Source organism: Artibeus jamaicensis, unplaced genomic scaffold, assembly GCF_021234435.1.
Source record: "Artibeus jamaicensis isolate MK-2021 breed Jamaican fruit bat unplaced genomic scaffold, CSHL_Jam_final contig_755, whole genome shotgun sequence".
In the NCBI taxonomy this organism is placed as follows: domain Eukaryota; kingdom Metazoa; phylum Chordata; class Mammalia; order Chiroptera; family Phyllostomidae; genus Artibeus; species Artibeus jamaicensis.
Genome location: NW_026521950.1, coordinates 1,929,104 through 1,992,749, shown reverse-complemented (window position 1 = coordinate 1,992,749; position 63,646 = coordinate 1,929,104). Strand labels below are relative to the sequence as shown.

The window sequence follows — 63,646 nt, the reverse complement described above, 5'->3', positions numbered from 1 at the left end:
TCCTGGTATTCACATTTGTGTGGCAGATTTGGCACTGAATAAATATTTGACAACCAGTTTTATATCTCGAGGCACCGACTCCAGGGCTTAATACATAGTAGACTCATCAGATGTCTACTACTTGTGCTCAATGTTTAGACCTGCTAACAGTTACTGAAGTTGAGTAAACGCCTGCACCGGTGCTGGGCGCTTTACCTCCCACTCCCTCTCACACTGCCGGTCTCCTTCTTCCCGGGGGAGGCGTGCCCCGCGGCTTTCAGCATTCTGTGTTCTCATTGGTCGACTCCAACGCCCGTCGCTGCCTTCCGACACGCCCTCACGCCGACGTCGGAACAGAGAGGAGGCGTGGCCATTGTTGCGCCCGGGGGTCGGCCCCGCCGCTCTCGTGAGAATACCGACGCGCTCTGCGGCCGGCGAGGGGGGCTGGGTGGGAGCGCGGTTTGACGCCTCACGGAGCCGGCGCACGCCACGCCGCGCCCCGTCTCCCCCCCCCCCCCACCGCACGCAGGCTCCGCGCGGCCTCGCGCAGGCGGCGCGCGCGCGCGCACCCGGCAGCGCCTCAGTCTGGGCAGCGGGGCCGGGTGGCGAGGCCGACCCGCTGTGGAGCTGGCGGGGAGGAGTCGGAGCCGCCGCAGCCGCGGCCGTGGCGGTAGGGGAGCATGTCCGCAAGTCGAGCCAAGAAAGTGAAGATGGCCACCAAATCGTGCCCCGAATGCGACCAACAGGTGGGCTGCGGGCCGGTGGGCGGCCGGCCGTTGCCGCGGCGGTTGGCTGTGGAGAGGCCGCGTCGCCGGGTCCGGGGGCCGAGGGTCCGGGCGGCCGAGCGGGGGTGGCGGCGGGACTGCGGGGGCGGGCCGGGGCCGCGCGCACCTGGCAGCGGGGTGACGTCGGGGAGACGGCGGGTGTGGGTCTTGCTGTCGGCGGCGCGGAAGGGGGCGTGGGCTGGTCCTCGAGTGGCCGGGCGGCTCGTGGGTCAGTGGCGGGGTCTGCGCCCTTCAGCCCCGCGGGGACGCCGAGTTCTCGGCGGGAGCGGCGTCCAGGTTCCGAGAGCCCCGTGGGGCCCCTCAGGGCGGCTTTGTTCCGGTCGGACGTGTGCGGAGACCGCGGACTGTCCCAGCCCGCGGGTGACAAAAGGGGCCGCAGTGTAATGGTTTTAAATTTCGGCGAGTTCGGAGATTTCCTCCCGAATGTACTTCCTCTATTTCTGACCTGAATCATCGTGAAGTCCCTCCCTACACTGTGGTTCATGGAACGGGATTTCATAGCGCCCCCGTGAAGCCTTGCCTTTCGGGGCGCCCCCCACGCGCACCCCCCACAGCGGGATCTCTGGGAAACTCTTGGCGTTCCTGCTGCCAGATCTTTGAAAACATACGTATGTGGTTTCATGCGTTTTAAATACCTGCTTTCTGCACAGAATTAATGGTGTTGGAGCTGTAAGTTAAAAATTCTCGTTTTCCTGTGTTTCAGTTTAAGCACGCCCCATTCTTTACTGGAGTAATATACGGACCTCAAAGCCTTGCAATCTAATGAGTTAAAACTCTCAATTAAAACCATTCGTAGGGCTCTTATTTCATGCCAGCATGTGGATCTGGGTGTGTTTTTTATTTTCCACCGAGAGAATTATTTCAAAATGACTACCTCTCTCCTCCCCCTTTCCGTTTTTTTCTTTTCTTTTTTTTTTTTTGATCGGGAGTAATTTAAAATGGCTGGAGACTTTCAATACGCTGATTTCAGTGCATTCTCGAAGGAGTAGTCTTACAGGTTGATCAAATCTTTTAAGCAAATGTACCGATTTATTCGGTATCTTTTATGGGCAGCGGTAGAGATGATCGGAGGAAGATTGTGGAGGGAGAATTACAGTTCATTGATCTTAGCAGTTTGAGTGTGCATTATAAAAATAACTTAGTCATGTTTTCCCAAATGAAGAGTTAAACTGTTGTTACCAATAAACCAAATTTGTTAAATTCTAACAAAATTGGACTTTGTGATTTAGATTTCTTTAAAGGTGTTTAATTTCAGTGTTTAAATGACTTCCATTTGTTCCAATTACTAGTGCAGAAGTATAAGGTTTGCATGGTATTCATTGTGCATTCCAGTTTCTGTAGGACACAAGTTATTGCAAATCCTGACTTTTTATTTTTACTTGGCATAAAGTAACATTTTGGGGGAAAATAACCTGCTTTTGATCTGGTCAAAGAGAGGAAAGTGTAATAAACTTGTAGGAGTCTCTGTAACTGGTTCAGCAAAACTCGGTCAGCGTTTTATTTGGAAAAAATCACATTAATTTTGTTTTACACACACAATCCCCCCTGTAGCTGCAGTAACAAAATTCAGTCCATTGGATGACTCAAACGACAGTAATTTATTTCTCACAGCCTGGAGACTGCACGTCCACTGTATTTGCAGAGAGAGCTCTCTGGTGTTTCTTCATTTCCTGGCACTGATCTCATCCTGAGGGCCCCACAGCCTAACCTTACGTAACCCTCAGTATCTCATCTCCAAGTGCCATCTTATTGGGGCTTTGTGGTGGGAGGAGGGTCAGTCCACAGCAAGCCGCTACATAATTTAAAATGGTGGTTTGCTTTGCTCCTAGATATTTAGGAGGATATAACCTACATGGCCCTAATTAAAACTTTTGGTGATTCTTAAAAGTGGTTTATCTTTTACTGATGTAACTGAGTTGAAAAAATAATAATTTTAACATTCTCATAACTTGAAAGTGCAAGCTTCTTATAAACGAGAAAAGAATTATAATTCAGAAAATTATTTTAAACAGCATTAGAATACTGCTCAAACATGCTAAGTTGCTTGACAAAAATGAAACTAGAATTTAGTTAATAAAATATAAATGTAAAATCTTTGAAGTTTGGCAAGATTGCTCCAGTGGAAGATACGCACACAGACTATGTGTGGAAGTTTGAAAACAGATACAGAGAGCGGCAAACAAGACAGGCCTCAATTTTTAGTTGCTTTAGAGCATCCCCTTCACATTCCTCTATTGAAAATACAGTTTTGAAATATCTAAACCACATTACATACTTTTCATTTTCAGGGGTGTTTCACATCCACTAAACCGAAATTACTGAGCCATTTTGTGTGTAGTGGTGCCCCTGATTCATGTTCCTGGTATCTGTTGTGTACCGGGACATTTTTTAATGTTTCTGTTTTGCATTAATTTTTAAAACTAGAGCAGCTGGGATTTTTTTCATTTGTAGAAAATTTTATGTGACATAGAACAAACATATCCACTATAGTCAACTGATTCTTCTAGCCACAACTAGTACAAGTTTTCTATGATGTGGTTATTTAGAGAATTTTAAAGCCAGTAAAACAATATAGGGCTGAGATTTTGTTTCTTGCAGTTTTTTTAACCTGTTTTACTTGTAAAACATACAAGCTAAATACATTTTTCACAAAATAAATTGATACACGATAAGCCATCAGTAACCAAATTTTGGATTTTTTTTTTCTATTTTAAATTCCTGAAAGTGTAGCATTAGAACTTTCATTACCATTACCTTTGGCATTGCAACTAAAATTTGAAGGAATTTTAGGCTGGTTGTTTAAAATCCAACTTATACTATTATTTAAATGCTTTTTAAAAATCTTCCTCAGAGCATATGTTTATTGGTTTTAGAGAGAGGAGGGGGAGAGAGAGAAACATCAGTGTAAGAAAGAAATGTGAATTGGTTGCCTCCCATACATACACTCCGCGACCAGGGATCAAACCTGCAGCCTTTTGGTGTGTGGGACACTGCTCCTACCAACGCTGCTCCAGCCAGGCCGTGTTGTACTGTGATTTAAGAGATTAATATTATTGTAATTGTCCATCCTATTCAATAATTTTTTATTAAAGTATATTTTGATTTTACTGTAACAGTTGTCCCAAATTTCCCCCCTTTGCCCCCCTCAGCCTGGTACCTACCTTCCCTCCAGGAAGCCCCCACCCCCAAGTTCCTGTCCCCCGTCATGCATGTGAGTGCTTTGGTTTCTTTATATCCTATACTGTCTGTAACATCCCCTGTCTGTTTTGTACCTACCAACTGTGCTTCCCAATCCCTGAACCTTTCCCCCAATAATCCTCCACGTGATCTCTACGTTTGTGGTTCTGTTCCTGTTCTAGTTGTCTGTATAGTCTGCTTTTGTCTTTTAGATTCATTTACTATGTTGATGATATTGTAAAGCCTTAGAATATGATGTATGGGACACAATACCCATCTGAAGTAATTTGTTGTAAGAAGGTGGTGTTTAAATAAATTTATGATTTTTACTGAAGGCACTTTATCATTCAAATTAGGAGACTGTGTAAACACTGAGAAGTTTAACAGAAAACGAGTAATAATATATTTTTCTTTTTTCCCTACAGGTTCCTGTTGCATGTAAATCATGTCCCTGTGGTTACATATTTATTAGCAGAAAACTTTTAAATGCAAAGCACCCAGAGAAATCACCACCTTCTACAGGTAATTGAGTGTGTATCACATTTTTAGCTTTTTGATGTAGACATTTACATTTTTTGTGAATTTACTATTCACATTTTTGTTGAAGTTAAAAATTAAAATCCGTTGAGGCATGTCTGGTTTTTACTAGCTGTTGGAAGTCAGCTTATGACATTATTTTGCTGTTAATTCCAGTTAAATGGTCATCCCTTATAATGTTGATAGAACTTGTAACAGATATTCTGGTTTTTGTGTGTGGAGAGCCATTGAAGGATTTTTTGCAAGGATGTGTACCTGATTTGATTTTAAAAAGTTTAATTATAATTGATATTCAGTAAGTCACACATATTTAACCCTGCATATAGATCACAGCTGATCATGGCTGATCTGAGAGATACAAACTTTTTTTTCTTTTTTTAAAAATATTTTATTTATTTATTTTTAGAGAGAGGGGAAGGAAGGGAGAGAAACATTGGTGTGTGACAGACACATGGATCTCTTGCCTCTTACACACCCCCAGTCTGGGACCCAGCCTGCAACCCAGGCATGTGCCCCCACTGGGAATCGAACTGGTGACCTTTAGGTTTGCAGGCCAGCACTCAGTCCACTGAGCCACACCAGCCAGGGCAAGAAACTTTTTTCTTAAATATTGTTGCAGATATTGGGTGCCCAGGTTCAGTCATGACTAGCTTCATGTTTGATGTCAACCCATAACGTTTAAGCCATCAGTTTGGTTATAGCACCTTTCAGTTTTTTGACTGTGACCTGTGCTGGGTTAGAGTGTACAGTTTGATAAGTTTTGTCATATGTTTATATCTACCAAACAATCACCACAATCAAGGTAATGAACATGCTCCTCATTCCAAAAAGTTTTCTAGTTCCTCTTTGTGTTCTTGCTACCCCCACTACCAGGTAACCACTGATGTGTTTTCTGTCACTATTCTAGAACTTTTTAGGAATGGAATCATGTAATATTCATATATTCATTTTTGTCTGGCTTATTTTACTGAGCGTAGTTTAAGACTGAGCCATATTGTTGTATGTATCAGTAAGGATGAATTACTTTTTATTGCTTAGTGATATTCTTTGTATGGATAGGCCATGATTTGTTTATCTGTTTACTGGTTGGGGACAGTAGGGTTTTTCCTCTCATGCTGGTAAAATTTGTAACAACTTTAGAGTTTTTTTTAAAATAGTGGCTGAAAAAATATAATTTGATTTTAGTGTGAATATAATTTTTAGACGTACTGATTATTGTTTATAATTCCCTGATTTAGAAAATCTAAAAAATAATTTTGTTTGAATTTTACTTTCTCATTAACTAGACAGATTGGATTTACTCAATGGATATACTTATTAAAAGTATAAAATTTTATTTATTCTTTGATACAGTCAGAACTTAATATAGTGATGATCTTCAAATAAGAGTAGATTGAGGACAGATATTTAGCATCTACTGTATGCTAGGTACTGTTCTAAGCCTTAGGCATAAAATAATGAATGAATGTACTATCGAGGCAGATTCACTGCTGTAATGGAGCTTACATTCTTTTTTTTTTAAGATTTATTTAATTTTAGAGGGTAAGGGAGGGAGAAAGAGGAGAGAAACATTGATGTGAGAGAGGTTGCTTCTTGTATACACCCTTACCGGGGATCAAACCTGCAAACCTAGGCATGTGCCTTGACCAGGAATCGAAATGGCGACCTTATGCTTTGTAGGACAACGCCCAACCAACTGAGCCTTGTTGGTTAGAGCAGAGCTTACATTCTTGTGGGCAGGGATAGACGGTGAACAAGTAAACGGAGAATATCAGCTGGTGAGAAAGGCCTTGTAGGAAATTCAGATAGAGTGCTGTCACAGCATGTGATGGGAAGGGGGCTTGGGACTGAGCAGTTGGAGAAGGCCTCTCCGAGAAGAGCGTTTACAGTGAGGCTGAATAGGAACAAGGGGCTGGTCATGATCGGGTCAGGGAGAGCATGCCTGACGGGCGAAATAGCAAGTGCAAAAATTCTAAGGCTAGAAAAAGATTGGTATATTTTAGGAACAAAAAGGTTAGTGTGGTTGTGATGTAGACAGCAGGAGAATGTGGGAGATGAGGCCAGAGGGTTAGGCAAGAGCCAGATTATGTAGGGTTTGTAAACCCTGGTAAGAGGTTTGGCTTTTGTTCTTAAAATGTGGGCAGAAATTATTGCTAGCATGGGGATAGGGTCAGGGGAAGATGGCGTGGTCTGATTTGCTGTTTTAAAAGAACATTCTGGGCCCTGGCTGGTGTAGCTCAGTGGATTGAGCGCAAGCCTGCGAACCAGACAATCGCGGTTGATTCCCAGTCAGGGCACATGCCTGGGTTGCAGGCCGGTTCCGTGCAGGCCAGTTCCCAGCAGGGGATGCGCAAAAGGCAACCATACATTAATGTTTCTCTCCCTCTCTCCTTCCCTTCCCCTCTAAGGATAAATAAGTAAAATCTTTAAAAAAAAGATCATTCTGGTTCCTGTCAATAGTTTGTGGGGGTATAAGGTAGAAATGGGCTATTGCAATATGTTAATTGAGTGAGGATGCTGACTGAGGCAAAGTGGTTATAGGAGCAGATGATTCAAGAATTGTTTATGTTTGTGAGGGGTCCATTTATCCTAGGTCTACATAGCAGGGGAAAGGAAGTTGTTTAATTCCATTTCTGCTTCTATTTGAGGTTGATTCCTTTCGTCGTGAGAATGGACTTAGTTTATTGGTTCTTCAAGGCTGTTACTGGATTGGTTATAGGAGTTGGAGAGAAGTCGTTAAAAATGGGCTTCCAGGTCTTATTCTCTAAGAGTTTGAAGCAGGAATGGGAACTCGGATGACTCACGTAGCAGACATGCTGGGGCGGGATGTCAACTCAGTTCTGGGCCTGCAAGAGGAGTACAACATGCTTGGTTTACGCCCTGAGTGGGACAAGTGTGTTGGTTCCTTCTGTTCAGCAAGTCTTTTGATCTCTATGTACAAATGATTCAGTTGAGAAACAAGGTAAGGAAGAAACACTGCAAGGACAGACAGAGGGGACAGATGCTGTGAACTATAGGGGAGAATTTAGGCTCCCAGATTTCAGATTCGGAGTGCTGGTTAGAAAGGGGACATACGAGAAGACAAGATGAGGACTTTAGTTTTGGATGAACAGTAATCGTGAAATGTCATCCATGGATTGTCTTCCCCACTCGGACATACAAAGCCATCAGCAAATAGATGGTAGTCGTCTTCATGGGAATGGATGAACTTGTGCTGGAGAGTCTGCAGGGCAGGAGGCGGGAGGAGTTCAAGAGCTGAGCCCCGGTCAGCTGCAGTCTTACCGGGTTGAAGTGGGCAGGGAGGGCAGGCCCACTGAGAAATGTCACCCGTAGGAGAACCACCAGCAGAGACGATGGTGGGTAAGTCATGGTGATGAGCGAGAAGCAGTTCATTATTATTTCACACTTGGAGTTACCTAAGGTTCTGTTGTTTTATATTAACAGTGGCCTTGTGATCTTTAAGTGAAGATGAAGCCTAGAAATCCTAGGGAGGAAGAAGAGGAAGTAGCAAAAGAAACAGGAAGAATATTTACAAAGAACAGAGAAACATCAGGGACAGACTGTACCATAGAAACCAAAGGAAGAAAGGGTTTTGAAGCCCTGGCTGGTGTAGCTTAGTGGGTTGAGCACATGCCTGGGAACCAAACAATCGCGGTTCGATTCCCAGTCAGGACACATGCCTGGGTTGCAGGCCAGTTCCCAGCTGGGGACTCACAAGAAGCAACCACACACTGATATTTCTCTCCCTCTCTCCTTCCCTTCCCCTCTAAAGATAAATAAATAAAAAAAGAAAGGGTTTTGAAGAGAAGGGTTAAGAGTATTCAAAGCCTGGAGAACAGTTCGATAGAGCGCAGACGCGGAGATGGGAAGACCTGGCTTCGGGTTCAGACTCCAGCGTTGTCGCGCTCTGACGAGTCAGCTGCCCTCTGAGCAGCTGCCATCTGCCTGTGTGCGGGAGAGTCTGTGGTGCCAGCCTTAGAGGACTGGGGTGTGGACGCCTCACAGAGACGAAGCTCGGCGAGGTGCCCATTTTTACAATAAAAGTTCTTCAGATTTGCCTGGGTCATCCATAGTATATAGGGATTTGAAAAAAATGTAATTTTAAAAACCTATGTAATTTACCTAGTACTTGTCAGTGGGATCTAGAACATTTCAATTTAAATGAGCAGAGAATTTATAGAAGAAATGAAAATGGATAATATATGGTATCTGGAAAGGTAATCAACTTCACTAACAATCAGGGAAATGCAGTTAAAATACCATTTTTGTCATCATTTGATAAAAATGTAAAGGATTTCTAATTGCTTTTAAGGAGGTGATGAAATGAGTACTCACAACAGTGGTGTGAGTTTGAGTTGGCACAGCCTTTTTGAAGAGCAGTTCTGACGGTAGTTGCTAACTGTTTAAAATGCATGTAACCCAGAATCTAGACTTTCTAAGATTTTATTTATTTATTTTTAGAGGGAGGAGGGAGGGAGAAAGAGAGGAAGAGAAACATCAATGTGCAAGATATACCAGTTGCCTCTCACATGCCCCAATCTGGGAACCTGGCCTGCAACCCAGGCCTGCGCCCTGACTGGGAATCAAACTGAAAGTTTGTGGGCTGGTGCTCAGTGGACTGAGCCACACCAGCCAAGGCTAGACTTCTTTATTAATAGATATGTAGCCTAGAGACATAATCGTTTATAGTATACAACTAAATACTTAATAGAATTTTCAGGCATTGCGATTTATAATAGCAAAAAGTTGGGAAGCCAGACATTATCAGGGGAATGGTGAACTGAGTAGGGTGTATCTTGGGGAACAACAGTATGTGCTAATGAGAAAGGTGCAGATTTTTAGGTGCTGACGTGGAAAAAAAACTCTAAAACACTATTAAGGAAAAAGTACAAAACAACAATCTGTATGAACTCCTTTGGGCTTTTTTACATTTTTTTTTGTCGTGATGACAACTTTTAAGATCTAATATACTCTTACTTTCACATGCTCAATACAAGTGGTATTAACTGTAGTCTCCATGTTGCACATGAAATCTTGTGGCTTACTAACTTTATAACCGAAGTGTGTATGTTTGGCATCCCTTCACCGATTTTATCCACGCCCAAACCCCTGCTTCTGGCAACCAGCAGTCTGTTCTCAATATCAATGAGTTTGGGTTTGTTTGTTTGTTTGAAGAATCCACACATAAGTGAGATTGTATGGTATTTGTTTTTCTCTGACTTATTTCACTTTGAATAATGCCCTCAAGGTCCATTCATGTTGTTGTAAATGGCAAAATTTTGTTTTATTTTTTTATTGCTGAATAATGGTCCACATTTCTTTTATCCCTTCATCCATCAGTGGATACTTAGGTGTTTCCATGTCTTGGCTGTTGTACAGTAAATGATGCCACAGTGAACATGGGAGTGCGTACATCTTTTCGAGTTAGGGTTTGGCTTTTTTTTTTTTTTTTAATTATTTTGAGAGAGAGAGAGAAACATTGACTGGTTGCCTCTAGTATGTGCCCCAACCAGGGACCGAACTTGCAACCCAGGCATGTGCTCATACCTCCCGGTTTGTGGAATGAGGCCTAGTCAACTGAGCCACACTGGTCAGGGTTCAAGTTAGTGTTTTTCTGTTCACTGAATAAATACCCAGAGGTAGAATTAAATCATGTGGGAATTCTGTTTTTCGTTTGTTTTCTGGTTCATTTGTTTTTAAAACCCCACAAAATGATTTCTTCATGTAGTATATTAGTAAATGCATAAATGGATAGATCACTAGATAACAAGGAGAAATCAAGGAAGACTTATTTGCATAATTTAACATTTTATTTACTTATATTTAGAGAGAGGGGAAGGGAGGAAGTGAAGGAGCGAAACATCCATGTGCAGTTGCCTCTCACATGTCCCCAGTTGGGGAATCTGGCCCCATAACCCAGGCATGTGTCCTGACTAGGAATCAAACCGATGACCCTTTGGTTTACAGGCTGGCACTCAGTCCACTGAGCACACCACCAGGGCAGCATAATTTAACATTTAAAGTGAAAAATAGAAACATCTTTAAAGCTAAAATTGTACTATTTTAAAAAGTGAAATAAAAGTTATAAAAGATTATTTTAAATTTCAGTGGGATGAAATCTCTTTTGTAGTTATTTAACATTGTGACATGCAGGAGGAAAATCTATTAAATCAGGTAGATTTATCTAGGTTTGAATTGTTCAAATTCTAATTTTTTATATATACTTAATATCTTTATTTTTTAAAGAAGATTTATTTATTTACTTTTAGAAGGGAAGGGAGGGAAGAAGAGAGGGAGAGAAACATCTGCGTGTGGTTGCCTCCTAGACACCCCCTCCACTGTGGCCCAGGACCTGGCTGGGAATTGAACCCAAGACCCCTTGCTTCTCAGGCCAGCACTCAATCTACTGAGCCACATGAGCCAGGGCTATACTTAATATTTTTATATCTTTATAACATACATAGAAATTGGAAGGTAGGACACTAGAAATATATGGAACTTTGTCTACCTGAAAATATATGTAAATAAACAATCCAATATGGAAATTAACAGGCAAAGGCTAATAAGTAAGCAAAGAAGTCTATAAATGACATTCATTTTCAGTTAAGGAAAAAAAATGGAGAAATGTTATTGCCAGTATCTTTTTATAAACCCAAAATGATTTATCGTTCATTCAGTAATCAGGGATCCTCAATTCTGAATACTTGACAATGAAGGTTTGGTTTTATTGTTTCAGAAAACATTGTTTCCTACATGCTCATCACTTGAAATTGCTACAGGGTGGAACATGGCTGTCATACCATTTTTATTTCGCTCTTTGATGAAAAACTATTTTTTATCTCTGTGCCTGTACTTTTACGTTCTTAATCATAGAGTTTTTATAATGATCTCTATTCATCTTTAAGGCCTTTTTGAATAGAGTCCTCTGACTTCTCATGAAGACTGGTTTTAGGAGCTTGGCACAGCTGTCAGTGATACTCAGATTTCTTTCCATTGTCTTCCAGGATAATCCTACTTGTTCTTAGATTCCATTTTTTTTAACCCGTATGTTTTTATTTCTGGAACACATTTTGCAAAAATTGTTTCAGACCTGGAAAACTTTTCAGGACAGGCATGTGGTGTACATTTCCCATCTCTCATGTGGAGAATGCCTCTACTTTGCACTCACACTTAAATGTTCTTCTTCCTCGGCATTATGTCCTTCCAATCAGAGGCTCGAGGATTCAGCTTAGGGCAGTTTTTACAGTTTTTACCTATTATTTATTTTTCCCCGTTCTCTTTTTTTCCTTCTGACACACTTCCTGAACGGTATAGTATAGGAGGATGGCCTCCACAATGAACCTGACTGACACTGGTCTGGACAGTGTCAGCCCGCTGACTGGGGCCCATCAGTGGAGAGAGCAGAAGCTGGCGCTCCACTGCCGGTGGCCTGCTGACGGCACCAAGCCCCAGCTCTTCTCTCTCTTCCATGGCCAGAGGTGTTCATCCCGCCATGGGGTAGCTGTGGCACCTCCAAGACCCCCTAAGCTTTCCAAGCAGGAAGAAGGGGGAAGGACAGAGGGGCGAGGGGCATGACAGCCATTCTATTCCCCTTAAAAAGCCTTTCTGGAAACCTTACTCAATTCCACTTACATATCGTTGGCCAGAACTAAATTCCATGGCCACTTCAGCTGCAGGAGTCTTGGAACATGCATGTGTTTTATTTATTTTTGTTTTCATTTCCTCTTTTTGGGAATGTGTGTATTTTAGCAGGGCACATTGCAGTGTTGAACAGAACAGGATCTATTCTTTTTTTTTTTTTATTTTAAGATTTTATTTATTTATCTTTAGAGGGGAAGGGAAGGAGAGAAGGAGAGAAACATCAGTGTATGGTTGCTTCTTGTGAGTCCCCAGCTGGGAACTGGCCTGCAACCCAGGCATGTGCCCTGACTGGGAGTTGAACTGTGATCATGTGGTTTGCAGGCCTGCGCTCAATCCACTGAACTACACCAGCCAGGCCCCAGGATCTATTCTTAATGAAGAGGGGAGAATGGATATTGGGTAGGTAATTAGCAGTGCTGTCATAGATGAGTACTAGTAGATTTCTTAAAGTGTTCTCTCATTTCCCTTCACATATTTTGTCACATATTACTGTCACATATTTTCTTTTTCTGCTTTGTTCTAGGAAATTTCATTGATTTCCCTTCCTAGGTTTATAATTCGGTCTGCAGTCATCGTCAGTTATTTAGTATGTCTTTTGCACTTCAGTTTTTAGCAGTTCATCTTGTTTTCTGGTTTCTTTTTCATCAAATCTGATTTTTTTTCTGTCTTTTATCGTGGTGAAATTGACAGGACAAAATTCAGTATTTTAATCACTGGAAGTTCAGTGACATTAAGCCCACTCATATCATGTACTTAGTTCTCGCCACCATCCATCTCCAGAGCCCTTCTGTTCCCCCCGAACAGATGCCCTGCACCCATCACACAGCAGCTCCACGTCCCTCCTCCCCACCCCAGGGACCCCCGTTCTCTGTGCCCGTGAATGTTACTGCCGTGGTTCCTTCTGGAACCGGAATCAGACGGTGTTTGTCCTGTCACGTCTGACTCGTTTCAGTTGGCCTGCTGTTTTTAAAGTTCCCCTGTGTTGTAGCATGTGCTAGAAGTTCCTTTGTGAATATTACTTTGTTTATTCATACCTTGATGGACATTGGAGCTGCTTCTGCCTTTCGGCTTTGTGAATAATGCTGCTGTGAAATTGGGTGCACAAGTATCTGTTGGATTCCCTGTCGTCGTTTCTTTTGGCTGTATACCCAGAAGTGGAATTTCCGCATCGTGTGGTCACTCTCGGTCACGTTCTGAGGAGCTGCCACATTTCCCACAGTGGCTGCCCTGTTTCACATCACTGCCGGCAGTGCACGAAAGTTCCGGTTTCTCCGCATCCTAACACATGTTATCTTGTGGGCTTTTGATACTAGCCATTCTCAGGGGTATCAGGTGATATCTTGTGATTTAGGTTTGAATTTCCCTAATGATTACTGATGTTGAACATCTTTTTATATGTCTGTTCAAGTTCTTTGTGCATTTTTGAATTGGGTTGGTTTTTGTTGTTGAGTTGTAGCAGTTCTTCTTATTCTGGATATTAACCCCTCATTTGTATTTACAGATTTTTTTGTCCCATTTCTGATTTGCATTTTTACTCTACTGATCATGTCATTTAATGCACAAAAGTTTTTAATTTTGATAAAGTCCAAATTGTCTGTTTTTTCTTTTGTTGCCTATCATTTTGGTGCCATATCTAAGGAATTATTGCCAAATCCAATGTCATCAAGTTTTTCCCTTTTTTTCCTAAGTATTAAATACAGTTCTAGCTGTTACATTTAGGTCTGCGATTCTTTGAGTTAATTTTTATGTATAGTATTTTGTACGTGATATTTAGCACTTAGATTCTTTTGTTCATTTCAGGTTTAAAATGGTGATACTCTTATCATTCCTTCGTCATTTTTAGCTGTAGTACCTTCTAAAATGAGAAACTTCTATCTGTCCTTTGGTTGTTCGTTGAGTGGTTATTCAATAGAAAAGGCAGGACGAATGCTTTATTCTTTCCCTTTTAAGTTTTCAAAATAGTGAGTTCTTTAGCATCTTCCTATAGTGGCCAAGTAGTTTTTGCTTTTGTTTGTGTATTTAATGTTGTCATGTGGTTTAAGTATATTTATTTGATATACTTTAATTTATAATGGTTACTATTTTTTATTGATGTTCGTACCGTCCCAGAATGGTCAGTGGGAGCCTCTTTAAGTTAGCCCTGGTGTCTTTTTTTTTTTATATTCTTTTTTTAATTTAATTATTTTTCAAGTACAGTTTTCTGTCTATTTCTCCCATCCCAGCCCACCTCGCCCCGTGCTCCCCACCTCCCTCCCATTTCCACCCCCCATAGTTATTGTCCCTGTGTCCTTTATACTTGTTCCTCTAAATCCCTCCCTTATTTCCCCTTGAATTCCCTCCCCTCTGGTCGCTGTCCCCCCCCCCCCCATTTTAGTGTCTTTGTTTTTATTTTGCTTGCTTGTTTGTTTTGTTGTTTAGCTTCCTGTTAAAGGTGAGATTATATGGTATTTGTCTTTCACCACCTGGCTTATTTCACTCAGCATAATGCTTTCCAGTTCCATCCATGCTGTTGCAAAGGGTAGGAGCTCCTTCTTTCTTTCTGCTGCATAGAATTCCATTGTGTATATGTACCATAATTTTTTTATCCACTCATTTACTGACGGGCACCTAGGTTGCTTCTAAGTCTTGGCTATTGTAAATCGTGCTGCTATGAACATTGGGGTGCATAGGGTCTTTGGCCCTTGTGTCTTTCAACAAGAGCCTGGTTGTCTTTGATAACTTATAGTCTGGAATAAATAAATGTTCTTGTATCATATGGTATAATCTGAGATTTAGAATTAAGTAATTCTTCAAGGATATGGTATTTGAAAATAACTATTTCTGTTTTATTTAAAATTTTAAAAGATTTTACAGTGGCCTAATAAGCATGCTCACGTTCATTCTTTTAACTTGTTCCCTTCAGTTTTGGGGATGTGACGTTTCTTTCTTTTTGTTTTTCTTCTTTTCCATGTGATTTTTAGGAATCTTCTTTTTTTACTTTTGAGTTCAGATATGTGTTAAAGCAAGTTTTTGTTTTTTAAAAAATTTTGCCTGTCTTGCCCACCATTTTGATTTTTTTGGAGAGGGTGGTTTTTTGTGGTAATTACATCACCATGTTGAGTAAAGTTCCTCTGTCGCTGTTTTACTTAGGGATCAGCATGTTCTTAGAATTGCCCCTGTCTGTGGCTAAAGGGAAAACTACTTACTTTTCTAGTGTTTTCATATTTTCTGTGGATGCTTTCTGTTTGCTTTTTACTGATAACCTTAATACATTGTGGTTAAGGTCCATTTTGCTTCTGAATATTTGATGTATTTCAATCTGTAATTTGGGTAGTGGCAAAGAAGAAAGGATTTTTTTTCCCTTTTCTAATACTGCACCATTTTTTAACTTGGAAGCAGAGAGGAAAAGGCAGAAAAATTACTGTGGTATTGTGCAGAGTTGTAGGGGCTGAAATTAGAGGTGCCAAGTAGAGCAATGTCTCCCATTACAAGGCTCCTCCTACCTAGAGTGTGAATGTGGGTTATCTACATTCTGTTGAATTTTTTCCCATGTGATGTGAGATGCATAGATGTCATGGTCGTACCATAGTTTAATAAAATTTGCCAGGCAGCAAACTCCAGTGCTTTAGAAAGAAAAAAGAAGAGAGTAAGACTCGGGCAAACAGTTCTTGCTAAGCCCTAAAATGTATCACTTTTATTCATCCATACAGAAAACAAGCATGAGGCCAAGAGGAGGCGCACAGAGAGAGTTAGGAGAGAGAAGATGAATTCTACAGGAAATAAGGACTTAGAAAACAGAAAGAGGTCTCGAAGTAACAGCCATTCAGATCATATCAGACGAGGAAGAGGAAGACCTAAAAGTGCATCTGCCAAAAAACATGAGGAAGAAAGAGGTATGCATAAATCCAAGCAGTTTTTTTCCAATTATATTTTTCTAAGATCTTAATTAGATAGTGAAGAAAGTGGCAGGCATTGAACTTCTGGACTTACATTGACCACTCATATTTTGTTTTGAAAACATTTCCTCTAAGGTAGATGATTGTTTAAAAAAAGACAAATTTAATTATCATTGGAAAACTAAAGGCTTAAATTAGGTAATATTCACCTTGCTGTCAAAGTGTTCTTCAATATGAAGTTTTAAGAAAGATTTTATTTATATTTAGAGAAGAGGGAAGGGAGGGAGGAAGAGGGAGGGAAACATTCATGTGAGAGAGAAACATCGACTGGTTGCCTCCTGTATGTGCTCCAACTAGGGACTGAACCCGCAACCCAGCTGCATGCCCTGACCTGGGATCGAACCTGTGACCTTTTGCTTTGTGGAACAACACCCAACCAACTGAGCCACACTGGTCAGGGCCAGTATGGATTTTTAATCGCTCACTCTGTGCTCCCCTCTTTGAGGCAGCTCTCTGGGTAGTCAAGTGAATTCTTCTTGGTCCAAAGTGAATTCATATTTCCCTTTACAGTTCTCCCTTTTTAATATGTATCAGTATCTTGTTTTTTTAAAAGTTAAAAAAAATGTATTGATCTGAGAGAGAAACACTGATTGTTGCTCCACTTATTTATGCATTTATTGGTTGTTGTGTGTGCCAGACGGGGGTGGGACCACAGCCCTGGCTCATCAGGACAGTGCTCCAACTAGGTGCCTTGTTTTTAATTATTAACTACAACTGGAGCTTCTCTTTTTCTTTGACTTAAACATCTTTATTATTTTATTTCCCCCACTGTGTAATCTGCTTCGGTGCCTGCAGTGTGTGGGCAGGAGCCAGGCCGTGGTTGAAGACCACAGTCTGCTCTGCCGCGGGTGCCGGGACCATCGCGGAGAATGTCAGCGATTACACAGGAGTAGAGAGACTTGTGTAGTGAGTCCTCATGTGCCCAGAAATATCTTTTTTAAATGGAGGCTTTCAAGCTAGTGGTTAATGGAAAAAAGGGATAGTTGCTCTTCGTAATTCTTTAAAAACCTGTATCAAAATAACTTCATCTTCAGTGAAATGCTTTTATAGTTTCTTACGTTATTTCTGAGTTATGTGCTGCTTTTTCAGGTAGTTATTCTTCGGTATTCAAGTGCTCAAGCATAAGTGTAAATTTCTCTTTTTACAGACATTGAGGATTTTTTAACCTGTTTACCACTCTCCTCTGCTTTTGTCTGAATAACGTTACTGCTGTTAGGGGAAGTGACTTCACTGGTAGAGCTATTCTGAACTTTTGTCAAAGTAAAGGTGCACTGCTGCGTGGCTAAAGGCAGACAGTGTACACAGTGTGTGACTGTGTTCTGTGAAGACTGTACCTAGGTATTCATTAACTCCTTGGGTAATTTTACCGCTTTTTTCCTCTGTCATGCTGCTCTGCCAGAGTTTCAATCAACTTCTCAATTTGGGTATGTTGCTTTAACAGTGGGATGTTCAGAAAATCTGTGCTAAAGACTTTCAGAAGGGAAATGAGGTAATGAAAAGTCAACAGAAGAAAGGAGAGAGGAAAAGAGTGCTTGGTCCAGAAAACAGGATGTTCTCTTCAGTTGCAGTAGAGGGAACGTAGCCCACAGAGTGGGGAAGGAGCTCTCCTGGTGGGGGCGAGAAGACCGTCGGGGGCGGGTCGTTTGGCACCAGGTCTCTGTGCATGCAGAGTCGAGCGTCTGTGTCACGTCCGCTGGGAGAAAGAAGCATTTATTTGGCTATAATTTTTTCAAGTATTTTCAGTTTATTATAAAAAAGTTTTAAGAAAGTTGTTTCTAGAATAAAACGTTTTAATTTATTTGCTTTTAATACAGACAGGAAGTGGTCAGAGCAGCTTTTGTAGAATAAATAAACCCTTTAATATAGACTGGGCGGAGGGGGGAATGGTCAGGAAGCTTCTTCTGTAAAGAGCCAGATGAATGATTTAGGCTTCGTGGGACATCCAGTGTGTCACAGCCACTCTGCTCTGTCACTGCAGCTGGCAAGCAGCCATAGCCAGTATGTAAACAAATGGACACAGCTCTGTGCCAGGTAGATTTACAGAAGCAGGTACGGCCAGGTTTGGCCCCGCACTGTATTTTCCTAACCCCTGAGGCACACCAAGTTCTCAAAATAGAATACAGAGGGGAATAGAACTTTCGAAGTGTCTGTATATTTTAGAATAGACCTCTTTGATACATTTCTTAGTGTTATGTAGCTATTTAGTTTAGTTTTTGTTGACTCCCTGTGCATCAGGCACTTGAAATGTTTGAAGCAAGGTTTATCATTATTTTAATAAGGACTACCTGGCGGTGTGTCTAAAATCCCATTTTAAATTGACTTATTATTTTCTATATTTTGAAAAAGAAGAGGAAGAAGAAAGAATAGAAAATAAAGTTTATTAGGCCTCTCGATAATGTCTTTATAAAATCATAAAAGCGATCTCATTAAACTTAATTTTTGGTTGGTTTAAAATGAGTCCTCATATGTGGAGAATATGCTTGAATTACTCTGGTTATTAGTAACTTAGTGACATTTTTGACTAAAATATATTGGGCAGTTTGGAATATCTTACTAATGAACATATAGAATTCATGTAGCGTTTTAAGTTCAAGATAAGTGGATTGAATAAACACAGTTAACTGTGCACACTCCTAAAATCCTAGTAAAAGGGTATTGTCAAAAACAGCCAAATCCCACAAGTACAAGGAATGGGAGAACCAGCAAAATGCTGGAAAATGATAACTGCTTTAGCACACCCGTGAAACCTAAATTGTAAGCTCCTTTGGGGAAAGAAAGCTAAGAAAGAAACTGAGCTTTACTGCGCAGCTGCGTTAAGATGGGGCGTGCACGCATCAGTTATATCTGGGAGTGTAGCGGCGAAAGTGGGACTGAACACAGTGTGTCTGAAGGACTCTTGTTAAAAAGACCCCATGAAGGTTGTTTGTCTTGTCCTCCCCTCTCTCCACATTTACCCTTTGAAAAAGGTAAGACAAAACTGGTCTAGGGAACCCCAGGCTTCACTGAGGGCAGGGGTCCTGTGCGAAGGTCAGGGAGACGAGGGGAAAATGGGAGGTAGTAAACACTGCATTTTCCAGGTCAGAGATTAGAAGTGTCTTCTCTAGGGACTCTGAAGAACCCAGAGGAAAGGCCTAAAATAAAGATACATTCATTAAGGATTGTACAAAGAAATGGCGCAGTCAGATCACCTGAAGTGCTGACCATGGTGAGGCTCCACATGTGTGCAGGGGCTAATCAGCCTTTTGGGTTCCACTTAGGTGTGAGCATATTACTAAGAACCACTCGGATATGTGGAAGGAAGCATCTAGTGTGGAAGGCAAAGACCAAATCAACGGGGAAGAAAAAAACTTGGATACAGGTTTTTTTGCATGGAAAAGAAAAATTAAGATTCTTGTAAATATTCTTAGTGAGAGAAGATATTATAGTCATAAAAGAAAAACAAAATGATATTTAAAAGGAAATTGCAGATGTCAAAAGTACCTGGAAAATTAACTTTAAAATACAACTCTCAAAAAAAGGTAGTTATATGATTTACAGAAATAAAAAGCCATAACGGCGTGGAGACAGAATTGAGTAAGTGCACCAAGACGTGGAGCAGTAGGAAAAAGATAATGGAATGGGAAAGGCAAGAAATTCAGAGGACCAGGTCAAGGTCAACATCCATAAATAGTTGGCATTGCAAATAGAGAGCATAGAAGATGGGCAAGGATGCCATCAGCGAGATCATTCGAGAGCTTTCCCCAAACCTGGAGAACTGTGAGTTTCCATACTGAGCCGGCCGCCACACTCCCAGTGGATGGTTAAAAGTACAGGTTCCACCAGAGCTTATTATTATCATAAATCGTATCTCGGTTAAAGGGAGATAAATCCTTCAAGTGTTCAGAGAAAAAAGACAAAATAATATGGCATTCGAATTAGTACAGTGGAACAGACTACTCGAATGAATAGCATCAAGGAATTTCAAGAACATGTAAAATGGAATAAGTTAGACACAAAACAGTACATCCTATGGGACACCATTTATATGAAGTCCAAGAACAGGCAACACGGACCTATGGTGACAGAATCAGCACAGTCTTGCTGGAGAGGTGGGGGCAGGAGGGACTGCCAGGAGAGGAGTCTGAGGAACTCTCTGTATCTCGATTGTGGTCATGTGGACATATGTTTGTCAGGACTCCAGTTACCTGCTTAAGGTCTACGTATTTCACTGTAGATGTAACAGTAATTTTTAAAGAACTATTAAAAGGGTATTGAGTTTTCTTAACAGTAGCACCAGTTAATGGCAGACAGGTTTTGCCTTCACACTCCTGAGAAGACATCTGCGAGTCTTCGGCCGCCCGCATGTGACGGAGCGTGGGGGTGGACTGAAGATGCGCTCCAGCGTGCGGGGTCTCAGAAACCTGATACCCTTGCCTCCTCTTGGAGAGCTGCTGCGAGACACATGAGACACATGCCGATGAAGTGGAGAAGGGGCCAAGGAAGTGTCCTGGGGTCTGGGGCAGCTCGAGAGAGAGATGAGGAGTCTCCGGCCGGGGGCTGAGGAGAGCTCAGGATGGTGATTGTGCAGGAAGCCTAGGAAGCTGGCATTTCGGGTTGGAGCGGATCAGAAGATTGGAGATACTTCTTCTGGAAGATAAATCTGATACAATACCTAATGCCTATAAACATTCTGAAGGTTTTATACAACTAGGAGAGAGTTGGGGTTCAATTAATAGTGAAAACTAAGCAGATGTAAAAAAAGAATCTTTTCAGGGAAGACAATGTGCATGAAAAATGAAGTCATTTTCATAGTTAGGATAATGTAAACACTGGAGAGTAATGTCACCATAATTGTGATATAACTACAACGGGAAGCTGCAAGAGAAATGTGTGGTGGAGGCAAGATGGAAAACAATACAATTCTAATTTTCCACTGTGGAAAGTCGATTAATAGTGCCTAAAACCAGGAAACCAAGAAGTAGAATCATGTAAAAATGTTGCCTAGAGATAGGTAAAAACAAAAGGAAACAACAAAAAAATGTGGTTGCATCTGTGAGTGGGAAACGTGCGTGGGGGAGGACTCTGGTTTTGGTAACCAGTTTTGAAAAAGCGATGTGACTGTAAGCTACATCGGTGCTTAACTTGGATGAAAAGCAAAACACCTCCACCACCAACAGCAAGCAGACAGAAGCAGGACCGTGGTAGAGCAAAAGTTTGGAAGAACGTACACAGAGATGTTCATTGTGATTTTAGCTGGTTTATGAAATGGTGATTTCTGTTTTGCTTCTCTGTATTTAAAATTTTTTCTACCATGAACTTGGAGTACATTTGGAACCAGGAGGGGAAAAATAGAAGTAAATATCAGTTACTCTTAAATTCCATAGCAAGGCTGAGGTGAAGAAGTTAATAGAGTCATAAAGGCGCCATTGACGTTTGGAGGGAATGTGTTTGGGGTGAGAAAAATCCATTTTGATTGAGACATTTTGATGGGCTCGTACTAGTGAAGAGAAAGATTCTGTTTGAGATTCTTACAGCAGTGATGTAGAAAGTAGATGGTATGTAGAAAAATATATATAGTCTTCACTTTAGTCTTTAGAATGTAGAATGCAGTTCATGACATTTCAATAACCCCTTTGTTATATTTTAAAAAATTTTGGTTCAGTAGTGTAATACTTTGTAACATTTAGTATATGCTGTAGTATTTTGTATGAGATTGTCATTTAAAGAAATACTTGAAAGCTTTAAATTTTTAGACAAAAATACTGCATCTGCTGCCTTTTTATTAAATTTTCCCTTTTTCTTTTAACAGAAAAACAGGAAAAGGAAATTGACATCTATGCTAACCTCTCTGATGAAAAGGCTTTCGTGTTTTCAGTCGCCTTGGCAGAAATAAATAGAAAAATTATCAATCAAAGACTTATTCTCTAATATTTGTCTGCAGAATGTGTTGGGACTTTCTTCAGGATTGCATCAGCAGTCAGACAGCTGTGGACTCTCGGGAGCCTCTGCCAGCACCAGTGAGGGCCGGTGACGGCCCCGTCACTGAGCCTGGGCCACCCTCTGGGCGCGAAGCTGTAGGCTCGGACTGTCCGGGAGCTCCTTGAGTGCCAAGGAGCCTTGTCAGTGTTTTGTGTTTGGGATATAAGTAAGTGTATTTACCAAAAAGAAAAAAAGCTGGATGACTGTTAAAGGTTTAAAGGGGTAGGGACGGGAGCAGAAGTATGAAAACGGGAAATAAAATGCTTGGTGATTTTCAGGTTTGCCACCAGAGATGCAATATTTTAAGTACTTTGAGAAAGAATGATTTTTTAAAGTATATATTTCAGATTTTCAGTACTAATGGATTACATATGTACAGTTCAGTTACTTTTAACAAATTGGCACTTGATATTTTATTGAATGGGGAATTAATATAAATTGTAAATTTTGTCTTAAATTGATTTTTTCTTGGCCTTTATTTTTATGACTTAAGGTATGACTTATATTTTGGGAGATACTTTCTAGACAGTTTGGAAGTTTGGGTGCTATATTAAGAAAAACATTTAAGGATATATGATACTTCAGATATAAACACCTGTTTTCTTGAATGTAATTTATTTATTGGTTATGAAAAAACACTTTTCTGCTCTCAAGACGGTGCCTGTTAACCTAGACATTATATTTATTACGTGCAGAATACGTCTCAGCCACTTTTAAGCAGCAGTGTTTTATCTGAGTGGCTGTTCATTTATACATCCTGATATTTAAATTGTTAACCTCACTCTGGAAGAAAAAATAAACCTTAATATTGAAACTAATAGATTAAATAAGTGTGTTACAGACTTATTCTTGTAGTGAGGTTTGTGAAACATTTAAATTCTCAATTTTTGTAGTGTTAAGTGATAACCCTTTATATAGTTGTTTTATTTTATATTAAAAGCTTTTGTAGTTTGTATATCAATTTAATATTCAGACTTGACAAAGAACTTCCCTTACTTTAAACCTGCCACCCATGGCCAAATCTATTTGGATGTCCTTAAGCCTAACTAGGGAAGGTATTCAGTCATCAGACTCACCTTAAGAGAATTTCCTTTCTGGTTGTAACAATAGCATTGTCCCCTTGGTCCTGCATCTCCCAAGCATCTCCCTAAAGAAAAGGTTTACTTTTTTCCTCCTACTTTATTTAAGTGGTAGCCAGCAGAGGGCGCTGAAGAGATATTCTAGGTCGGAGGTACAGTTTTCCTAAGAATTCTTTTTCCGTCATCCCATATTTACCTTTAGGTACTAGAACAGTTTTCTTGTATGCATTTTATTTATTTGTTTATTTTTAATATTTAAATCCTCACTTGAGGATGTGTGTATTGATTTTAGAGAGAGAGGAAGGGAGAGAGAGAAACATCGATTTAAGAGAGAAACATGAATCTGATGCCTCTCGCACAAAACCCAGCCAGGGGTTTTGAACCTGCAGCCTAGATACCTGCCCTGACTGGGTATGGAACCCACAACCTTCTGGTGTACAGGGCGGTGCTCCAGCCAGCCGAGCCACCCAACCAGGGTTTGTGTGTATTTTAAAGCCCTGTTGATAATGCTAATATGGTTTTATCTTTGAAGCCAAGAAAACCATTTCATTTTGAAAAAAATCACAAAAATAGTTAATAATCTAGAAATGCTGTGAACAGATATATGCCCTCAGAGAAAGCAAGAACAGCTTATTGAATAGGCGTCTCTTTAAGGAATGTTGGTATCAGAGTCTGTCCCTTTGAAGCTGAAGGACCCATAGAGGAGAGTTAAGTTAAAATAGTCGTTGGGTAAGGGAGTAGACGGCAACCAGGCTGGAGCTTGCCGTGTAGAAAAGTAATTTATTTCAGATGCTCATGTTAAATCATTGGCTTATTTTAAAAGTTCTTTGGCAGAGGGAAAAATTAGCTTCCCCTGCTTGTGATGTAACTTATTTAACCAATTTCTTTCCCTCTAGGTGAATAAGACTGGGAAAAGCTTTTCCTATGGGGAGTAGGACTTTGTTCTGGAGAAAGGTCTGGGTATATTGCAAGATGGTTATTTCTGTCTTCTCTCTGCCAGAGCTAGGAGGGGGTTTTTTCTTGGTTTTTAACCTTGAGAAGCTGGTAGGATTCTAGGAGTGCCCAGGAAGGGTGCACCTCTGCCCGCCAAGGCTGCAGGCCCCGGAGTCCCCGTGCTCACGGCAGCCGGGTAGCGTCCGGCGTCTGGGGGGAGTGACATGGAAGCGTTCCCGCCTGTGTGCGGTCCCGAGGTCCCTGCCCCAGGTAAGCACTGTTTCCAGGACGCTCTGCATTCGCACCTCTCCAGATTTTAGGGTGGCACTTTGCCGCACAGCCTCAGGGCTTTGAGAGGGCCCAGCAGAGTCTTTGATTTTTCAGTTTCTTTAACCCTTTTCCTGTAAGGGTGGGAGTGAGGGCTTCCGAACTGTTCCCAGGTCAGAGCTGAGACCGGAAGCCCGGTTATACACTGTCCTGTCTACAAAATGTCATCCTAATAGTTCCTGGGTCAGTAGTTCACACTGGGACTGGAGCCTAGTAAGTCACACACAGAGCACAGTCTACTCCTTGTCTTGCTGCCCTCCTTCTCCCACTCTCCTGACGCTCGGAAGCAGTGACAAAAGCAAACCTCCACTGCGTGCTGTGGCTGTCCTTCATGCCATCAGGAGCACACTGGCCAGACCCACAGGAGTGAGGGTCACCTCCTTGTCTCTGACCCTGTAAGTTAGATTCTTTGATAGAAAGTTCACTGTGATGAATGCATCTTACAATAGAGGTGATGGGGTAAGAGCAGGAATGTAACAGTATCCCTAAGCTTCTGGGTGCCTGTCTTTTAGCACATGGAGGTAGTAGCTCTTTGTAACAGACCATGGCAGGTTTCAGCTCCATAGTGTGGTCGAAAACTGAGTCCGTGGGTCAGCTGACCGGCCAGGCTATTAGATCCCTTCCTACCCCATACAGTTAAACATCAAATTCAGAATTTTGGCTTAGAGACCCCCCCCCCCCCATGTCAGTATTTCAGCCTGATCCACCTTTCTGTTCCTTCTACGGTGATCCCACACTTTTAAGATTTATTCGCACACATACACTCCGTATTTTACATCTGTTCTATGTGGGAAACTCACACAGGTCTTTGGCGGGGAGAGCACTTCTGCTGCGAGCATCACACTTGGTGACTTGTCCCATCCTGAGCCTTCTTACCACGGCCTCCCCTTTGAGCGCTCAGCCATGACTGCTCCCCTTCCTGTGAAGTCTGAGTGGTGCCAGCAAATTTACCTTTGCCTGTGTCACAGTTCTCAGTGGTGGAAAACCACTCTTTGGAACCTTTTGTCTTACACTTCCTCTTTTGTGACATTTTAAACCCTGTCCTTTTCAATTTATGGAGGTTCATGGCCCTTTTCTCCAGCTGGAAGCATGAGGGCTGTCTCGCTGCTCTCTCTCACCAGACCAGGTTCCAGTTGTCTGGGGTGGTGAACCCCGTCATTTCCCACTGGTCAGAAATCTCTCACGGCAGTCTGTCCTGACCAGACCCCGTGGCGTCTATGCGGTGCTGAGAGTCCACAGATGCCGACTGGAGGGGTGTTTTGGAGAAGGCGCTGTCGGCCAGCCAAGCACTCGCCCAAGGCACTGGGAAAAGTCCCAATGTCCTTGTAAATAGGACAGGGGCCTGGGGAGCTGGTGCAGCCTGAAGCAGTTGAACAGCTGGACCCCATGAGGAGGACTGATGGTGGCCCAGAGGCAGGTCATTAGTGCCGGGCTCTGTCCCTCCACCCTGATGTCAGCATTCCTCATGGTGACTTGGGTGGGTTGTCCCTAGATTGCCAGTGGAACAGACATTCTGTGGTCCCGGCTCTGTGGTCCTGGCTTCCTCAGTGTCATCAGGTCACAGGAACAAAGTGGTAGTGACTTGTCATTTTCTGGTCCCCAACCCCCTTTCCTGAGTATACCACCTCCAGCGTTGGGAGGGGAAGACCAGGGGCCCCCATCAGTGCTGCCCTGAGCTGGGGCGGGGCGGGGTTCATCTGTCCTTCCCCTACTCCCAGCCCTTCCTCTTTCCTGGGCCGCCATTGGGGGAACTCCGGACTTTGGGGTTTATCTGTTCTTTCACACTTTCTCTCCATGTATCCTGTACTCTGGTGGATTTTCACTATCTTATGATTCACCTTTTGAAAATTTTGTTTCTGTTACCCTATTTGAAATCTATAATCGCTTCTCTGATTGTTTTCTGATTCTTTTTTTCAAATCAGCCTCTTCTGGTTTTGAAAATTCTTTAATATCTTGGAGTCAATTTTTCTTCCATTCCCTGATTATCTTCGTCTCCAGCAGATTGTTTTTACGTGTGTGTATCTTGGTCCTTTTCTTTCAGACTGCTGGATCTGCTAATCCCTTGATCTTGGGTGTTATTTAAGAAAGGAGGTCCGTGGGACCTGGGTGTCATCTCCCTAGTGCCAGTCCTGACTGGGTGCCCCGGACGCGAGGTGGGGGAGGTGAGGGAGAGCTCATTTTTAGGCCGAGGTCTGATTGCCAGAATGACAGCCTGACTGTGAGTCATCCAGTCGATGGCGAAAAAACGTTGGATTCACCAATGTGGCTTGTTTACTGTCTTTAGGGAAGAGCTGCCAGGGGTCTGTTTACTTGTGCCGGACGGTAATGCCAGCTGCCCGCACTTGCTGGGTCTGTGTGGGTGCGGGTGGGGGGCAGAGCGGGAGGAACAGTTGAGCCGCCATCTGCCCGGGCGCCCTCCCTCGGGCTGAGTGACAGCCCGCCGCTGCACGCGGCCCCCATACGTTGCCCCGCTCTCTCTAAGGTGCCCTTTATCCGTGAGCTGTCCCGTCAGCGTCCTGGCTTCCCAAGAGGTGTCAGCTCTCTCAGCCTGCGTGACATGGCTCCGTTCCTCTGCGTGCCCTCCTCCTCTAACGCAGAGTTAGAGAGAGCGCGTCCAGTGTTAGCGAAGGTCAAAGAGCAACACGTACTTCCTGGTCGTTATCCCACAAGTAGCATTTCTAGCAAAAGAACTGTAAATTAATATAATGTTCCCATCAAAGTACATTTTTTAATTTCTTAAAACGTACGTAAGTAACCCTCTCCTTAAAAAAAAACAAAAAAAGAGTCTACAGCCGTGGACGGGCGGTTCAGTTGGTTGGAGCGTCACCCCGTACCCGAAAGGCTGCAGGTTCAGTTCCCCCATTGGGGTGCATACCAGAGGCATCCACTTGATGTTTCTCACATTGATCTTTCTCTCTCTTCTCCCCCTTCCTCTTTCTCTAAAAAAAATCAAAGTAAATAAGAAGTACACCAGCAATGTACTTTGCTCTTCATAAAAATGCAAGTATAATAGCATGTGGACTCTGCTGGGGGCTGACTTTTCTAATACTTGACTTGCTGTGTTTCATCCAGTTAGGGTTCTGAGTTGAACCCACTGAGATTCTTTACAGATGTGACGGCGAGTTCTCAGTTTGGGTAGCATGCGTGCTAAGGGTCAAGGAAACAGAATAGTAGATTTTGCCTTTTTAGAAAAAGAGAAACTGCAAACTGAAATGTCAACCAGTAGGGGATAGAACGATAGCTGTACATCTGCTGCTGTGGAAAGTTAATCAAGGGCCTGTGGCCAAGTTAAAGTTCACAGAGCAACCTGTGAAAAAGTTGATCCTATCTGGACTCAGAAGGTGGACAGCCTGTTAACCAGATAGACGCCACAGATAAGCGAGTCTGTTAGCAGTCATCTACCAGCAGTAGTCTCGGATGTGCACCTCATTATTAACGGCATTCACTTCCTGGGAGAGGCCGGCATATAAGGGTTGTTCTCCCTGAGGCTGAACTGGCGTGGGCCGGGGAGTTTGCCTTTGAGCTGCTCCCATTTGTTCACCCGGCTCCCAGAGACGTCACTGCCTTCTTTGTGGGTCGCTGTGGGCTAGTGATGGAGGCGTTAGCAGCTTGGCCTGGAGTGGCTCTTGGCTACCCGGGCCAGCTGACACACGCTACTTAGGGTTTCCAAGCAGCCAAGTTGTCCCCACTCACGCAGGGCTGATGCACTTGTGGCTAAATGTGGTGTAGCCAGGGCCCCGGGCCAGCTTCAGGGCAGGAAATAGAATGCCACCTCCATCACCAGGGAGACAATGGTCTGCATGCAGGGTTTAAAACCAGGGCCAACAGAAAGCCCAGAGGGACGGTCCGGGGAGGAAGGGAGGAAGGGAGAGCAGAGGGCGGCTTGCGTGGATTTTTGTCTTGCCTTGTAACCATTGGCAAGCCACTGAGCCGCCCGCCCCCACGTTTAAGTTGCTCTGTGTATAAGATGGAGGTAACAGTATTTACACATCTTGCTGGGGATTTGTGAAGCGACTTCTGACAGACCCCTGGGACCCATGGATGGAAGGTGGTATGTAAGTGCGCAGGATACATGTCTGTGTGTGTTCACGTCTGTGTGTGTGTTCAGCAGGTGCACGAGGGGCATGTGGACCCTCTGCATGGTTTTTAGGGTCTGGTCAAAACCCAGCAACAGTGACAACACACGTTTCTGGTACACCGTTTTGCTTTTGGTTTTGTGTGGGTTTGGGGACCGCATGTGCGATTCAGTCTTCAGTACTGTGCTCAGGCTCCCTGCTGTGATGCAGGTGCTCGAGGCAGGGGAGAAGGCCGAAGCTGGGGGTCGTTCCCAAACGCTTGCCGACTCTGCTCTAAAAACTCCCCACTTCATTCCACCACGCAGTTTATGAGTTGCACATGGAATACGGCAGATTTGTTTTCAAGGTGGAGGGGGGCAAAATCTATTTAAAAAATAAAGTCCAAAGGGGGGAATCGTTCTTCCCCCTGGGGTTTGCTATTTTTCTGGAGCCCTGAGTCTGCTGCGCCTGTGTTCTGTTCATTTAGCATGGGCGTCAAACTCATTTTTACTGGGGGCCACATCAGCCTCGAGGTTGCCTTCCAAGGGCGGACTGTGATTTTAGGACTGTATAAATGTAACAACTTAACAGTTAAGCGAGAGCTCGGTGCTGCCGCCGGGTAGAAACAAGGTGCCAGGCCGGATTTGGCCCAAGGGCCTTGTGTTTGCCGCCTGTGCTTTAAAGCCAAGCAAGCAGTTGCCGTCAGTCCTCCCCAGGAGGTTGTGAAGTGTTGTTTTCCGTCTGCTGAGGTCCTGAAGGGACCCGGCCTCTCTCAGGGACATGTTGTCTGTGCTGAATAACTCCTGTGGGTATGTGGGATAGGTGACCATAGCAGGAAAACAAGTGTGTAATAACACAAATAATACACACTTTAAAAATTAGAATGATTGTATAAACGAACTGTAGGAAGTAAAGATCACCTGCAGTTCTCTGGTGCAGAATTGGCCGTCCTGCCACCTACGTGTATTTTATACATACAAAATGGAGTTCTGTGGTGTGTGCTCAGTGTTTTGCCACCTGCTTTTGGGGTGAGGTCTCCACCTATGGGTCTGGAAAGAACGTCACACGTCCTTAGGGTCTCCAGCCTGCTGATGTTGGGGTGGGGGTCCTGCTTCTGCTGTAGGCATGTGCAGGGGGCGGAATGTGGGCCTCCGACTGCAGTCGGCACCTGTCCGGGAACTTGACCAGGAGTCGCCCTCTCAGATGTCCCCACCTCCTTAGCACCCGTGTTTCGGCAACGGCACGAACCCCAGAGGCGGTAAACACGGGCTGGTTTTAGGTCCTGTGTGGAGGATGACCCGAGCCACCCAGTCCTTTTGCACCCTGCTGTCAAGTCCGCCACCTCCTTTTTCATGCCCACAGGACCCAGCTGTGCACAGCCTAGATGCGGGGCCATGCACCAACTTCAGAGCCGCTGAATTGGACCCAGCAGGCCTGTGGGCGCCTCCTGGAGTACGGGACACCTCCAGCACCCTGGCGGGGGCTCCAGGTTCCCTTCCAGTCAGTGCCCGTACTCCAGGCGGTCATTTCATCTGTTCTGACACGCTGATTTCATCACGCTGCTTCCCACCTAAAGATGTCCGGGGTGGGTGGCTGCCTGGTGTCCCTTCGCTTTGGGTCTGCAGGTCTCTGCCTGAGCTGCGTCCACTCTGAAGGGTCCTGCCTGCTGGACCAGCTGGGTCTCTGGGGGCCTGAGGACCGTCTCCTTACAGAGCTTCGTTCACTGGGTCCTGCTGGAACTGCCCTTGCCTTGGCCTCCCCAGTTCCACCCGTCCTTCCAGGCTCAGCACACATCCTGTTTCCTCTGGGAAGTTCTCCATCTTGGCCAAAAGATTTTCTAATTGTTTTTGCCTCCCTCCACACCCTGAGTTGGTTGACACCATGTAACTGAGTTTCTGCAAAACCCCAGGGGGATGGACAGCCGACCGTGACGCTGCTCCCGCTCCTGGGTCCCAGTGACCATTCTGTCCTGTGGCACATGGTTTTGCAAACCCTCTCCTCTTTTCTCACCCACTCTTGCACCTCACGGGGCTGCTCTAGGTCCGCCCCTCCCCAACCCACACCCTCCCCGTGTCTCCCGCTCCCACTCTCTTCCTGCTTGGGGCTGTTCACTACCCAGCTCGGCCACATCCTCTCCCAGACCTCAGGTCCCACCAACCCATTCTTCAGATTTGGCATACAAACTCTTGAGCCCAGGCTCTGGGAGGGTAGGGCTAGACCAAGGGGCCAGAAACGAGCTGATGAAGATGGGAGTCCTTTTATTTTCAGATGGGAGGGCTGGAAACGCTGGGGTGCGGCTGTGTTGCCCCATGCCACCCACATCCCCTATGCCTGGCAGCTGGTGATGACCCTATGTTCCCCCTTTTCCGGTGTGTTTGGGCCTCTGCTGCCCACCTTGCGCGTTCCCCCACAGCCCACGTAGAGGTCTGAGCTCCCCGGAGTTGGTGCCATTAAGCGTTAAGTCAGACTTAGAGCTAAAGTGCTTCCCATGGGGTCTGCACAGTCAGGCTCAGAAGAGGAGCTAACCCTGGAAGCCTGCAGCCCCCTTGGGTTCCTGTGGGGCTAGGCCAGGCGACTGGGGTCCTAATGTGATGTGTCAGGGAGGGGAGGGGTCCAGAAGCCCTGCTAACTGTAGCGGACACAGGCCCTGCAGCTCTGCCGGGCTCACTGTGAGCCCCAGTCTCTACAGCAGGGTCCATCACCTGGCCACCTCAGATGGGTGTAAACGTGAGCTCGTGTCCACACACTTTGCAGGGGCACCTTATCCGTGCGAGCCGGCAGAAGGGTGGGCATGAACCACGTTGACCTAGTTTCAACCTGCAGATAGGATTGTATTTCTGAGTTGGTGTTTGGCAAATGCAGTCCCCAGACACAGCCAGTCCCCTCAGGGGGAAGGGAGGGAGAAAGAGACGGAGAGAAACATCCAGGTGTGGTACATGCCCCCAACTGGGGACCCTGCCTGCAACCCAGGCATAGGCCCTGACTGGGAATCGATCCAGTGACCCTTTGTTTCACAGGCCCGGCACTCAATCCACACCAGCCAAGACCAGATAGATGTTTTTGATGAGAAGCCTTTGAGTGATGAGCAGACTCTGGGGTCTGGCCACTGGCATTTATATGGAGTGACATCACCACTTCAAGCCTCAGTTTATATGTCTGGGAAATGGGATAGTAGTCCTTCCCCCTCAGATTGTTCTGCGGGGCAAAGGTAATTTCTTTAAAGATGTAGTACAATGCTGGACACACAAACGTACTCACTAAATATTAGTGTTTTTATCATTTCCTAAGAAGGCTTACTCAGCAAATGAACGGACGGATAAACAAATGGGTAGATGAATGAGTGGCTGCCAGTCTGCGTTTGGTTCCCGGGGGTGCTTTTTCTGTTCTCTGGTATTTTCAGGCTGATGGCATCAGACCTGAGTGCATGGGAATGGAGTGGAGGAGATAAAACATCACCCACCAGGGGTAGGAATGTTGACCACACAAGAGAGTGAGGTTTTGGGAGCAACCCCACCAGCCACGGCAAGCAAGCGGGGCATTGCTCCACGGCAGACCAGGTCCCACTCGGCCGCCGCTCCACGCTCTGCTGTCTTCAGAGGCCAGCGGACTGTGGTTTCATTCCCAAGTGTCATTCCTGCATTCCTTCTGGCAGGACTAGGGCTGCTGTTTTATTATCTTTCTGGGTTGTCAACATTTCTCTGTGGAAGAGTAAGCAAACAGTGTTGTTTCCGGGTTCCCTGCCCCTGGGCCCCTCCTCAGACAGCTGGCAGAGTCAAGCCCAGGGGGTCCGCTCACGTGCGCGCACACGCTCTTGTCTCTGGCCCACAGAGCAGGCTGAGGAGTTCCCTGGCCACTCTCAGGTCAACAGTTTCGCTTTCTGGTCCTGTCCTTGCCATGGACTTATTTTGTGACCTTCAGAAAGTCCCTTCCCCTCTCTGGGCTTTGGATCCCCCGTCTGTAAAACGAGGGGGCTGACCCTGATGGTCTCCGAGGTCGCTGTCTCCGATCAGCAGGGTTCTGTGAGTCTTCAGCCTGGCTCCCAGCGCTTTCTGACTGTGGCCTTGAGTGAGCAACGCAAGTCCAGTGGGTGGACAGGCCCCTCTGTAAAGTTGGGATGGGACAGCGTAACCTACCCTGTAGGGTTGTCAAGCCGAGGTTTAAATCAGACATCAGGGCTGAAGTGCTTGGCACAGCCTGAGTGCAGTCACTCAGAAAAAGAGCTCGTGTGGAAAGTCTGCAGTTCTGCTTCCCATCAGCTGGGCGGGGCGGTTTGGGGTTCCGGAGGAAGGCGTGTGTGCCTGTGTACAGGGGGCCTGGCCGCCCCTGGGGGCTCTGGGAAGGTCTGGCCAGGGTGCCTCCCTGAAGGCAAGTTCTGAGTTGGACCTGGCATCTCACTCCATCCCTGACTGCAGCATGTCCCCCTCCTTGAGGGAGTGCTGTGTCCTTGTCACTCCCCAGGTAGTTTTCCTTGAAGTGGCAATAGCTGGACCCTCCCAGCCTGGAGGTAAACATTCAGGCTCCCAGCTCGGGTGCCAGCAGCCCCAGTGAGGTGACGCTGGGCTGCTAGCCCACCCTGCTTCTGGCCAGGCCTCCCTCTTCCCCCAGGGCGCCCTGGCAGGGATTCCCAGCCTGTCTGCTGGGCCCCTGCGGCAGGCCTCTGGGGTCTGAGCTCAGGTCAGCTTGGCCTTCAGGCTCCCCCCCTGCTCCCCTCTCCCCCTTCAGACCCCACCATGTTTGTTTCCCAATTGGACACTTTGCTAAGTGATGCAGGAAGTGGGCCCCTGGGAGCAGATAGAGCCCAGCAAAGCAGATAACCAGGCGAAGCCTCTGTGTGGCTCGGGGCCTGGAACAGGGTCAGAGATAAGCAGGATGCCGAGCTTATCAGGGCTCTGGTGTTCCAGAGAGATCATCCCAGCCAGCCCACCTCATTCCCAGGCTCAGGCGGCCAGGCATCTGCAGGCAGAGTAAACACGGAGTTGGCAGAGGCGCCACACAGCAGCGGCGGCGGCAGCGGCAGGATGCGGACTCCATGCCCCTCTCCGGCGCTTTGCAGCCCCAGTGCCAGGGGCCAGCAGCGGGCATCAGGTTACACCCAGATATTTGTGGTAAGGGCAGCTTCTGGCCGGTCTGCTTTGAAGTGGGAGCCCGAGGAGCAATTGTTAGGGTCATGGGACTGAGGGAGCCTGGGTGACGGCGGTAACCTAGACCTGGGTCTCTGGGACCAAGAACTCAGCAGGAAGCTTTGGGTGCCGGGTCCAGCCTGGGATGGGCAGCTTGGGTCCTTCCCAGTGCGTGCAGGAGGTTGTGGGCAGACAGGGCCGAGGGGGGCCAGCCCCAGGGCTGTGTCGTCCTGGCCCCTGTGAGGCTTGCTGGCGTTCTGGTTCATTTCTTGGTTTCCTTTCCTGAGTTAGGTCCGCTTGGTGGAGGACGTGTTTGCACACTCAGGTAACACTGCTTGCAGGGAAGCCGAGTAAGGCCCAGGGAGGTGGCCCTTCCTCTTGGCCCCACCTGTACTGAAGTGACAGAGCACATGCCATCCTGGTGGCTGACCCTCGGGTGGGGAGGGGTTGGTGCTGGGGGTCGGTTCTGATCTCTGCTGTGTTCATGTGTCAGCCTGGGCCAGCCTGAAGTCGCAGGCAGCCCTGCTCTGCTAAGCCTGCTTTGCAGGTGAGGGGGGCTGTGTGTGGAGAGTTGTGTCAATGCCAACTGTGCAGCCAGCCCGGAAGTCCGCCTCTCCCCTGGACACGTGGCCTGCACCTCTCAGAGAATTGTCCTGGTGTTTGATTTTGTTAGAATGAGCCCCTTCTGTGCCCCGTGTCGTGTGGGCCTCCCCTCCATGCTGTGCCCTTGACCTCTGCGGAGCCCGCTCTTGTTCTCCTCCCCAGCCGCAGACGCTCCCTGGGGTCCTCCAGCTGCTGCTCCTGGTGTTCGCTTCCAGTCTCCTCCTCTTCAGTGTTGCACGCTATCTACTGACTTCCCGTCAGAGGATGAAGACTTGACTCTCGCTGCCCCCACGGCCCCTCCCCCATCTGCACAGTCCACGTGTCACTGTTTTAACTTAATGTTCACCTTGTGGTGGCACAGTGTAACCGACATGTAGATGTTGCTCACTCTAACGTCTTTCGTGCACTTTAATTTCATTCTTTCTTGGAAGAACTCAAATTTCCTAGGGGTCTAATTTCTTTTGTTCCCCTTTGCCCTATAAGCCAGCATCATACTGGTGGCTAAATTTGAGCACTTCTAGTGTGCCAAGTACGGTTCCAGGTGCCTCATAAACCTTCTCACGTAACCGGTGACATCGCCACGGAGCGTATGCATCGTTCTTCTCATGTTGCAGCCCAGGAAGCGCAGACTCAGGCCACGTCAACTGGCCCATGAGTCTGCCCCCCCAAACCAACAGATGCAGGAGTGGAACCCAGACAGTCTGACGCCAAGCCACACGCCCTTCACATGTGGCTGCGTGTCTTTGTTATACTGTAGACCTTTTTCTGCCCCCAAAGTCCTCCCTCGTGGGGGCTCTCCATCCTCCTGCCTGAATTTTGGACCTAGGTCAGAGCTGGGGTTTCTAGGATCTAGTCCTTTATTTGTTTAGTCCCTCATTTTGCTGGAGTATATTCTCAAAACAGCTTCCTTAGAAAGGATACCTACATTTTTCACATCTTTGCAAGTCCTAAAACTTCACTCTTCACTCTGACCTCTGACAGGTGCAAGGTCTTGAAAAACCTCAGGGGGCACGCTTTCTGCTTTAACATTTTGCACTTAACCTGCCTTCTAACATCCAGCTGCTTTTAGGGTGAGGAGTCTGAGGCTGTGCTGACTTCAGTTCTTGGATGTACGGCTTTGTTTTCTCTTAAATTTTGGGGAGACTCAACTTTTTATCCCAGTGTCCCAGAGTTGCATGAAGATAGTAGGATTTCTTAGATAAGTTCCTTCCCTCTCATTTCTGTTCCCGCAGGCCCCTGAATTAGGTGCCACCGTCCAGCTTCCTTAGGTTTCTTTCCGACGTGTGCGTCTCCACCCTTCAGTTCTCTTTTCCAGGATAGTAACTATTTTCTAATCTTTACATCTTAAACTTGAACATTCGTGTCTTGGATCTCCAAGGCCTGTCTTTTTCTCCATGTTTCGCACTTTTCTGTGGCTGAGAGCCTTTTAAAATCTTTGTTTACTCCACTGTGGATGTTTCTGCTTGTTCGCTTTGGGCTCCCCTTTTTATCTGGGGGGCTTCCTGGAAAACCTGGAGACCTTTTTAATCTGCATATTCCAGAATGAGGCCCAAAGAAGCAGGTGGTGGCTGAGGCCTGTGTGCTTGGCCCCGTTGAGGATGATCAGGTGGCCCCCAGACGGCACGTGGAACTGTTGCGGCGCGGACCCCCGAGTCTCTCCGGGAGTGTGGGGGCTCTCCTTGCCATGCCCATTGAAGGAGGGGGCCATGGCTTTGGGATGGACCCCTCTGCTTTGCATTTCTGCGCCCCTCTTACCCCACCTGGGGTCAAGGGGAAAGCTGGCCGTCACAGGCTGGCGAGGGGTCCTGGGGTTCGGTGTGTGCTGATCGAAGCCTACAGCAATCAGGTCGGCTGGTATGTTCTCAGGAGTGGGTGGGCGCCTGTTCTCACCCAGGAAGGGCGAGGCCTCACCGGATGTGCTTCCCAGGTCCATCCAGCCAAGCAGCCTCACCTCTGGTCCATGTTCTCTTGACTTGGGGGGTTATGTGGCTCCTCGATTCTCTGCGCAGGCACCATTGCCCACAATGAGCGGCCTGTGGCTCCTGCTGGCCCTGTGTCAGTCAGTGGGGGAGCCACGCCAAGGCCCACCATGTGCTTGCACACGTGCGCCTCTCGTGGGCCCGGGAAGGACAGCGGTTCTGGCAGGGCCTCCTGAAGCTCCTCAGGACTGTGGGTCCCAGAGGAGCCCAAGCCGATTCGTGGGAGTTGCCATGGTTTCCTGCCCTGTGTGTCCAGGGGTCCTGGGAAACCCCAGGTGCTGTCTCCTTCTCCCGGCCCCCTGGTGGCTGGCCCAACCTCCACTTCCTGCTGGTGTACCTGGGAATGGGGACAAGGCTTTGCTGGCCTTGCGAAACTTAGAGAGGCTTCTGGAACAGTGGCTGGCGGAGTAGCCACCTGCCCCTGGCAGTCCCTGCTCCTCCAGGAGACCAGGGCAAAGCCCTTTGCATTTAAATAGTTAGCCTTGGTAGAGATACGCGTCTGGGGTGTCTGTTTCTTTTATGTTCGTCTGGACTCTGTAGACATGGTTCCAGGCTTTCTGAACCCAGGGCTGGCTGGACACCCATGGCCCTGCAGGGCTCTGAAGTGGCAGTTGTGATGGGGTCGTTGGCGGGGCGCAGATCTAGGCCTCTCCCGGGCCCTGGGTCTGCCTCTGTGGGCAGGACACCCTTACACAGAGATCACCGGCACCTACTAGGCAGCCCTGCCCAGGGCTGGACTCTGGCACCCTAGGACCCTGGGGAACATCACGGGCAGTGTGGGGAAGACTCCCTGTCCATGCCCGGGCCAGGGGAGGCCCTGCTGGGGACACAGCAAGTCCCGAGAGCCGCTGGAGCACGGCGCTCACCCGCTGCTCTCTGGAGAGTTGGTTTGTGTGTCTGTTTTAAAGCACAGTGAGCAACACAGAATACATAACAGTGGATAGGACCGCACCCTCCCACAGCTCCGGGCTGGCGCATTGACAGTGCCCGGGACCGCACCCCACAGACAGGTCTGGGTTTCCGTGTGGGCCACTCAGGGCAGCCGTCCCCACCCAGGATGGCAAGTGAAAGCCGGAGGTTCAGCCATACTCCCGTGGCACAGTGTTCAGGGTCCCCCAGAGCTTGAAGGAGCAAAATCATGGCAGGCTGGTGTTGGATGTCAGGCTTCCAGGTCAAAGCTGGTTCTCATAAATGCTTTTATTCGGAGCGGGAAGCTTACATGGACACTGCAGGCCTCGGCCCCCGCTGAGCTTGGAGGCGTGTGCAGGGCAGCCCTGGGCACGGGCCGCTCTGGCCTGGCTTTCTTCCCCCGAGGGCCTGCGAGGAAACCGTCAGCGGCTCCCGGGCAACCTTAGGACTCCGTGGCACCCCCTTGTGCCCAACCTCACGTCCACTTGAGCGTTTTCCAGCCGTATTTAATGACGCTTCCGTCACAGTTCCCTTTGAGACGAGGGCTGTGAGGCTAAAGCGTTGGGAGCCACGGGAAGCACCGCTCCTCTGTTCCCGGGGCCTGACTGCGTCCCTTCGGTGTGGCTTCTGTTGGGGGAGCAGGGGGTCGTGGGCAGCTGTGCCCTTAGTGGAGTGTCCTGCAAAGAACATGACCTATGGGGCAGCACTTGGTGAGTAGCCGAGGCCATTGTTCCTCCCTCTATTTTTAGGTACAAGTGACGACGGAGGGCCTGGTGTGGGAGGGACCCGCAGATCCGCCCCACGAGCAGCCTAACACACATTTGGGACGGGGGCAGAGCAGGGGCTTCGTTGTCTCGTTTGTAATTTGCAGAAGCACCCGGTGTGGGTCAGGGCAGGAAGCTGAGGGCCTCGAGTTCGTTTGCGGTCCTGCTTCTTGTGGATTAGCTGTGTGAGTGGCGGGTGGGACCCCGGCTGCTCCTCAGTCTCCCTGCACCGGGGGTTCCTGGGCCCCTAGCAGAGTCCAGACTTCAGGCTCATTGCCTCGAGGACCCCCTGCTTCTAACCTTCAGTTCCAGCTACACAAACTCCTGCCGGCTGCGGGCGGCAGGTTCTTAAAATACCTGCCCATCAGCACCCTCTCAGAAAGGAATGTTCAGTACTGCCGTGATGTCAAAGGGGCCCCAAGGGTAAGGGCCTGGGCCAAACTGGCCTGTCACTCACGGTTCACAGCAGAGTGGCAGATAAGCAAAGGCTCAAAGACACCCTGCTGGTGCACGGGCTCCGTGGACGACCCGGGGAATCTGCCGGGTGGCTCCGCAGGCCCGGCTGTGAGCTCCTGGGAACAATGAACTTGCAGCCACCACTGCCCAAGTGAACACCAGGGTGCTGCGCTCTTCCTACTGCTCTCCCTTGTCAAGCCCACACCAGGATGTCGGGAGCCCCCAAGGAGAGTGTGGGGGCCCTTGGGCTGCCAGGGGTGGGAGAGGACTGCTTGACCACCATGGACAGAAAGCTGAATGTGCTCAGTGAGAAGGTTGACAAGCTTCTGCATTTCCAGGAAGATGTCACGGAGAAATTGCAGTCCGTGTGCCAAGGCATGGGCCACCTGGAGCAGGGCCTGCACCGGCTGGAGGCCTCCAGAGTCCTGAGCCCAGCAGAGGCCAGCCCTGCCCCTGCCCCTGCCTCTGCCCCTGCCCCTGCCTCTGCCCCTGCCCCTGCAGGGGACACGCAGGCTGGCTGGCTGGAGGTCCTGGAGCTGGTGCGGGCCATGCGGCAGGATGGGGCCCAGCACAGCGCCAGGCTCGACGCCCTGTTCAGGGTGGTGGTGGCTGTGGACAGGGCCATGGCTCTGGTGGGGGCCGTGTTCCAGAACTCCAAGGTGGTGGACTTCATCACTCGGGGGAGTGTGCCCTGGCGGAAAGGAGGCCTGACTGACGGCCCCGCGGAGGTTGGTGCCCGTGCCCGCGCCCCAGCACCCTCCCGACTGGAGGGGTGGGCGGCCCCCAGGCCAGTGGGGAGGCCAGCAGGTGGCTCATCTTAGGAGAGCCAGGGATTGTCTCCCTTCCCCTTCGCGTGCCTCTTGCATGACTTGTTGATGGGGAAAAGGAGAGACGGACTGAGAAAGTCAGGTGGGTTTCCCGACAGGGAGAGGCAGCGCCCCAGGAGGCCTGTGGGGCTGGTGCCTGGAGCTGGGGGACAAACAGGTCCCGAGGGAGAGGGGGACCTCCAAGTTTCCTGGTCATCCGGTGACTTCTCTTTGCTCCTTATGTCCCCTGTGGGAGGCAGAGGGGCACGGGGAGGAGCGATGGCTCCTGACAGGTGGGGTTTCTCCTGACAGAGACCCCATGCAGAAACCCCAACCTCTCCCTTCCTGTCCCTAACCTTGTGCCCTGTCCCAGAGTGGGTGGAGTGTGGAGTGACAGCTGCCTGTGAGGGCGAGTGTTGACAGTGACCCATGGGGGACACAGGCCAGGCAGGAGCCGGGGCCTGGGGGTGGAGGTGGCATTTCTGGGAGTGCTCTTTCCGAGGGTTGCACAATCAAACCTGCTGGCTAATGGGAGTTTGGCTGGGGTGGGGGTGTTGTGTGTGTGCATGCGAGGTGTGCAGGGGCAACACTCTGTTTGGGAACAGCTAAGGGACAGCACTTAGCAACACTCACGTGGCTTGGAGCCACCGTGTCTGATCCAGGCAGTTACCCACCAGCCTCTGGCAGGAGATAAGCTGGGGTCTCCAGAGCTGGTGCCTTCTTTCTGCACCCCCAGCCTGGCCGGAGCTGTCCCAGCTGACCCCTTCCCCTCCTTGCTCAGTCACTTCCCCCAGCGCCCCCTCCAGCCCACTCCCTGCTCTCTGCCTGTTCCTGTGAGTCCGGCCAGACCTGTTCTCTGGCCACTGGTCGCCAGCCTCAGCTATAAAAGAAAATTCATCCACCATGTGCCCAGGGTGAGAACCATTCCTGGGTTATAGAGGGCAGACCCCTCCTGCTCCATCCCCCAGGGCCCAGGACAACACCCCCACCCCCAGCCCAGCCTAGGTGCCAGTTTCCTGTGAAACCTTCCAGAAATAGCTTGTTATCTTGAAGTGTGTTGGGATACACACCAGCCTTTTTGTTTTGTTTAACTCAATTATTCTTCACATTGTTGTGGCATGTATTATTCTCTTAGTCCGTGTATTTGGGGCATCATTTCACATCAGCACTGAAAGAGCTCCCCCACTCTTGTCCGTAAGTGGCAGAGTGTGCCCTTCAGGGGACGTGTCTCCGGAGAGCCCCCCACCGACGTCCCTGTTGGCTCATCTCGGTTCTCATTTTTAGCTCTTACAAAAGTGATGCGGTGACTGTCCATCCGGCCATGAGTTTCCCATCCGACACACTCCTAGAAGTGGCAGAGCTAAGGAGCCAAAGGGCAGATCTGTACCATCGATAAAGGCACCCGAAGAGAGTGGTTCTAGTTTAGTGTGCAGTCCATAACACGTGGGAATGCTGGTTGCTAACAAGGCGCATCGTCTTTTCATTCTTTGCCTCTCTGGAGGGTGAAAATGGAAATCTTTTTGTGCCTGTGTGCGTGTGTTCAACATTAGTATTAGAATTTTTAAGCATTTATAAAGACAGCTTAGTAGGGTGACCCCTGTGAGCCCCGAAACTGGAGGCCCATGTTCCCCACCCATTTTCCTCTTTCCAGAGTATTTTAGCAGATCTGAAAGATTGGATCATTTTGTCCATGAACATTTCAGCATTCTTCTGTAAAAGATGAGATGTTTTGTTTTTTTACCTATTGTACCTAAAAAGTAAACAGTAACTAATATCACCAAAGTCACTGTTGACATTTTCCTTTCTTATGCTCTTTTTAAAATTTTATATTTCAATTATAGTTACTCTGTGTGAGTTTCAGGTGTACTGCGTAGTGGTCGGACAGTCACACACTTCACAAAGGGTCCCCTGACGAGCCTCCAGGTGCCCCCAGGGGCCACACACAGTTACACGACATCACTGACTGCATTCCCTGTGCTGGGTGACACCCCAGTGACTGTTCATACCTGTTGACTGGTGCTTCTCGGTCCCTCACCTTTGTCACCAGCCCCGCAACCCTACCCCCAGCCCTGTCTTTTTTCTTTACAGTTTATTCGAGTCAAGCTCCAAATAAGGCTATTGGTAGTCTGTTTCTTAAAGCTAACACTTTTTTTAAAGACTTTATTTATTTATCTTTAGAGGGGAAGGGAAGGAGAGAGGGAGAGAAACATCAATGTATGGTTGCCTTTCGTGTGTCCCCTGCTGGGAACTGGCCTGCATCCCAGGCACGTGCCCTGACTGGGAATCAAACCGCGATTGTCTGATTTGCAGGCCCACGCTCAATCCACTGAGCTACACCAGCCAGGGCTGCTAACACTTTTTTTTAATCATATAAAAATTTAAAGACTCTTTACTGTGGCCCTGGCCGGGTGTCACAGTTGTCTGAAGCATTGCCCTGGACACCAAAGGGCTGCGGGTTTGATCCCCAGTCAGGGCACAGACCTGAGTTTTGGGTTCGAGCCTCAGCCAGGCCACGTGCAGGAGGCAGCTGATCAGTGTTTCTCTCTCACACTGACGACGTTTCTCTCTCTGAAATCAGTAAAAACATACTCCCAGGTAATATGTTTTTACTGATTTGAGAGAGAATCTTAAAAAAAACCCAACTTTTTATTATGAAAAATCTCAAACATAACCAAAAATACATAGAATTACGTATCTCACAATAGTTTTAATTTATACTTTTCTAGACATTTGAGCATCTTTTGTAGATTTGAAGCCTTTTCCACATTTGCACGCACTGCCTGCTCCAGTCCTTTCCTGCTTTTCCATTTCGGTTTTTGGCTTTTTCCTACTGATCTGTGAGAGGTCTCCACGCAGTGGTGAGATGAGCCGCCTCCCTTGCTGCAGATGTGCAGGCATTTCTGGGTGGGGAGAGAGAGAACGTCCTTTTTTCTGAGTGGTCCCATTTCTCGTCTGTTCTCCACTGACTGCTCTCCTTTCTGGTCTTTCGGGGTAACACACAGACCTGTAACTACTGCGGGTTTGGGTCTGACCCCTCAGTCAGGTGGCCAGCTCCCCACCGGCCCAGTTGGGAGGCCTCCTTGCCACTCTGTGCCCTGCAGGCAGGGCTGGTCACGCAGGAGGTGCCAGGGGACGGGCAGTGAACCGATGCATAGCCCCAGCTAGTTAACACTCTGCGCAGAAAACTGTGCAGTGTGGAGATTTTCTAGAGACAGACCTCTTTGTGTTTCCAAAGAGGGTAGAAGCATAGTGTTTATTTGTGGACTTGAATTTGATCCTAGCTCTAGCTGTTAGATCTGACAGTCGTGCCAGGACTTCGCCCGAGTCCTTCGCCAGTCCCCTGGAAGGCCCAGTGGCACTCCATGTGGTTGTGAAATGATGTCGATTATTACCAGGGCCAGGTGGTCTTCGGGAAGGACGGGGTCAGGCTCAGCCGGGGGTGGGCCCGGCTCACGGCCCAGCTGTTCAGGGATGCCAGTCCTCTGGAGTGGTGTCCCGGCCTCTTCTCCTTGTCTTGGATGCACCGGGCAAGGCAGGGCCTGGAAAGCTGAGCCCTGAAGACAATACCATCTGCGTGCCTGCGTGCGTGCGTGCCTGCACCAAAGACAGACGGGGGGAGAGGGCGATCTGGGCCCCACAAGGGCTGCCAGAGGACAGCCTGTTTGAGTCCTTCTCCACCGCTGTGGTGACACAGCCGGCCGCCTGTGACAGAGCCTCCAGCCCCCCAGAGATGGGGGTGGCAGGGCCGAGTCTGCAGAAAGAGGCTCAGGGACGGGGCTCCGCTGACCAGGGCTCCGAGGCACATGGAGATGATGGTGGTCACCCCGATGGCAACCGGAAGCATTTATTTATTCACTGAGTGCCAGCCCCACGCCAGGCACTGGGCGCTCCATGACCATGTGTTGTGTTGTTACCGTTAAGAAGGCAGAGCTTGGTGTCCTGGGACTTCAGAGACATGAGCAGGTGACAGAATCGAGGGACATGGGTGCAGTGCAGGAACAGAAGTGGGACCAACCCCCATTTCCGTGCTGGGGAGCCATGTGGAGAGCTGAGGGCCAGGAGCCCCGCATTGTGGGGGGGCCCATGCCTGCTGGTTTGTGCCACATGGGCCTGGAGGGGTCAGGTCTTCACTTTTTTCCCCCCAAGAGACACTGGGAACTTAAGCCTTTTTCTTCAACCAAATTTATAAGGTGTGGTTTACTTACAGTCAACTTCCCCTGCACACATTTAAGTGTGCAGTTGAACAGTGAAATGCGTCCCGGCAACCACAGCCCAATCTGAGTACAGAGTGGCTCTATCATTCCAGGAGGGTGCTTGGAATTTCCGCTTAAACATCTCCTAGGTTTGAAGTCTGCGCAGCAGAACTTTTACAATGCTGTGCAAGCCGAGCAAAGTGTGTCCCAAGCTGTATTTGGCCTCTGGGCTCCCAGACGGGGCCAGGGCAGGAGGGAGGGGCTCTGCCCCAGCTCAGTGCTGTGCCCACACCCACTGCTCCACCAGCCAAAGGCCCAGAAGCACCAGGGGGACCCAGTGAGGGGCCATGCCCCCTGGAAATATATACTTAACTAAAAAAAAGTTCTTTATTCAATTACAGTTGTCCCCATTTCCCTTCCTTTCTCCCTCCCTCCTTCCCTCCTTCCCTTCCTTCCTTTGAGATGTTTATACTCGGGAACGCTGAGAGCTCCAAGCTGCTGGGGCAGTAAAAGGGTGCCCAGCTGGTGCAGGTCTGCAGTGGGCTGATCCGAGTGCAGGCCGAGCCGCGGAGGGCTCACGGAACACGGGCTGCTGTCTGTCTCAGGCAGGACGGAGTCACCCTGAGTGCTTCCCGAGTGCTGGGCACTCTTCTTAGCACGGTCTGCAGATTAACTCCCCCAGCTGCCCACTAACTCAGAGTAGGTGGTGTTCTCCCCATTGTACAGACGAGGAAAGTGAGGTGCAGAGAAGTTAAGGATCTTGGCCAAGTGGGGAAGGTGGGCTCAAGGGTCTGCGAGTTCATGTCCCTGACCACACTGCCGTGACACCGTGGGGTGACCCGCCTGACTTCCAGGCAGATGTTACTAATCGGTCGTGGCATACAAACCCCGGCAAGCATGGATTCATTTGTCTTAAGGTGCAACCTAGCCAACACCCCACGTGCCATGACCGACTGACCGAAGTCGACATTTAAGATTAAGCGTATTTCCCACCCCTGGTCTAAGCACCTTGAAGTCCGGCCGGTGTAGATCCTGCGTCAGGGGCCAGGCCACCCTCTGCCCATGACTCACTAAGATGGGACCTGGGGAAAGCCACAGGGTCACTCTGCCCAAAGCGATGGAGCGGCTCCACTGCTGGAATCACTGGGAGACCAGGCGCATACTCGTAGGTCTGGCGCATGGTGGGTGCGCAGCAAAGGTCTGTGGCCAAGCGATGACATTGACGACAATGACAGTGTTCATGGTTGTCCTTTCAGAACAAGGAGAGAGAGGAGGAGAAAGGAGCCACGCCGCAGCCCGTGCTGTGCTCCAGGGGCGTGCAGGCCGAGCTCGGGGGGCCGCAGGGAGGTAAGTGCAGCCCTTTTGCTTCATCCTGCCTCGCACACCTGCAGACTGAAGCCACCTCTGCCACCAACACGGCCATCACCCAGCACCCGAGAAGCATCTTTTTCCTTCCTGTGCATCCGTCAGATGGGCAGTCCACTGTGCGTTAAAGGCACTTGGAAACGCTCCTCTGGCAGCCTGCTTGATAGTGCGGTTTATTTTTTCACTTCACTGTAACTCTTCAAGGGTTGCTCTTTGTAAAGTTTAATTTTTTAAAAATAATTTTGCGTAATGTTTACATGGTCCCAAAGTCAACCGGACAAAACAGGGTATGAAAAGTCAAGCATCCCCCCTGTTCCCTTCCCTGCTGCGTGTGACCCCTTTCCAAAGACTGTCTTCCCATCCCCTTACAGTGCGGTGTCTTTAGACCACCCGATAAGTGAGTTGTGCCCACGCACACTCGCGTGAACATGTGTGCACACACACACATCTCGGAACAGAGCCACCATGCAGGCTTCTGTCTCCCAGGGTCGTGGCGGCAGCTTCGCCTGTGGGATGTGCCCTTTGGACGGACGGCCTTTGGGCTGTTTCCACTCTGCCTCTTACAAGCACGTCCTACTGTGTGGCCCCCTCGTCCTGTCCTTGTTGCATCCTTGGGAGAGAACCCTCCAACGGGCCTGCTTTCCCACCCTGTTTCCCTGTAGAGAGCCGGAGGGCTGACCTGCCAGAGGGCACCCCGGAGGGGCTGCCTGCCGCCGGCGCTTCAGGGACGGGGCCTGCTGTTCTGGCCCAGACAGAGACCTTGCCGGGTCAGGGAGACGGCGTTCCTGGCCCAGACCCTGAGGCCGCTGGACACCTGCCACCGCCCGCAGAGGCAGAAGCCAAAGCTCCTGAGGCATCCGGCGAGAACCCTGGGACCGGCCTGGAATTGCCTGCAGCACCCAGCAGGGTCAGCGAGGCCCTCATCGGCCAGGAGGCTGCCCCAGACGCTGGACAAGGACCATCGTCCAGCAATCCTGATACTCAGCCCACAGAGGAAGGCACGGAGCTGACTTCCGGGATGCCAGCTGAGGCCACAGCCACTCCAGGGGGCGAAGACCTGCATCTGAGGTAGGGGGAGCGCCTGGGAGCTGGGCCGGGAGGAGGGAGCCAGCCTGCTTGGGAGCACGTCCGCCCGAGGGACCCGTGGGTCTCCGTGGGTCTCCGTGGGTCTCCATGGGTCTCCGTGGGTGAGCGCCACGGCTGGGCGGCACTGCACTGCCTCGAGAGAAGGCAGAGACGGCAGCTCATGGCACGACCCTGCTTTCGAACATGGTTTCTTACCTGGCACCTGTAAGAATCACCTAGAAGAAATTTTTAAATACCGATGCCCAGAGATTCTGATGCGTTCGTCCCCCAGGGAGGCTCAGGCATTGGGTTTTGGTTCGGTTTGGATTTTACGCGTTCCTGGGTGACTCCAGCACGGAGCTGAGCATCCGCAGCTGCTGGAGCAGTAATGGCGGACCACGCTGCAGGTCCCCCACCACACCCCTGCAGCGGGCTGGGCAGACTGTGCCCCAGGCCTCACCTCATTTTATTCTCACGACACCCCAGGAGGCAAGTGTGGTTGGCCTTCCCGTGGTATTGCCGAGGACAGAGGCCCAGAGTCCCCAGGGCCGTGCAGCTAAGGATTCAGAGTTGGAACTTGACCCAGGTTACTGGGCTCCGTCCAGACTCTGTGCACCTAACTGTGCGCCATCCTGCGTCCTCACACAGTGTTGAAATGAGTCCGAACTGCGGTAGGAGAGGGGCGTGGGCAGTCTGGGGGCACTACAGGAGGGTTGTGCTGGGATCCTGGAGGCAGAGCTGTGACCGGGCCCTCAGGTGGTGGCCTCGGGACCTGCCTGTGGCAGACACAGTGCAGGACAGCGAAGAGCCAGTACCGAGGACTCCCAGCCTTTTCCAGGCCTGTGGCCAGCATGCCCCAGCCTCCCTGTCCCACCCCCATGCCCCACAGCCACTGAAGGACTTGGTGCCTCTCAGGCTTCCCCCTCAGGCTTCCCTCCCAGGGCGGGGCTTTCCTGCTCCTGTCCTGGGACGGCCTGACCCTCCGTGGAGCCCGCCCTCTGGGGTCCGGTGCGGGGAGCTGGTGTCCATGTGCTCAGGCCTCTGGCAGAGAAGCCCAGGTCGGTTGTCTGCCTTTGTTCTGGAGGGAGCGGAGCCTCCAGGAGAAGGGAAGGATTCCTGGCAGGGCTCCCGGTCCCGGCCAGGGTTCTGAGTGTGGGATCTGGGCATGGAGGGTTGGGGAGGTGCTTCCCACGAACTTGTAAGGGCCTCCCTAAAGATTCTGAGTGAAGAGAAAGGTCTCAGGTCAGACTCTGCCCCGAGCTGAGTTTCAGACACACCAGCCCTTCTGGGGTCTGAGAAACGAGGAAGGTCGCCCCCAGCCAATCTGCAGCCGGCACGGACTGCACTCAGAAAGCTGTATGAAGAGGCCTGCGTGCAGGCGTGCTCTGTGCGGCAGCAGCTGTCCTGCGCAGGCCAGTGTGGACGTGAGGGCCTGAGTGCTGCCATCCACATGCGCTGCCCACACAGAGGGAAGACCACAGTGGCCAGCAGTGGCCATCAGCCTTCTGAGGGCTTTATTTTCCTCTCTGCCTAGAATCCCTGTCCATGCGCAGGAGTTGGGTACCCCTGCGGAGCTACCAGTGACACAAGGGGGTGGCCTTGGACCTGCACCCCCTGCGGAGGCTGCAGCAGCTGTCCAGCCAGGTGAGCAGGACCCACCTGAGCCCAGGTGCTGTCCCCAGGCTCCTGGGACCGAGTTGGAAAAACAGACCCCAAAAGGAGCCAGCGAGTGTCCCCCACTGCCTGTGCGGAGCAGCGACGGGGGAACAAAGGCTGAGGACCAGCAGGGGTCTGCACCTGAACTTGCCACTGGACCACGTGGGGCCAGGAGGGACTCGGGCGACGGCACAGGGGCTCTGGGCCTGCAACCGAACAAAGGCCCAGGAGCAGGGAGCCCTGAGCCCCAGAAGGACTGCGGCCCTGGAGAACTGGACAGAGCCCAGGAGGGGAGGACGCCCCAGGGAGCCGAGGCCTACAGCCTGGTTCTGGGTGAGTGAGGCGGGTGCCGTGCACCCGAGATGTACGGGTGTGGAGGGCCTCCTCCTGCAGAGCTGCCTCGTGGCTTCCAGGGAGACAGAACGCAAAGCTGGGGGAGTGCCAGACTAGGAGCAGCCCACTGGGGCCTGCTGGGGCTGGAGACATGGTGGGGGAGCCTGGGTCGGCATAGCTGTGCGGAGGAAAGAACCAGGGGAGTTCTCCGAGCCCTGCCCGCCTGAGCTGTCCACCGCTGCTGTCCTTCTGGAAGGACACAGAAAAGGCTCCTGGTAAAGAACAGGCGTCTGCATGAGCCGACTCGCCCTGGGATGGGGACGGGGTGGCGAGGCGCTGACCTGCTTTCTGTCCCAGGGCTGTGCGAGGCATCCTCGTGTTCTGTGCTCCAGAGGCCTTCAACTCCTCCAGCCCTTTGGGTCACACGGTCCACCCCACATGGCTGCAGGAAAGCCACCCTTGGCCCAGCCCTGCCCAGGGGTCTCAGGAGGGCCCTGAGAAGGGTTGTCTGCCTGACAGTGGTCCCGGCTCTCTGGTCACTCTGGGCTCCACAGCTGCCTTGTCACCAGCTGCTGCCTCTCCCCTAGTATGGCTTGGTCCACCTGTGGGCACAGGCCTCCCTTCATCCCTGAAACCCGGCCGAGAGCAGGCAGCGACTTCACAGGCCTGTCTGAGCCAGCACACACCGAGGACCCGCCGTGCTGAGCAGCGTGCACTGGTGCCGGCCTCTGTCCTTGCAGGCCTGTGGGCGGGGGGTGCATGGAACCCTGGAGTGGGTGGGAAACATGCCCCAGGCCTCTCTGTCAGCACTGAAGAGCCAGGGTCTAACCCCGGCTGTCTGGCTCCTGAACCTGCATGGGGACCTCACGGCAGTGCCTTGTTCAGAACAAGCCAGCAAAGTGACTGGACTGGAATCCTAGATTTGGAATCTGTCACATGCACCAGCAATCCAGGCTCTCCCAAACTTCCCAGGGACCCACGAAAATGAAAAAAACAGAAGTTCACAAATGTTAGCCCTTGGTGTCCAGGGCTCAGGGCTGGCTTTTGTGGGGACGAAAAGGAGGAGCCAGATGCTCTCAAGGCAGATCCAGATGTCTGCTCTGGGGAGCAGAGAGAAACCTCAGTGCTGGGTTTCAGGGGATGGGACTCACCCCTGGACACCGAGTGCTTCCCTGACAGGCTCCAAACCAGCGGCAGCCCCGCCACGGACTGCCCGTCCTGACGCACACACTGCCTCACCTCGCTGTGTCCGTGTGTTCTTGATTCTTTTACCCCTCTTCTCTAGTTCATGTAACATTTCTAGTTTCCTGTTACAACTGAAGGACAAGATGTGAAAAAAAAAACCCTAACTCATTTTTATCTAAGTGCTGGTGTCCTCCATTCCCACCTCCCACCCCCGCCCCAGACTGCTATACCCGCCCCCGCCCCAGCCCACCCTGGGACTGGCTCCTGGGCTGCACCACGAGCTCCCGGACCAGTGGGGACATCCAAGGGCGAGGAGGGGGAGAGGCACTCGCTCCTCCAGCTGCCTCCCTGGCACCAGCCTTGCTGGCTCTGGCAGCCCCGCCCGCCCTGTTGAACACAGTCCGTCCTTCAGCTGCTCCTTTACCCTGACTGGGGTAACTCCCGTGTCCTGCCGCCGCACGGCCCCCTCCGGCCCTTCTCAACGGCAGTGAGCAGGCTGGACCTAACCTCCCCATCTTGCAAAGAGCACTGTCGTGGGTGCAGGGAGACTCAGGTTGGAGTCTTGACTGTCACTGCCTCGCTGTTTGACCTTGGCTGGTCACCTCACCTCTCTGGGACTCCACTTTCTCCTCTGTCAAATGGGTGACTTGAATGACAGGATCCTTGAGAAGGACGCAGGGCTTGTCACTCAAGCCAAGTGGGCCCTGGACGGGTGGCTGAGAGGGCGGGGCTGCACGGTGGGGGCTCACAGGCTGCTGTCTCCGAGCAGATGATAGCCCGGCCCCGCCAGCCCCGTTCGAGCACCGGCTGGTGAGTGTCAAGGAGACGTCGGCATCGGCGGGTTACACCGTGTGCCAGCACGAGGTCCTGGGAGGGTAGGTGGACTTTCTGCTCTGATGATGGCTGGGAGCAGGAGGTGGGAGCAGAGACGCCTGGGGTGCCGGTTTGGGTGCTGCTGGGTGGGTCTCAGCAACTGGTCAAGCCAGGCCGGGATGGGACATCCTAGCAGTGAGTGGATGGTTCGTAGGGCCAGGTGAGGAGAACAGCCCCCAGGGGACAGGCGGGCCCACGCATTGTGGAGGTAGGGACCTTGTACTGGAGGCGACAGGTGGACCCACATGAAGGGCAGTAAGAAGGATGTCCTCCAGGGAGGGGCTCAGTGCCATGGTATGGGGGCAGGCCATGTTCCCGGGGCGCAGGGTAGTGTGGGTTGGCAGAGTTCCTGTCTAGGTTTTAGGGAGTCCCGTGGAGTGGGGCTGCTGACGTGGGTGCCTCTGGGGTACAGCAGTCCCCGTGGTGTGTGCAGAGGAGGGGTGGACCTGAAAGCTGGGGGTGGGAGGGACGGGATGGCTCTCAGCTGCTGTGTCGTCATGCCTGCAGGGGCCGGTTTGGTCAGGTCCACAGGTGCACGGACAAGTCCACGGGCCTGCTGCTGGCAGCCAAGATCATCAAAGTGAAGAGCGCCAAGGATCGGGTGAGACGTCCTCCCCGGGCTGCCGGCCTCTGGCCAAGCCCAGGGCTCTCTCACTTCCTTCTCAGCCCCTGGGCCCCTTCGCCTGGACCTGCCCAAACTGAACAGGAAGCAGGGCCTCCTTTCCTGCCTCTTTCCATGACCCTGCGACCCCAGTCTGCAGGCTACCTGCACCCAGAGTGACAGGGTCCTCCTGGACCTCTCTCTGGCTGTCCTTCTCAGGCCTTGGGTTTCCTGTCTGTGATATGGGTGGGCCTGGCAGGGTCCCTTCTGTCGTCAGAACCCGGTTTGGGCGGTGAGTGGAGGCCAGCTGGTGTGACAGCGGGAAGCAGTGTGGGGTGGGTGTGCGGGGTGCATAGGCGTGTGCCTCCGGGGGGCAGCTGGCTCCTCTTCCTGACCCGTTTCTGGGGAACTCTCCTCCCCTCTGGCTCTGCAAGGAGGACGTGAAGAACGAGGTCGCCATCATGAACCAGCTGAGCCACGTCAACCTGATCCAGCTCTATGACGCCTTCGAGGGCAAGAACAGCTTCACCCTGGTCATGGAGTAGTGAGTGTCCGTGGTGGACAGGCGGCTTCACCGTGGCCAGGGGCACTGGGCTCGGGCTCAGAGCGGGCATCCTGGGCGAAGCTGTCCTCCTCCCCCCCCCACCCGATCTGGGCAGTCCAGGGAATGAACACCATCACCTCCTCTGCTGGACCTCCACTGGGGGATGTGGAGGACAAAGCCACTGTCCCAAAGCAGTGGCCAGCGACCTGACCTGCAGGTCTCAGTTTGGCCTGGCCAGTTTTTAGTGGTTCTGAAGTGGCGTTGGCAATTGGTAACTGGGAAATTGCACATTGTAACCCGGGAAGCTGGCTTTTCTTCAAGATCTAGTCATGCTGCACCTGTATTTCCAGCTGGAAATGGGTCTGATTTGCCGACTTGCAGTTCTTGCCTTGTAGGTACTAACAGGCTCCTTCCTGTAGGCTAGTGAGTTGACAACCTTGGTCTGGGGTGTCCAGACTGAGGCCAGCTGTCCACACTGCACCAATCCAGCCTTCTCTTTGGCCTGTCACTTCCTTTTTGCCACCTGCACCCTGAGCTGGGAAGGGGCCAGAGCACAGGTCCCCACAAGACCCCAGATGACAGTGATACCCTCGGGCTCACCTGGGGTGGCGCTGAGCAGACCGGTTCTCCAGGAGCCTCGCTCAGCGCGGTGCCTGCCTCTCCTTTGCCCTGGCAGCGTGGATGGGGGCGAACTCTTTGACCGGATTACAGACGAGAAGTACCACCTGACTGAACTGGACGTGATCCTGTTCACCAAGCAGATCTGCGAGGGCGTGCACTACCTCCATCAGCACTACATCCTGCACCTGGACCTCAAGGTCAGGCCCCACCTGGGCGCTGCGGGTGGGCAGGTGGCCCTCGGTTCTCAGGCCGTGCAGCTCTCTCCTCAGACACCTGGCTTCCCTCCCTGGCTCCCTGTCATTTCTGGTTCTGGAGTCCAGGGCGGACAAGTCCTGCTGACAGTACGAGCCTCGGTTTTTCCATCTGTAAAATGTGGATAACATACCTCTGTAAGCAGTCCTTGAAGATTAAGTGATACGACTTTTGTCTTTAAAAATATCTCTTAAATTAGTTTCTTTAAAATTAACGAAGGTGCATGTGCTTCTGGTTACGAGGAGAGACCACGTAGAAATGCATGGGGTGGACAACGAAAGCGCTTCCCACCCAGTGTCCTCGCTGAGAGGCCTTCTGCACTAGCAGTGCAGCCTGACAGGCAAGCCACGGGAGTCCGGCTCTGCCTCTCCTGAGTGCACTGGCCTTTCTTAGTCAACGGGGCACTGTGGACACCCTTTCTCATGCTCATTAAGGTCCGCGGGTATTCCATCAAATGGGTACAATGCACTTTCTTTTGTCTCCTTGACAAAAAGCGATGCTGATACTGGCAGGTTTCTTTCTCTCTCTCTCTCTCTTTTTTCTTCCTTCTTCCCTCCCTTCCTTCCTTCTTTTCTTCTGTCCTTTCTTTCATACGGGTTTATTCCTTGGCTGTCTGTTCTGTTCCATGGATCTACATGTCTTTTTTTTTTTTTTTTACGTTTGTTTAAGATTTTATTTATTTATCTTTAGAGGGGAAGGGAAGGAGAGAGGGAGAGAAATTGGGGCTTCTACGTGTCTTTTTAAATGCCAGTACCACACTGTTTTAATTACTGTAACTTTGTCATATAGTTTGAAACCAGGAATTGAGATGCTGCCTCCAGCTTTGTTTTTTCTCAGTATTGCTTTGCTTGTTTGAGATCTTTGGTGGTTTCACACAAGTTCTAGCATAGTTTGTTTTGTATCTGTGAAAAATGTCGTCGGACTTTTGATAGGGATTGCATTGACTTTGTAGATTGCTTTGGGTATTAACAGTATTAACTCTTCCAGTCCGTAAGCACAAAATATGCCTTCTTCAGTTTCTTTCATTAGTATCTTACAGTTTTTAGTACACAGGTCTTTCAGCAACTTGGCTCGAGTTCCTAAGTATGCATTCCTTTTGATCAATTATAAATGGGATTATTTTCTTAATTTCTCTTTCTGATAGTTTCTTGGTGTATATGGAAATGCAGCTGATTTTTGTAGAATGCTTTTGTACCCTAAAAACTTACTCAATTTGTTTTTTAAGTTCCACAGTTTTTTTGGGGAGTCTTTGGAATTTTCTGTATATGATATTCGTGTCATCTGCAAACAGTGAGTTTTGTGTCTTTCTTTCCTATTTGGATGCCTCTTACTATTATTTTTTTCTTTCTTTTTGCCCAGTTGTTATGGCTTGGACCCCCAACACTGTGTTGATTAGGAGTGGGGAGAGTGGGCCATTGAGTGTGTTAGATGAGTATGTTACATTGAGTATGTTTCACCATTGAGTATGTAACATACATTGAGTATGTTACATGTGACTTTTGTTATATTAAGGTGTGTTCCCTCTGTACTGAATCTGTTGAGAGTTTTTATTATGAAATGGGTGTTGGATTTCGTTATGTGTTTTCTGCAACCGTTGAGATGATCCTGTAATTTCATCCTTGATTTTGTTAATTCGGGGGACCCCCACGGGCTGGCTGGCGCGTGCTGAGCTGTCTTCACATCCCTGGAATAAATCCCGTTTGACTGCGGCGCACGGTCCTTTCACGCGTTGTTGAGTTTGGCTCACTAATATTTTGCTGAGGATTTTTACATCTGTATTCATCAGGGATGTTGGTCCGCAATTTTCTTTTCTTATAATATCTTCGTCTGCCTTGAGTACCTGGCTAATACTGGCCACATCAAATGAGTTTGGAAGTGTTCTCTCCTTTTTTATTTTTTGAAAGACTTTGAGAAGGATTGGTATTCATTTTTCATTAAATGGTTAGTAGAATTCACCAGTGAAGCCATCTGGTTCTGGACTTTTGTTTATGGGGAGATTTTTTTAGAAAGATTTTATTTATTTTTAGAAAGGGGAAGGGAAGGAGAAAGAGAGGGAGAGAAATGTCAGTGTGTGGTGGTATCTCACGCCCCCTGCTGGGGACTTGACCTGCAACCCAGGCGTGTGCCCTGGGGATCGAACTGGCAACCCTTTGGTTCTCAGGCAGACCCTCAGTTCATTGAGCCACAGCAGCCAGGGCTGTAGGGAGCTTTTTGATGACCAATTCAGTCTCCTCACTAGCACTTGGTCTGTCGTGTGGGTGACAACATGGAGAGAGAGTTCCAGGATGGCCGTGTCCATCCAGGATGGTGGCCACTCAACCCATGTGGCTGCTAGGCGTTTGGAATGTAGCCACTGTGATTGTGGAACTGAATTTTACATTTGATTAATTTTAATTAATTTAAATGTAAAAACTGGCAACTCAGCTATTGGAAAACCATTATTTGGAACAACCTCAACTATGAATTTGTGTTTCAACTATGGTAGTGCCTCTTATCTGTGGTTTTGCTTTCAGCAATTTCAGTTCCCAAGGCCAACGGTGGTCTGAAAATACTACGTGGAAAATTCCATATATAAACGATTCATGAGTTCTAATCATGCACCGTTCTGAGTAGCGCGATGAAGTCTCGTGCCGTCTCACTGGGACAGGAATCCTCCCTTTGCCCAGAGTCCCCAGGCTGCGTCACCACTTCCTGACAGTCTATAGTGATGTTCTATTTTATTGTTAGTTGTTTTTGTTAACAACCTCTTACTGTGTCTGTTGTATACATCACTTTATCATAGATACGTAGGTATAGGAAAAACAGTATGCGTAGCATCCGGTACTGTCCTTGGTTTCGGGTGCCCACTGGCCATCTCAGAATGTACTCCTGTGGACGAGGGGGTTACTGTATACGTTTCAGGAAATCTAGATACAAGCAATGTATGAAATCTAAGTACATCTAAAATATTTCTGATGAGAATATTTCTGAATTGCGATGTCCTGCAAGTGGAGAATGACATACTGGAGCTGAAAGACTTAACATAAAAAAGGAATGGAAGATATCTCACCAATATTTGTTATACTGGTAACCCACTTAAGTGACAATATTTTGAATATCTTGAGTTACATAAATACATTATTAAAGTTAACATTTAGGAAATGCTGTAAGATGAGTAAAAATGAGAATGCCACACACCAAAACTTATGGGATGCATGTAAGCCACTTTTATTAAAAAAAGAATGAAGCCCTGGCTGGTGTAGCTCGGTGGATTGAGCGCGGGCCTGTGAACCAAAGGATTGTGGTTCGATTCCCAGTCAGGGCACATGCCTGGGTAGCAGGCCAGTTCCCAGCGGGGGACACACGAGAGGCAACCACACATTGATATTTCTCTCCCTCTCTCCTTCCCTTCCTCTCTAAAAATAAATAAATAAATAAAATTAAAAAACAATATCCTTTTAAAAAAAAGAATGAAGATCTCAAATCAGTAATCTGACCTGTCACCTTAAGAAACTTGAAAGAGAACAGCAGTTTATACTCAAAGCAAGCAGAAGGAAAGAAATAATAAAGATGAGAGCAGAAATAAATAAAAAGAGACTAGAGAAACTATAAAGAGGGTTAGCGAAACCAAAGGTAGGTTCTTTGAAAAGATCGGTAAATTGGCAAGTCTTTAACTGTACTGAACAAGAGAAAAAGAAAGAAGACTCGTATTTTTAAAATCATAGATAAAAGTGGGGGGATTACTACCAGCCTTACAGAAATAAAGAAGCATTATAAGGGAATAGTATTATAAATTGCATGCCAACGCAATACATAACCTACATAAAATGGACAAATCCCTAAAAGACACAAACCACTGAAAACTGACTCAGGAAGAAATAGAAAATCTGAATGGACTGATAACAAGGGAGGCAGTCAAATTAGTTTTCCTAAGTACCCACAGAGAAAAGCCCAGGCCGATGCAGCCTCCCTGGTAAATTCTACCAAATGTTTCAAGAAGAGGAACATCAACTTTTAAAGCTCTTCCAAAAAAGAGAAGAGAAGGGAACAGTTCCTCTCATTTTGTGAGGCCTGTCTTATCCTTATTTCAAAACCAAAGAACTCACGAGAGAGGGAAACCTGCAGAACAATATCCCTTAACATTATAGATGCAGCCCTGGCTGGTGTAGCTCAGTGGATTGAGCACTGGCCTGCAAGCTGAGGGGTCACTGGTTCAATTCCCAGTCAGGGCACATGCCTGGGTTACAGGCCAGGTCCCCAGCGGGGACAGGAGAGAGGCAACCACACATTGATGTTTCTTTCCCTTTCTTTCTTCCTCCTTTCCCCTTTCTCTAAAAATAAATTAAAAAAATATTTTTAAAGTATAGATGCAAAATTTCTCAATAAAATATTAACAGGTTGGATGCAGTAACTTATAAAAAGGGATATGCCTGTCACAGAGTGGCACCGATCCCAAGAATGCGAGGCTGGTTTAGCACACGGAACAAGTCATACGCCGTAATATGCCATATTAAAGGAGCAAAGGACAAAGATCACATGATCATTTCAAGAGATGTATTTGAGCCCTGGCTGGTGTAGCTCAGTGGACTGAGCTTGAGCCTGCGAATCAAAGGATCTCCGTTCGATTCCCAGTCAGGGCATATGCCTGGGTTGCAGGCCAGTTCCCAGCAGGGGACACATGAAAGGCAACCATACATTGATATTTCTCTACCTCTTTCTTTCCCTTCCCTTCTAAAGATAAATAAATACAATCTTAAAAAAAAAAGCATTTGACAAGATTGAACAACTAACTGTTCATGATGAAAACCCTAAATAAACCAGGTGTAGAACTTCCTCAGTCTGATAAAGGCCGTTGGTGGAAAACAGCTGACAAAATGCTTCCCGGGAGAAGGTGGAAGGCTTCCCCCTTAAGGTCAGGAATGAGACAAGGATGTCTGCTCTTGCCACTTTTAAAAAAAGATTTTATTTATTTATTTTCAGAGAGAGGGGAAGAGGGTGGAAAAGGGAGGGAGAGAAACGTCAGTGTGTGGTTGTCTCCTGCGCATTCCCCACCGGGGACCTGGCCGGCAACCCAGGCATGTGCCCTGACTGGGAATTGACCTGATGACCCTCTGGTTTACAGGCCTGCACTCAATCCACTGAGCCACCTGAGCCAGGGCTCTTGTCACTTCTATTAAACGTGTACTTGAGGTTCTAACAAGAGCAGATAGGCAAGAAAAGAAGCAAGAGGCATCCAGTGGAAAGGGGGAAGTAAAACTCAGTTCACAGATGATGTGAACTTGTGCACAGAAGATCCTAAGGAGGCAGAGAACTGTTAGAACTAATAGACGAGTTCAGCCAGGATTTCATTGCCAACATTTAAAAGCATGGCATTTTCACATAAAACCCTGGATGTTTGGCTTCTCCTGAGGACTGAAGAACCGCATTCCTGTGTGGCTGCCCCCTTATGCAGGGCAGGAGTCCTTCAGTTCTCTGCAGGTCCTGCCACCCCGTACTGTCACGCACTAGCCTGCTTTATTTATTTTCAGTGTCTGTCTGTCTCCCTGGCCACCTCTATTACCTATCTCTCTGTCTCTGCGTCCATCCATCTATCCACCCACCTGTTTGTTCATCCATCTATCCATCCATCCACCCATCCACCCATCCATCCACTGGCCAACCTGCCCGCCCATCCCTGGAGGGCTGCCCTGAGCCATTCATTTCCCTGGGAGGCTGGGAAGCAGAGGCCTTTTGACAAGCAGGTGTGGGAGATGCAGAGCCTCTGAGCTGCTGACGGAGCCTAAGCAGACTTCTCCCTCTTTCCCAGCCGGAGAACATCCTGTGTGTCAGCCAGACGGGACACCAGATAAAGATCATTGACTTCGGGCTGGCCAGAAGGTAAGGGGCTTGTGCTTCGGCACGTGGCCAGGGCTCCGTGGCGGGCTCTCTTGGGCATGGTCACCCGCCGCTCAGCCAGTTTCTGAGTTTCGGGGCTGACACAAGCGCGTTCTCCTGAGAGGAGGAGGGCCGCCTTAGGCTGTAACCGCCGCAGGGGCGTCTCTGCCTCTCCCTCGGACCACCTGAGTGAACAGAGAGGGGAGCAGTGGTTAAAGGAGCCACTCAGTAGGCACACTGGGCAGCTTAATTCTGTTTGTTCCCTGGCCTGCTAGGCCCAGGACGGCTGCCCGTGTGATGCCACTGTCACCAGCCCTGCCCTCTGGAAAAGGAAGAGGTTGAATGGGAAAGTGCGTATGTGGCCACGTAGGGTTTGGGCCACTCAGGGCTGGCCTGGATCTTGGTGACAGAGTGACACAATGAAGTCCCTGCCAAGAGGCGGTTATGAAGGTTAAATGAGGAATACATTCTTAGGAGCCATCCTAGGAGGACGGTCAGGTTCTCAGGGGCCAGGGCAGGAAGTGAGTATCACATGCCATTTTCAAACATCTGCAAGTCCCTTAAAATGCCGAACACTTAGTGACGCACAGTGTCACCGTTGGATCCTGTGCAGCTGCGTGTGGGGGGTTGGCCCAGGCCCGGCTTTTGGCCCGGGCCCCGCACACCCAGCCCTGGGTCCTCAGCGGTAGCAGCAGCAGGCCCTTGGCACTGGGTGGACTGTCTGTCAGTCACACGGTGCCTGGCCAATAGGAAGTTGCATCACAATTTTTAAATTGGCACTTTATTTTTTTAGAGCAGTTTTAACTTCCCAGAACAAATGAGGGCCGGAAGCAGAGATTTCCCATAGCCCCGCCTGCCCACACATGCAGAGCCTGCCCCATCACCAACGTGATGGGCCTATTCTGACCCAGCAGCGCCCCCCCCAGGCCAAGCGCGCTGCACACGACACAGAGGGTGCACCTCCACCAGCCCCGTCCAGTCTGGGCCCTGGTCTGGGAAGGTAGAATGGCGGTCTCTCCGTGTCCCATTGTGGAGGCCTAGGGGAGGAGCCTGCGGTTTCTCATTCTCCCTGGGACTTGGGGGAGGCCTGAGTTGGGGCCTGGGGCTGAGCATTCCCAGCCCCGCCTCTCCTCCTAGGGCAGACTCCCTCGGTCCCCTCACAGCCTGTCCCCACCCCTCACCATCCCCCAGGTACAAGCCTCGGGAGAAGCTGAAGGTGAACTTCGGCACTCCCGAGTTCCTGGCTCCAGAGGTGGTCAACTACGAGTTTGTCTCGTTCCCCACGGACATGTGGAGCGTGGGCGTCATCACCTACATGCTGTGAGTGCCCGGTGGGGATGCGGCGTCCTAACTTAGAAGCATCCAAACTCTGAGTGCAAGCCATTGATCAGGGAAGTGTGCCCAGGAGACAACGAGAGTGGGGAGGTGTGGGGGAGGCAGCCAGTAGAGGGCGCTGGGGAGCCAGTCACCCCTTGGGCACCCCGTCGTGTCCTGGAGAGAACTCTGGGTCTGTGGCGGACGCTCATTTCCTCAGTTACACCTTTGAGGGCAGGGAGATGAGGGGTCGGTCCACCAGCTCTTCTCGGTGACTGCCTGTGGGCTGACCCCAGGGGCGCTAATTCCTGAAACTCCTGATCCACTGGGCAGAAAGCTCTCCAGCACAGGAATGCAGGTGGGCCGTGCAGGTGGGGCGGGGCTGCCGCCAGGGTGGCCAGGGTGGCCATCTGCTGCGCCGTCTGACCCGTCCGACCCGTCTGACCGGGCCGTCCCCTGCGCTCCGTGTGCTGTGGGCTGACCAGGCAGGGCGACGATGGGCTGAGAGATTTGTGTCCTCCCCCGTGGGGCTGTTCCCTGGCCCAGGGAAGTCAGGCTTTGCTCCAGCCGTACCATTATGCCTCACTGTGACAGTGTCCCCACACTCTGTGTGTGTGCAGGGTGGGGGTTGGGGGTTAGGTGAGGCCCCAGGCCGGCCAATGAGGGTGCCCTTCCTCTCTGCGGCCCAAGGCCTGGGGAGTCTCGAGACCGGCTAGGGTCTCAGACACGGGCTAAGCTGTTTAAATTAGGCCACTTTTACCTGACAAACGGACTCTGGGTGGGCCCCGGGTTATTCTTTCCTTCAGGGTTAGGGGGACAGCGGGCAGCCTGCTGGGCTTTGTCCATCCCGTTGTCAGAGGTTCGGTCCTTCCTCCCTCTCCCCCCCAAACCCCCCGGCGGCGTGAAGCACAGGGGCTGTTCTCCCGTGGACCCTCTTGGTCCGGTGGGTTCCTCTTGAACCTTGCGGGGGGCCCCCTCTGTGTCCCATCGCTGCGCGTTGGCAGATGTGGCTTCTGGATGCTCATGGTCCTTTCTCTCCTCCACAGACTCAGTGGTTTGTCCCCATTTCTAGGGGAAACAGACGCGGAGACCATGAACTTCATCGTGAACTGCAGCTGGGATTTTGACGCCGACACCTTTGAGGGGCTGTCGGAAGACGCCAAGGACTTTGTGTCCCAGTTGCTGGTCAAAGAGAAGAGGTACCTCTGTGGCCTGTCATTCATAACGCATTCTGGTCACAGTCGGTGACAGTCAGGTGTGCCGGGCGGGCCCGTTCTCCCTGTGGAGCCATCCGTCCCGGATCTTAGTCCGCTCCCTCTTTGGGGCAGAAAGGCAGCAGGACGGCGATGAAGGAAATAACTGAAAAACGGCGCCTGGGAGCATCACCTCTAGACAGAGTTTTATTGGGGTTTTTTTCCCCTATTTTTTTTCTCTCTAGGTGTGGTCTTACAAAGGGCCATATTTACAAACTGGTCCCGTGTCTGAGTTATCAGTATTCATAGACTAACGTTGGAGAAAAGTTGAGCTGTGCAGTGTTACTTCCCGGAACGAGGGCTGGGAAACCTGCTCCCTGGGTGGGGAAGGCAGCGATGTCAGTGTCCTGGGTGGAGCCGTCCCGGTTTCCCATTCTCGGGCATTGGGAACCCCTGGGGCGAGGGCCGGGTCGGGCTCTGAGACAGCTCCGGGCTTTCTGACTGTGGGAGGTTATGGGCGGAGAGATGGTCCCGGTTCAGGGGAGCGGTCAGTGTTGCCCTCCGGCGGGAGAGGGGTGCTTCCTTCAGAACCCCCACTCCCCTGGGCTTCGCTGGCTGCGGCCCTGCCTCCGTGCCCTGCTCAGCCGCCGGACACAGTCCCTCTCCGGAGGCCCGGGGACATTTTGCTGACCACTTTCCTGCCTTCCTGGGGGGAATTTTAGACATGGGAACTCCCTTTTGGGGTTGTGGCAGGACTTGGCCTCAGCCGTTAGTCTGATCCGCTGACTCGGGCTCCTGGTCAGAAAGAGCGGCCCCCACTAAGCCTTCCGATGTCTGTTTGGTTTCACAGCTGCAGAATGAGCGCTACCCAGTGCCTGAAACACGAGTGGCTGAGTAATTTGCCGGCCAGAGCTTCCATGTCTAAGGTTGGCCTGAAATCCCAGCTGCTGCTGCAGAAGTACATGGCGCACCGGAAGTGGAAGGTACCCTCCCTTAGTAAAGGGGGCGTTTGTCTTCCCAACAGGTCCTTTGACAGAATTGCAGCTAAGTGTCTACTTACATTTGGATTCTAAATAGAGGATTGTTTAACGGGAAAAAAACCCCTCTTACGTCAACACCTGTTAACTTCAGTTAAAACAACACCACAGACCCAGTGCGCCGGGGCATGAAAGTAGCATTTAGTTCGCACTTAGGTGGACACCCGAGGGGACAGAATGAGGTCAGAGCGCAGGGCCTCAGTGAATCCACGTGTCAGAAAGGGGCTGCGGGGAGCTCGCTTTCCAAGTTTTGTGTGCTGTTTACAACAGAACTCTTGGGCACCAAAGATGTAAAATCGGCCTTAATGACCATGGTCCTCCAGGGCCGTGGCTTCCCAGGGCTTCCATGCTGACTCAGATTCGTGTTGAAGAAGCAGAGAGTGCCTCGCCCAGAGACCCAGCCCAGCAGCCGTGCACATGAGTCACATGCACACGCTGGCTTCCCCAACTGGGATGCGCTGTGATGTTTTCTTCCACACTTGCTTTCCTTCCGAAACATTCTGGTCTGAACCCACGGGTTTGATCATGTGACCCCACCCTTCACCCTGTGGGCTCCGTTTGCCGCGGGGAATGGGTAACACACAATCTCGCTTCTCACTTCCTACTTGCTCCAAACAAGCCCCCGAAAGTCACATGACTGGTTCACTGTGTGTTTGCTAAAATTTCAGTTTCCCCTTTCATCAGTTTTAAAGAAACTCAAGTGCCTAAATTAAGTCCTTTTATTTATGTTTTTTTAAACTGGTCTAAAAATAGGCTATCTTTCCTTCTTCTCTCTCCTTTCCTCCAGAAACATTTCAACGTGGTGACCGCGGCCAACAGGTTAAGGAAATTCCCATCCTGTTCCTAATCCTCCACTCGGCTGCTCACCTGGGCCAAGCAGGGACTGAGACGGGCGGCGAGTGAGGACCCGAGATTTTAAGCCATCTGGCCTTTGGCTGATACCGATTCCACTTACTTGTAGAAAAGGTGATGGTGGTCACCTTCCTTGTGGAAGAAAAGGGCTGTAAAGAACGTGGCTGACCGCGGAGCTTGAACTGCCGTGTTGCTCCCCGAGTGTAGGGCCTTGGGGGGCTAAGCGTGGGCTCGCTGTCGTAGGTAGGAAAGCTTGTGCTTGTGCGGGTCGGGTCGGAGTTCTGAACGTGCTGGTTCAGGAACGGGGGCCTGTCGCTCGGCCTCGCCCGCCGCACTGAGAGCTCCTACCAGTTTGATTTGCTTGAGGGTGGGCGGACGTGTGACCATATGCCCTGCTCGGTTCAGCAACTCGGACTTAGGGCAGTGAGCCTCAGCTTGTTTTGCCCTGGGAATCGACTCGTGCAACCTTTAGTCGTCTTTGGCGTTTCAAAATATACCAACCGTCACGGCTAAATCAGAACAAGGATTATTCTGAATGTGCTTTTAAAGTCTCCACCCACTCCCGCCTCTCCCAATTCCACCCCGTTCAGTCCCCCGGACTCCCCTCCCTCAGCCATGAATCGGGGGCCCAGGGAACCTGGAGACTGATACGTAGCGTGGGCGAGATGAGAACCGCACAGATGTGCCACTTTCGGGGAGAAACGCAGACCGCGTCGTTAGTAGGATGCGCAGCTGACCGCGTGGCCATTTCACAGCCTGACATGATGCTGAACAGGGAGAACTTTATCGTTCGGAAGCAAACAGTCCTTTTCATCTCCTCACTTCTAACCCGGTGATCTGTTCTGGTCCCGCAGCCTCTCGGGGCAGCAGTTTTAGTCCGAGTAGTTACTTTGAGTGGTTAATCAGCCAACAGTTTTTAAGCCTTTCAGGATTTCTGTCCCAATAAAGACAGGTTTGGGGCCGAAGACCTGGGTGCGGAGGGTTCGTGCCGCCGTGGTAGTTCTCAAGTTGGCTTTCCTGGTTGAGACCGAGACATTCAGGGCCAGCACGGTAGGCCTGCTCCAAGCTGGCCCGCTCCTGGGACCTCGGAAGAGGTGGCCGCTGGAAACCGCCCGACGGGAGCGAACTGGGGAGTTGGGGAAACGCTTGGTTGTGAAGCATCGGTTGCCTCTCCGAAGAAGGGCCGCTCGCAGAAGGCGCTGGTTCCAGGGGGCATCTCGTGGGTGGGTGAGTCTCAGCCTCTTTGCGACCGAGGTCCTTGGGGGACGCTCTGAATCGCCCCCAGAAACATGGAGCGCGGCCCGCGGGTCTGCAGCCGCACGGCAGACAGGAATGGGGCGTGAGCCACATGCGTAAATGCGTAATTTCTAAAAGTTCCTCCAGAAACAGAAACCTGGTGAAATAAACTTGAGTAATTTATTTAACGCCATGGCTCAAAAGCATTATTTCAATGTGTAATCAACATAGAAATTATTGAGACACTTTATAGTCTTTTTTGTTTATGCTGAGTCTCCAAAATCTGGTGTGTGGTTTGCACTTAATACATTTCCATCCACATGCGAGGTTTTCATCAGACATAATTAATTGGTATTTAGGTTTCACAGAATTTACTGTGGAGAAGTACTCAAGTTGTTTGGAATATCTTACCCATTTTCTATTGAATTAA

The 63,646-nt window shown here is 49.6% G+C and overlaps 2 protein-coding genes across 8 annotated transcripts; both read left to right on the top strand.

Moving 5' to 3' along the window:
- The first annotated feature begins 365 nt into the window (after positions 1–365).
- Positions 366–22,830, top strand: CUNH16orf87 (chromosome unknown C16orf87 homolog). 2 transcript variants are annotated; one of them, XM_037144950.2, is made up of 4 exons: positions 378–725; positions 4,367–4,463; positions 15,809–15,991; positions 21,843–22,830. In XM_037144950.2, the coding sequence occupies exons 1-4, from the start codon at positions 660–662 to the stop codon at positions 21,959–21,961; spliced, it is 465 nt and encodes a 154-aa protein (XP_037000845.1). In that variant the 5' UTR covers positions 378–659; the 3' UTR covers positions 21,962–22,830. The 2 variants fall into 2 exon arrangements, with proteins under 2 accessions (XP_037000853.1, XP_037000845.1); XM_037144958.2 differs by lacking the exon at positions 15,809–15,991 and having other exon boundaries at positions 366–725.
- A 5,360-nt stretch (positions 22,831–28,190) lies between these two features.
- MYLK3 (myosin light chain kinase 3) lies at positions 28,191–63,404 on the top strand. Of its 6 annotated transcripts, none has more exons than XM_053672207.1 (13): positions 28,191–28,406; positions 44,493–44,583; positions 45,264–45,669; positions 47,201–47,655; positions 49,610–49,715; positions 50,221–50,314; positions 50,749–50,858; positions 51,535–51,676; positions 57,517–57,587; positions 58,776–58,904; positions 59,945–60,097; positions 60,942–61,074; positions 61,916–63,404. In XM_053672207.1, exons 1-13 carry the CDS (start codon positions 28,389–28,391, stop codon positions 61,973–61,975), a joined length of 1,968 nt encoding a protein of 655 aa, XP_053528182.1. In that variant the 5' UTR covers positions 28,191–28,388; the 3' UTR covers positions 61,976–63,404. The 6 variants fall into 6 exon arrangements, with proteins under 6 accessions (XP_053528182.1, XP_053528181.1, XP_053528183.1 ...); XM_053672206.1 differs by lacking the exon at positions 28,191–28,406 and adding an exon at positions 33,322–33,511; XM_053672208.1 differs by lacking the exon at positions 28,191–28,406 and adding an exon at positions 37,551–37,727.
- The last annotated feature ends 242 nt before the right edge of the window (positions 63,405–63,646 follow it).

Coding starts and splice junctions, on each gene's coding strand:
- CUNH16orf87 (XM_037144950.2), top strand. CDS start 660: ATGTCCGCAAGTCGAGCCAAGAAAGTGAAGATGGCCACCAAATCGTGC. Junction 726..4,366: donor GCCCCGAATGCGACCAACAG/GTGGGCTGCGGG, acceptor TTTTCCCTACAG/GTTCCTGTTGCATGTAAATC. Junction 15,992..21,842: donor AAAACATGAGGAAGAAAGAG/GTATGCATAAAT, acceptor TTCTTTTAACAG/AAAAACAGGAAAAGGAAATT.
- MYLK3 (XM_037144976.2), top strand. CDS start 38,447: ATGTCGGGAGCCCCCAAGGAGAGTGTGGGGGCCCTTGGGCTGCCAGGG. Junction 47,656..49,609: donor GGCCTACAGCCTGGTTCTGG/GTGAGTGAGGCG, acceptor GTCTCCGAGCAG/ATGATAGCCCGGCCCCGCCA. Junction 50,315..50,748: donor TGAAGAGCGCCAAGGATCGG/GTGAGACGTCCT, acceptor TGGCTCTGCAAG/GAGGACGTGAAGAACGAGGT.